The 60,948-nt window shown below is 35.8% G+C and overlaps 3 protein-coding genes across 3 annotated transcripts; 2 read left to right on the forward strand and 1 right to left on the reverse strand.

The window, feature by feature from the left end:
- Positions 1-7,507: 7,507 nt before the first annotated feature.
- rfx6 (regulatory factor X, 6) lies at positions 7,508-25,175 on the reverse strand. The gene is made up of 19 exons (XM_088908672.1): positions 24,974-25,175; positions 24,719-24,872; positions 24,336-24,459; positions 23,579-23,640; positions 22,454-22,531; positions 19,862-19,889; positions 14,526-14,633; positions 14,213-14,290; positions 14,021-14,134; positions 13,875-13,924; positions 13,249-13,408; positions 12,799-12,943; positions 11,916-12,025; positions 11,715-11,832; positions 10,865-10,987; positions 10,265-10,471; positions 8,950-9,453; positions 8,270-8,479; positions 7,508-7,692 (listed from the first exon to the last, which is right to left on the reverse strand). Exons 1-19 carry the CDS (start codon positions 25,173-25,175, stop codon positions 7,508-7,510), a joined length of 2,760 nt encoding a protein of 919 aa, XP_088764798.1.
- An 8,531-nt stretch (positions 25,176-33,706) lies between these two features.
- On the forward strand, positions 33,707-43,966 carry LOC148839755 (G protein-coupled receptor family C group 6 member A-like). The gene is made up of 6 exons (XM_088905655.1): positions 33,707-33,951; positions 35,819-36,125; positions 36,959-37,789; positions 40,118-40,327; positions 40,887-41,004; positions 42,253-43,966. The coding sequence occupies exons 1-6, from the start codon at positions 33,752-33,754 to the stop codon at positions 43,185-43,187; spliced, it is 2,601 nt and encodes an 866-aa protein (XP_088761781.1). The 5' UTR covers positions 33,707-33,751; the 3' UTR covers positions 43,188-43,966.
- Positions 43,967-48,984: 5,018 nt separating this feature from the next.
- Positions 48,985-56,128, forward strand: gprc6a (G protein-coupled receptor, class C, group 6, member A). Its single transcript, XM_088926946.1, has 6 exons — positions 48,985-49,186; positions 49,717-50,011; positions 50,942-51,739; positions 51,963-52,178; positions 52,787-52,910; positions 53,646-56,128. The coding sequence occupies exons 1-6, from the start codon at positions 49,005-49,007 to the stop codon at positions 54,770-54,772; spliced, it is 2,742 nt and encodes a 913-aa protein (XP_088783072.1). The 5' UTR covers positions 48,985-49,004; the 3' UTR covers positions 54,773-56,128.
- The last annotated feature ends 4,820 nt before the right edge of the window (positions 56,129-60,948 follow it).

Raw genomic sequence — 60,948 nt, forward strand, 5'->3', positions numbered from 1 at the left:
AAACCTTATTAGGTTTTATGGTTTAACACTTTCTCTGTTTACAGTATGCGTGTGGTTTAATTCCTTATCAGACATTTTAACAAATATAAATATAAATATATAAATACTGAAACTGTGCATGATTATCACATTAAGATATCATGCGATCAGATCTGTGAAGACTGCCTATTTCTGTCTATATTTTAAGATATGTCATTTTTAAATTAGTAACCCTTTGTACATTGCTTATATTGAAGGAAATTAAAGGGAGAAATCAAGCTACCTATTGCTTCTCCCAGATGCTTAGTTAGAAATGATTAGCCCATTTTGCAGGTTAAATATTTTTGTTTGTTTTAGCCTTGGCTAACACCTTTATCTGGACATATCTCTTCACCATTGTCCAATAGAGAAATCAAATAATGTATATCAAAGCAGATACAAGTGGTGCACAAAGATAAGCTACACAACCAGTGATCTATTAGCACTTCAATTGTGGTTCTGTACTATAATCTCATGTTCATCTGGTACAATCTTAAAATAGATTTAGCTCTGATCCAGTTACATATTATGAGACAAAGTCTTCATGTGCTTTGTCAGCGAGTCTTTAAAATAAAAGATAATGATGTTATTTTGGGTTTATTAACTACCTGGTTTACCACTTGGGTACTGAATGATAGATTACTTCTATATTGGTTGTTTCCAACATCTGCCTGAATGAATCACATGAAATAGTACAATTTTACATAATTAACCTTATCTGAGAAAAGTTATAGCAGTTTAACTGTAAACTACCAGGCCATTCAGAGACTGGGAAATTAAATGGAAATTAAATTTAAAAATGGCTGTTACATAATCTTTTGGTCTTTCAGTAGATTATAAGATTGATTCATTTTTTAGATCACAATACAAATCAGATTCAACTAATTTCTGTACATTTGGTAATACATCCACAGATTGCAAAAAGGAATGGAACCAGTGTAAAAAAACATTAGACAATTAAGCTCTCATGTAACACCTTATTTCATGTACCATTGTTGTCCTAGCACCGTGGTGAATTTTTTACAGTGAAGCAAAAGATCCCTTAAAATGCAAGTCAAAACACCCTGTGGTGCACTGGGATCATACAGTGATTCGTTAATGTGTTCATTGAGCTCTTTGCATTATTGTCTTATGGCATTGTGCCTGAATCTTTTTGCTCATTTCATTTTGTCAAAGCATTGGCCATTATTTTTACTACCATGCACACACTGGACCATCAAACACGTTTTCTCAAAACTAACAGTTCTGGGGCTCCCAAAAGGCTCAGCCTTTAAAGGCATAGGTCATGGGAAAATTTAAGCATGGGTCTGGTCAGCAGCTGATTATGACCAGCATTCTCCAAGCAGTGCTTGTGCACGTGTGCAGGTTTTAGATTTAGAACTTGGAAAATGGAATTTTGTAGGCATTATTATATGCTAAATACCAAATACCATACCATGTTAAAGTACAAAAACACAGCAACCACTCTGAAATTCTGCCAAATTCTTCCAAACCCACCTACAGTATCTTCTTAAGGTCATCTAGTAAATGTTCATTTAATAATTGATTTTTGTTTGTTTTCTATTTACTTACTTAAATCATTATCGATTACAACTGGATAAATCTGTTCAAGTATTCTATTTTCAAATTCTAATTTGAGAAACGTCTGATGTACATTAATAATTATTATATGAAACAAGATATATGTCAATATATTGCTGTAATAGTCCACATTAACTAATGTATGAAATTAATAACTCTATATATATGAACCCTAACAATTTGCCCACACATATGGCCATCAGTACACTTTATTTTTAAGTGACCTCATGAAGCAGAAGTGTTTTGGTACAGTGTCATTTGTGGTTAGGTACATTATTAAAATCTTTGAAGTTAAGTTTTGACTTGGCCAGCAACACGTCACAAAAACTGGAAAGATTTAAAAAACAAGAATAAAGTACTAGGCAGCTCTTGATTTCGAAATTTACATTCAAATTCTACACTAACCATAGTCTACACACCATAAAAATATACTTACTGTATAACTTTTTTGTGTATGTGTTTAAAAAATAAAATGTACAGAATAGATGTTGATGTTTTTGGCTACACTTTAATCATTTCACCATGATACACTTAAGTGACTTTTGGATAAACATTAAATCACCTCGTTAGTGAGAGCAATTGGGCACAGTTGATGATGTTATTCCACCTGTTAAATGTCAAAAGCCTAGTGAAACAAAAAAGAAGAAAAACACCCAGTACTGTATATCCCACTTACCTTTGCACTGTTGGTATGTTGGAGGCTGGACTACAAGCACTAGAAATGATGCTAAAACAATCATCATGACTTCTTATTCTCACGTTATGTCATTTGCGCATGTCCATATAAATCATTATGAATGTGATTATAACATCTTGCTTAGCAACATTCAAATAAAGTTTTAACCATTTTTATTTAATTTAGGAAATGACATCCAGAATGATGAGATGGAACGTGGCTACTGTCATCCCTCCTAACCGTTTATTGAAACCTCCATACAGCATATTGAACATTTTAGCATATTGAACCCTAAAATCCAGGAATTACCAGCTTAACCCCAGACTGTGTCATCAGCCTTGTGTGACTGGCCTTTCTCAAATGCTGCTGGGGTAGAACATGTGGATGTGGCTGCTGCAGGCAGCAGGCAGCCTGTCGTAGGAGACTATTTTCGGTCTTTTCTCGCACCCTGCCTGATCTAGGGATCGTACAGGATGCTGCAAGCTGGTAGAGTATAAAAAGAAAAGCAATATAGAATTCAAATGAGCAAAAAGAGGCTTTTAATGAACTGAAGTAGGCACAAAGCAATAACCCTTATGTCACGATCGTAATCCCTCCTCTTAAGGGCGCTCCGGCTCTTTCTTATTTTTCTAATTATGTGCACCTGCCCACAATTCTGCCCCTCCTTATTTAAGCTTGGCGCTCTCTTGACTCTGCATTGGTAGGCACCCGAAGGCCCGACCACCACCAAGTCGCCCTACGTCCGCAGCTTGAGGGCATAGGCCTCCTATCGGCGTCCTGACCCAGCAGAGTCTGGCGCTCAGAGCGCCTGGCCTCGTGATCCTGCTTTTATTCCCCATCCCTGCACCAGATCCCGTTCCGGCTTTTAACCTCGTCTTGTTTTGTCTTGATTGGATCACCCGGATTTGGACTTCGCCCCTGGACTCCCTTGGACTAGTTTGCCTTGGTCACGCACCCTGAGCACCAGTTCACCCTCGTCATGCCCCCCTGTCTGTCAACCCCTCCTGATCCTCGTCGTCCTTTTCCACTTACTTCCGGATTATACCATCTGCATAGGGCCCAGAACTATGCTTCACGGGAGCGTGGACCGGCTCTCGTTACACCTTAATTTCCTCCTAAAAAAACAAGACCCTTTCTCTTCTCACCCTTTTCTGATGATGGAAGATGTAATGATTTCATCGTGACACGTCTTCAAAAATAATTGATCTTTCATGTAAAAAAATAGACAAGAAGACAAATGGAATGTGGTTCTTCCATATCTGTTTCAGTGTCTTACTGAAGTTTGTATGCCATACAATGCACTGTTGTTTCAGAACTTCACATAAAACATTACTTTTTTTAACATTAACCATAAAATCAAATGTAAGTGGAGACAAGTTCTAAGTTTTCAGCTATCATTGGCTATCAAAACTACAAAACTATTGAAAAGTGTAGTGAATGTCTTATTTTCAAAAGCATAAAACCACAAAGTACCAATTGTCTCTAAATTTCCAAAGCTTGAGGTAGTCTAATGGTAAATGGATACAAGTGTTTTGTCTGAAATCTGTTATCATTAAAAACGATGTTCAGCATGATAACTTGTAAGATGTATACAATTACACATAATGTATGATCCCGAAAAACAAACTGATTTGTCAGGTTAGGGATGATGGCAGGGTACTGTTTGATTAGTTAAAGTATGTTTATTAATACGGTGAATTTTCAGTGCATTCGTGTAACAATTTGTATTTAACTTTTAACTTTATTTTAAATTAATTACTTGGCACTCTGTTTAAAAAGCTAAGATAAACAAATCTAGCAAGTGACACTGATCCATTTTTCCCATTTATCACATCCATACATCTAGATGTTTTTGAAATCCTCTGAATTTTTACTTCATTACATTTTTTAAGAACAATTTTACAATAACTAAGCTGACATACTATGAAATATGAAATTCTTTGGCATCTTGAACAGATAAAAGGTTTAGGAATGTTTATTAAATGAATGAAAAGGAAGAAACATTTTTATGTGGTAAAGTTTGTACACTAACTTCACTTAAGTGTAACAGATATATCAGATTGGAGCAAGGGTGCCTTCAGAATTAGGCCAGTGGCACTAAAGTATTGTGTACACTTTATAAACTGTCTAGTAATCAAATAATCACACTGCAAAGTTAACATCAGGAAACAGTCATGAAGTAAAGAACAACTGTACTTGTGCCTGTTTAAATATTTGCATCATCTTTATACTGTACCTGTTTTAACCTGGCAGTTTTGGGAAATATTTGTGCTTCTTTTGTACTTTCCAGTAATAATTAAGCAGTTCAGTATATATCAACTGACAAAGATTAATAACAACAATAACTTATTCTTGACTCTTATTAGATACAGAAATATAAAAGTGTTCATAGGATAAAAGCTGTCATGAAGTCTAAATGGGTACAATAAGAATTTGTCTTCATATGAAAAATACAAGATTTCAAGTGGAAAAGTGACTATTAAAATGAATTGGCAGACACACATATTTTGCAGTATGGAAAAACAAAAACTGCATATTTGAATACACATCATTAATAAACACCATCATTAGAAACCTGAGAATAAATCAATTATTTCACTATTTTCCAAATAAATATTAAAAATACATGTACATGCAAAATATTTTTTTTTATCAGTATCTGGTGCAAATGCAGGACAGGTGTCTTCCTCAGGGACAGATCTGATCCACAAAAACCTTAACAGAGAAGGCTATCTTTTTAGCAAAACAAGTATAAAGGTGAATAACATTTTCTAAGCCATAAACCATTCCTTCAGTGCCTGAAATTGTCAATAATTGTAAAATGACTGTAAATACATCCCAGAAGGCAGAAGAAAATTAAAATAATTAACTGATAAACTTTATGAAATGTTCTAAATCGGTTAAGACTTATCAAATAAAGATTTGTCCTGTCTCATAGCCTATCAGTTGGGCAAATATGGAGATGCTCTTTTTCTTTCTTCATATGTTTTATACATGTTTCGCATTAATAGTACACACAGAGATGTTGTCAATTAATGGCTTTTTCAATAATTATAATTACCCCAATAAATCAATGCTCATTTATACATATAGGACTTTAATATTTTACAAAAACTCACAAAATCAAATAAACACTGGCAAATTTTGTGTGTTAAACGTTCATTAGTTGTTTAACATGTTCATTGTTTAACATGTGTCTTTAAATTCTGTCTCAGATTTCAATTTGCTCATATTAAGTTATTTTGGGATTACAGAACATTATTCAAAGATTTTTAATTTTGTTGTTTCTGTCAATAAAAAAATGAAATCAATGATTTTGTGTGCCAAGCCCACATACGTTTCCTATTGCAATATTTTTCATATTCCTAACTAACCATTTAAAAGCAACTGTTAAATCCAGACATTTTTCCATCAACTTTTTAAGTTATTAATGCATGATTATTAAGTTTAATAAATAACTAATTGTAAAAGATAAGAATATTTTTTTTTCATTAAGTGCTACTGAGCACCTTTAAAATTCAAAATGTTTTCTACACTTTTTTCTTTGTAGATTAATCTGATTAACAAAATGTATCTATTCAGTTTGCCTATCCCATTTATACAAGTAATGCATAAAATAACTAAGACTACTACTCTACATACAGTAGCTTATATAGCATATACAGTATTGCTCATGAAGGACCTACGTTTTTTAAAAAAATATATAGTTCAGCATAACCATAAGAGGTCTAAATGGATTATAAAAAACAATCTACTTTAAATGTAATAAAAACCCTTTTATACTTTATTAACAGTACAATCATTATGACAGCTCAGTTCATTATGCCCAAAAGCCACACTTTCATGCAGTCAGCAATAGCAATTAATTTAGAAATGTATAATTTTTTTTAATACATTTTTTATTAACACTGGTTGAAGAAGAGGAGAGGGGGGCACTTTTGAGTACTATCCTTTCAAGTGCTGCAGTATTGATTGATAAAGACAAGCCACCGAGTACAAACAGGCTTAGATGTAATAATTTAAATGACCAAAATTAACATTAAGAGCACATTAGTTAAGTTGTTAACTTAAGTTAGCTTATTGCAGTACTTTATTGGAGGTTCAAGAAAGGTTGGACATCAGCATAGGTTGGGTTCTCTAGGCCAGAGATCAGGGCATTTTGCTCCAGTACTGGCCTACAGTATGTATGTCACCACTTCACTAAGTGGGATTTCCCTGCTGGTGGAAACATCCTGTCAGAGCAGAGAGCACTACAACAACGGCCCTTGTTTCTCGGGCTCTCTGTGCTTTCAGTAACTGCTGCTTTAGTTCTCCATCTGAAGATTCAAATGCTGCTTGTTAGCCGTGATTCGTAAGATGTTTCACTCCCAGTGTGCCATCAGCAGCAAAGTCCTGAACCAAGCTGAAGAACAACAGGCATCACAAACAGGGGCAAAATTAACTCCTGGTCTCCAGTGAAAAAATATACTTTTGACTTAATTAAAAAACACTTATATTATGTTGGTCAGACAACAAAAAAAGCAAATATATTTTATGGAAATGGCTTGTGAGGTAAATTTAATACTGTCAAACGTTCAATAATATTATTAAGGTTCTTAAAATATTGCTCTATGCTTTTTGCTTATTTCCTACATTTTACAAAAGAGAACATAAAAAAAAACATTGGTCTCAAACTTTCAAGGTTATGGCATAGCAAACCACGAGATGTCATAAACTGAATAGCCCATAACCCCTTTGGGCTACTCTCTGTTGTAGACTTCAGAGAACATCCATCAGTTTTCTAACGGCTTGCAATTCAGGGTCACAGGGGAGCCAGACCCCATCCCGGCAAGCAACAGACACAAGGCAAGATATGCTCTGAATGGGACGTCAGTCCATCACAGGGAACATTTCAAAAAACCTTTTGATTAAAGATATTGAATTTTAAATAAATACATGGCCATATTGCAAAGCCTTTAGTGGAAAATGTAGCAGACAAATAAAGCAAAAATTAAGATTTTTTGTCTAGCTCTCCTTGTCAAAATTAACAACTTAATTGCAATTATTTAATTGATTTTATTGTACGGTCGTGTTTCATGGTACTTTGCATTTGGAGCATGTGAAATCACTGGATGATGAAGTTGAGGCAACCTCTTCTGGTATTCTTCCAGCAAACAAGATATTTTTATTTCTGAGTGCCAACCAAAAAAAGGTATTTCGCTAACCGGGGTTAGTTCAGTTTCCCTGGATGGGTCAGGATCCCCCACTTGCAGTACCCATGAAGACTGTATTGATGGGAGGAAGAGACGGCACCATTTCCCTGACTTCAGAAGATTGCCTCTGAGAGGCCATTATATCCTGGGAGGGATACTGGCCAGATGTTCCATACATGCATTGGGAGGAGCCAGAGGAAGGAATTGCACTTGGTATATTTGAACCTGTGTACAAATTAAAACAAACAGAGAAGGCAAATCAGACCTGTCAAGTCTTCCAGTTTACCTCCTAAAACCAGGAGCTATGCTTCATAATTACAAAACTGTCATTTCAAAATTCCACAAGTAAAATGGGATGTTTTTATATACCATCCTTTGTTTCAGACATTAGTCTGTGATCCAGACTTCAATCATTTAAGTTTTTGTGACACTCTTATGACTAACACTGAGAGATCCTATGACTAAAGTCATTACTCATCTGCAGTGTGTTGATGCTAAAGGTGGAGAATAGCCTGCATTTTAGTGGTGGATGAAGTCGGTTACGACTTATACAGATTGCAAGGAAGTCCTTCAACCAATCAGACTAATATAATTCTGTAAAGCAAGATGCCTGGCAAAACAATGTCCACTGAAGCTTGTGCCTTGAGATTTAAAACAGCATTGCACATGAGCAGAAAGACACAAAGGCACATCAAAGCAAAAAGAAAAGGCTTTTGAAATATGAGCTCTCTTTTTACTCATGAAACATTCATTGCACAAATTAATATTAATAAAATGTAATCCTTGGCCGCAATTTACTCACCTAGAGGAGCTCGGCAAACTAATCCTGAGGAGTCTGTGTAAAAAGTGCTTGTTGTCTTCCTGCCAGTGTCATCTAAGATGTTGAGAGGATCATGGACATCATTGTATGCTGGGACTGACCGTATAGTGCTTACACTGCTAATAACAGAAACATGTTGGTCTCTCATAGTGCCGATCCTCTGAGTGTCATAACTGCCGTTTCCATAGTAACCTGGAAAATTAATGTTAATGTTAATATTTAAACTTTGAAGGCAGCGTTCATTAGGCCTTTAAGCTATTCAACCAAGGTTCAGATATGCAAGACTGCAGAATTCAGATCATTTCACAACGCACTTCAAGGCGGCAGCCTAAGAAATCCAGTTTCATTGTCGTGAACAAAACAAAATGAGGGAGCAGCTCAAAACTTCAATTGAGTGCTACAAAAATACACAGCTATCATAATATTTTGACATGACAGAAGGGGCATAGTTATGTCAAAATTCCAAAAGAATAAGACATCCTTCTTTCAGCTTCCAGGAGTCACAGAGCAAATGCAATAAAAAGAAAAGTTTTAGGCCAAAAAAAGCTGAAACCAGAGAGAAAGATTCTCTCATAAAGGATGGAGTTCATATTACAAAGACACTTTTGACATAAAAAGCCAACAAGCAGTTAGATCTAAATCTGTCAAAAAAAAACACTCACCATTTGGTCCAGCAGCTGGATAGGATGTTCCCTGACAGCTTCCACTCAGCGAGTTTCCAATAAAACTGTAGTTCCCCGAGTTAACAAGCTGGAGGTTCTGTGCCTCTGCACTGCTATCTGGCGGGGAGCCAAAACCTGATGTGGTCCTGGAGTTGTAAGGTGAAACAGCACAGCTGCTGCTGAAATAGTCCTTGGACAGCTGCTGTTCACTGAAAGACGGGTAACGACTGCTGTCCACGCGATGGGGATACACCACTGGAGGGGCCTGCGCCTGAGACCGGAACAAGGCCTGGTAGTCGGAGCTCTGAGCATAGTAGTTGGGATTGTTCTGGTACATTGGATCAGAGAACGAGGGGCAGCTGCTGTGAGCCTGTAAGGTTGTACAGCCACCCTGGGCTCTCCCTGCCATGGGACCCTGATTTATCACACTCCCTCTGTTCGCCAGCGCTGGAGAGATGGGGGGAGTCATTAGAGGGCCACTGCTCTGGGAAAGATCCATTTGTCCTAAAGGAAGGAGGGAAGGAAAGGAAGGAAAGACAATGTTTAGAACTCTACAAGTTACAAAGTGATACTGTACATGTAAATCTCAATATTAATGCTCTAGTTGTACAATTTGCAGAATTAGGATATACAATACTATGACTATCACGTTTGTCCAATATTTCCTAATTTTTATTAGAATTATTGTAATTACCTAATGATTTTATTTTACTCTTGTTCAATTGTTGTAATTGCTTTTCACACACATGAACCCACTATGCATCATTAAACTCTCCGAAATATTTACATACAAAACACTGAATTCATATTACATTATCAACTCTAATGGTTTTATTATTTCAGTATGGTTTATCAAAAAGAAACGCCAGTCCTGTTGAAGCCAGGGAACTGTTTTTGTGGCACCAGGATCTCTTTATGTAACTATGACTGGGAAATTTTTAATCATCCTGTTTCAAACATAACCCTGAACTCTTTGTAACTTATGGACAACAAAGAAAGAGCTGCAAAGAAAAAAAAGTTTCATTATAGCAGCAATAATTTACATCAAAGAGAATAAGTATTGCGTATCACCTAAAACTAGCTAAAACCTTCAAAGTAAAAAAAAAATCTTGGTTCACTTCTTAATGTGAAATAGTAAACAGAAATAGCACACTTAAATGGGAGTGAAAAATCAAAACAAAAGTAATTTCTCACTGTGACAAATGTAAATCTTGACAGTTCAGTAAAATGTTTCTTCTCCATTTTGCTAGTTGAGGTTTGTTCTCTGTGGTGCAGCCACCCTTTGGCTCCCAACAGATACCATGTGGTGGAGTACCTGGGATTTGCAGGCTGTCTGATTCTCCACTAGGGAAGACGGCCATGTTTGCGCTCATGCTGTGCTGGCTGGCTGTGAGAGCCAGGTATGTGTGCTCTGACAGCGATTCACTTTTAACAGACGAGTCGTTGGAAATGGAGCTGGATTTATTACGGTTGGCTAAAAAGCAGGAGCTTGGAGATGCTGTGAATGCTGCTTTGCTGGCATCTGAAAAGAACAAAAGATTTTAGTACATTTTTGTCCTTAGAAATACTCAACTCCTGTTATTGTACTACACAAGTCTGTGTTCAGATCAGTAAAAAGGGCTTAGCAATCATTTTTAAAGTTTTTCACTGCTTCACAGGAACTTTGTCTTTTTTATGCATATGTTTTACTAGATTTCCTAGTAGTCACAGTACTGAGTTCAGGTAAAAAGGCTGAAAACAGACAAAAGAAATAAAAGGTGATGGTCAGTAAAATAAATAAGGGCTTTAAACTATATAAAATAATAAAACAATTCAAAGAAGTCTCTATATAATATGCTCATAATCAACAATAATTCATATCCCACTAAGCTCTTCGCTGGTAAAAGCGCAAGTTAATACAGAAGAGGTATACTACCGGCATTTCTCATATACTTGTCTAGCAGATTCTGGAGCTCTTGTTCTTTGTCATTGTTGAACTGTGTTTCAATAGCCAATAGGATATACTCATCCAACAGCATTCGGATCAAGTGAAATGAACCTGTCACAGGCAGAGAGAACATTATCTTGGTGACCATCTCTTACACTTCACTAATACAACTCCAAACACACAAAGAATTACCAAGACATCAAGTGATTTGCTGTCAGTTCCCATTCAAACAATCCACAATTGTTGAAACTCCTCTAGTCTTTAATCTCTGCCCACTGTTTGACCTATCAGTTTGCTCGATAGCTTTTCAGAGTGTTTGGCAACGACACCAAAGGGCAGTTCAGATGAAAGTGGGAGAGCCTCTCTCTTTCCAAACCAGAACACACAAGAAGCTGATAAGAGTTTGCTTATTTGGGACAGGTCATTTCATTTTATTGCTCATGAAGTTATTTTACACATAAACCTGAGGCCACAGCAGATTGTGTTTTACCATGACATAATAAAGTGTAACATTTTTAATATTTAATTTTTCTTGCTTGTTTATGCATGCTTAAACAAATGCACATATATTTTACTTTCTAAGCAGTGCTTGTAAGTTAATTAAACCACCATAAAGAAAAAGATGTATAGCTTTTTGTTTATAGATCCTATTACTTTCAAATGTCTGTCTTTTTATGGAAAACGCTTCCAATGAGATACACGACAAAAAAATTCAAAATAAATGAAACAATAATATTCTGGTGACAATTTGTGTTTACAAAGTTACCAATACCATACCTTCCAGTAAGTTAAACCTAGACAGAGGAAGGTGAAAAAGGAATGTGAGGCTTTTCCTTACCAAAACTTGTTGCATTATTCAAGGTGAGGTTGTGCATCACTCTTGCCCCAAAAAAGCTCCATTTTAAAAGGAAATCTTGAGCTCTCTTTTTTAAAGATCGTCCGTTTTGTTTACTTGGCTACAAATAGAGGAGGAAATGGTAACATAAATAAAATTACCAACATTTTAAGCCTTTGAAAAACACACGTAAAGAAAGAATACCTTGATAACTCTGTGTTCCACCACAGTGTCCAGCCATTCAATGAACGATTCCACAGTCGCATTTTTCTTAAGAAGTTCCTTCAGCTCTTGAAACACTGTAATAGAGTCATCTAGTATGTATGAAGGAAAGCACAAGGAATTTTGTTTTCAGAGATTTATAATGATATCACATTTACTTATAATGCAACAAAGTTTTATCTTTGTTTCAGAAAATGATTATTTGATATATATGTAGGTATATAGTATATAGAAAAGGCCTATTGTTCTAAATTATACATAATTACACATTTCCTCAAGAAGACATCTTTTGCTCAATGGAATCTAATAAATAGGTCAAAATAGAACAGTGCTCTTTGAAACATTTTGCATTTCTCTTTTTTTTGAGAAACAGTAGAACCTACTTAGAATATCTACCTTAAACTGTATGTATTTATTTTTTAATAATATACTTTAAAAAATAACATCTACTTTTTCTTAGCTTTCTTTTCCAGCCTCATTTACTCAGCAAGCAGTATATATATATACTGTATACAGTACACAAAGATATACATGCACCTTCATATACTGTACAGTACATGCATTTTCAATAAGGAAATATCTAAATGAGCTACTGCTATGTGTGAATTATTCTGCTTCTCCTAGCTATTAGTTAACATTTTTTTATTTTCCTTGTTTTGTAAGTCATTTGAAAATGCAGGATAAAATGTCATCCACACTTTTTGTTTAAAAAGGAACATTCCCTAGAGCTCAGAGAACAATGGACAGCAGACATATTTGTTACTGCCATTAAGTGAAAAAAATGTTCATTGAAGTACTATTTTTACCTGAACAGAAATACTAAAATAATGTCTAGTGAATAATTTTAAAAGCTCCCTTAACTTACATTCTGAGTACAGGTCTGAGTCTTGGTCACTGCTGCTGGACACAGTGAGAAAGGCTTGTGAACCAATGCTGTTTAAATCCACCTTTTCTATGTCACACACCATTGAGTTCACAATATTCTGGTCAAACAAAGCTGGTCTGGCAATCTGACAGAAACATGAAAACAGCAAATACACAACGATTTATTTACACAATAAATGAAGGATTAAAATAAAATACTTAAGAGAACATGCAGTTGTGATGTGGTGTCAAATCCAGCCTATTAATCTGAATTGTAATTAATACCAGCGGAGTCTAGGAAGTACATAACTTTAAAAAATAGAGATATGACTGATATGACTGGATCCCTCTTGGAATCAGGTTTACAGGCCAAGTGAAAGTCCTGTTCTACTCTTTTTAATCATTTCAAACAATATTTCTTTTTTCAATTGGATTAGGTCTAATTTACAACCTGTGCAAGATGCAAAAATGATGTCTGGCGTTTTAAGGAGGACACAAATCTGCGTGCGATAGGCAGCTTTTTCTCAGGGAGGGTCTCTGGAAGATTTTCAAAAGACGAGACCATCCAGTGTTCCCAGTGTTTTGCAAAATTCCTGATTTCAGCGAGCAGGCTGACACAGACAAAACAAATCAACACGTGATCAATTTAGATTTCAGACAGTACCATTTTTAATGGTCATATCAAGACATTTTTTAACTAGATCTGCTTGCCTTTCTGTCAAATGGAAAAGTTATAGAAAAAGAATAAAGCCACATCAAGATTAACACAAAACTCTTGATTTCCTACTTTACAGTGCAACCTAAGTGAAATAATTCTTAATTTATTCATTGACATATTTGATATTTGCCATTTGTGAAGCATTTAAAATCTGACCCATTATTTACCTTTGTTTATAATTTACCTTTTACAAAACACACATTAGTAATACCAATTAACATTGCCTTAGCAATGCCAGCTACAACATGGCTACAGACCCACAACAACCCAAAGAAAAAAGCAATATTGCCTCTGCATTCAATAGTGTTTTAAATAAACATAACAGCAGATATAAAAGGATGTACTGTACTACATTTTACCTTTCTGGCATCTCCTGCATTGTAGCAGGAATTAGGACATCTGTCAATACCTATAAAACACAAAATATGACCTAAGTTTTAGGCTTTTTTTTTTTAAAAAAGGCACCACAAAATCCATTGGATTTAAAGATGAAGTAAATACTTACTTTATACAGTATTGAGTCACAGACACAAAAAATGTCAACAATAATGGGATTGTCCAATAGAGGTAAGAGGTGATCTGGCATTCCCTGCCAGAAATGAAGCAAGAAATTCTGTATCTGAAACAGAAAAACTAGAATAAGGAGCTCTCCTTCAATGACAATAAGAAAGGAGTGAATATTTTTTGTGATACTTACCTCTTCAAAGTTGCCATTTATTGCATTGTCCAAGATGCACTGGCAATGGGTTTTGTACATCATGATAAGCGTGTCAACCTATTTTTGAAAAAAATATATATTAAGTCATTATGTACATAGGTCCTACAGTGGCAAAATAAGCTTAGTGTGTAAAGAAAAATGGGACTATTGACCTTTCGAAGAACAGTGAAGCCATTGCTAAGAACACAGCAAATTATATAATGTAATACTGGAATTCCTGTCCAATATTACAAGGTTGATAATGCCTCTCTGAATGGAGGCATGAGCAGGGTAAAATCACTCTAAAGCATACCTTTTCTTTAGAAATGGACCCTTGAAGCAGCAGATGTTGAGCACTTGGAAATTCAGGGAGTAGAGTCCCTGTCTTTGAGCTGAGGGAATACTTGCGGGTGAACCCTCCCTGCAAAATGCCATAGAGAAAACAATTGAAATTCAACATTTAAAGGAACTTTTCATCCGTAGAGCACACACTGCTATCCAATCCTGATCTTGGAAGCCAAATATGTCGACAGATCTTCTAAGCCTCTTTAAAACAGCTGAGAGAAGCCGTTAAATTGGCCAGTTAAGCTAACAAGATCATTTCATTTAATAAGAGCTAGTTTAAACCAAAGCTGCTTTAATCTTTGGGGCTATGATGTACCATTACACTGTCTAGCACCGAATGGCACTGAGCCTGTCCAAACATGATTTAGATGGATTGATATTTTATTGTCCACTGCTGTTGAAATTTGTCAACTTCTCCCACAGATGCACAAAACACACAAGCAAAACATAAAGTCACATAAATTGACATGAAATCACAACAACAGTATGTGATACATAAATAAATAGGTAGGGGGGGACTACATTCACATATCTTTATTGAGTAGTTTTATTGTAGATTTTGTAGTAGTTTATTGTAAGACTTCTTATAAATGTTTTTATTTGAATTTGGTAGCCTATACCATTTCCCTGATGGGAGTATTATGAATTGAGAATGGAGGTGGTGTGTGGAATCAGCTGTGATGTTCCTTGCCATTCTGAAAACTCTTATTATGATATAAATTGCAGAGCTGAGCTGATGTTTCCCAATTATTGTTCCTGCCATTTTCACAATCCTGGACAGTTTGGTTTTGATTTTCAGCCCCAGGTTTCTATACCAAACATCATGTTAAATGCCAGGATGCTCTCAACTAGGCTTTTATATGCCACCTCTAGGATATTTTGACTAACATGAAAGTTCTTGAGTCTTTGAATTAAAAACGGCCACTGATCAATATGTTTCCAGATATTAAAAAAAAATCTCCACAGACTGACCATTGAGCACTACTGTCTGCAAAGATTGCCCTCCATCAGTTTTAGCATTGAAAAGAAGCTCTTTAGTTTTGGTTTAATTTCCAATGTGCTGGATTGGCACCAGTTTCAGGATACTGATGTTTTTAAAGTAAGTTTGCTCACTTAGAGGTTGGTCCTCTAACTGATCTGCATATTTAATCAGACTGGCTGTGCTATTCTGAATCTGCATCTCATTAGTATTTATTGAGAACAGAAGAGACAATACAACCCTGGGGAGCACCTCTATTTAAAACCAATTCGTCTGAGGATACACCATGCATGTGGACTCTCTTGAGGTCGATCTGTAAGGAAATCTTTGATCCAGCGTATAACATTCCCATTCACATTCAACTCAAAAAGATGTTGTAAAAGAATACGCATTTGCATGGTTTTAAAAGCAGAGTTAAAATCAATGAAGAGAGCTCGGACAAAGGAATTTGAGTGTTGAAGGTGCTCGGCTATGGAATTTATTAATTTTATCAGAATTTAGAAATTCTTGAGCCTCATATTTAGTAGGAAAAGAAAAACAAAACAATTTAAGAACGGCATATTCATCCATCCATTTTATAAGCACTTTATCCAATACAGCGTTGCAGGGGAGCCAGAGCCTATCCTGGCAAGCAACAGGTGCAAGACAGCATACAGCCTGGATGGGATGCCAGTCCCAGAGCACCTGGCAGAAACCCACACCGCCACAGGGAGAACACACAAACTGCACACAGGTAGCACCCAGGGCCCTAGTGCTGCAAGGCAAAAGTACTAACTAACAACCTTGCCGCCTGCATTTGTTCATTTTATCAGTAAATTAGCCTATAATTACAAACAGTATGAGTAATTATGCAGATAATATTGCAACCATTAACTTAATGTTAAATGGGCATTAGAACCAGATGGTACAAAACTAAATGTTGCACGGTAATGCACATTCAAAAAGAATGCTGCTTCAGTCAGGCAAATTAATGTAAATCCATTAGTGCTACCAAACGATTCAAAAGCCATCCCTTTAAAAAACACTAATGAAATTAATGCCCTACCTCCTTTCAGTACTGGTAACATAATGAGTATAGAAAGATTTCATTGTGCTTCAGACAGCTAATGCCATTTATATAAGCATTCAGTAATTTAGACGCCAAGGGGCAAATGTGCTTACTCCTTTCTTTTTGTTGTTATTGTCAGGTAGGATGTTCAACATCTTTACCACTACAAAAAATGAACACCCAACTAATTAAACACATTTCCTGTTTTAATGTTTGTTTCAGAAGGTGTTAGATAGGGTTCTTCATAAAAGATTAATTCTAAAACACTTGGTACAAAAGTAAAAAAACAAAAAGTACAAAAGTACAAAATTGAAATCAATGAATATTATATAGTAATTGTACAATGCCCAATTAACACCTTATTTAGAAATACAGTTATGGAAATCAGTCCGAGGAAAGCCACCAAGTACATTCACAGACTCAAAGGAATGTACTACACTGAAGCTTGAACAGACTAGGAGAAGTTCTGATTAAAGTATTAAAACTCAACATCTTTAGACTCAGCAGGGAAACAGGAACCAGAGGACATGGTGTTTAGCCCTGGTGTGAGTGTGTACATGTGTCTATGTTCGGGTCTGGCCTGCCATGGATTCAGGGTGTCCTGTGCCCGCTGCTTGCCAGGATAGGCTCAGGTTCTCACTCAACTCTGTACTGGATAAAGCAGTTAAGAAAATGGATGGATGAACAACAGTGTATTTTAAAATCCTTGGAGAATGTATCGATTATAATGTGAAACCTCTTTATACTCTACATATACTCTACAACATATATTTGCAATTCTCTATATTCATTTTCCATAGTTCATTATTATTATCAGCTCAAGACAAATATTGTACCTCCTGTCCATATACAGTATCACGTCATATTTTTACTTTTGGTAAAGTGAAAACTTAGCAATATCTAAAGTTTTTATTTGAAGATGAAATAAATTACACAAGTTTATCAGAATTTTGAAATTCAGAAACGGTATCCAATTCTGCTTTAACCCCAAAGTGGTACTGCCACTTCTGTCACCGGCTCCATCACTGCGGGTAAGGCTGGTGTTACCATGGTAACCTGCCACACCTCCACTCTCCTGTCAACACTGGTTACCATGGACGTATAATCAGACAGAAAGCTTGATCACCTGTGTATGACTAGGAGCATCCCCAGCCTTAGACAGAGCAGGCTACTTGACATCAGGTCAGAGTGCACTCGGGAATCTGGCTGTCACGATCGCTACTCCCCCTCTTAAGGGCGCTCCAGCCCTTCCTCGTTTTCCCCCATTGCTTACACCTCTTCCTTATTCCAGCCCCTCTTTAGTTCCACCTTTAAAGCCAGACGCAGGCGTTTGCCCGAGGCTTCTCAGTGAATCCCGTTTCGTGAGAGCCCGGGGTCCTGCCGCGTCTGGCTCCGTCATGGTTTTAGTTTCCTGTTCCTGATTCCCTGCCCCGCCGGTTCCAACCCGGTTCTTGTTTTAAGTTCCTTTGGATGGATCCCCTGGTCTTGGACTCTGCCTCCCGTATTGGATTTCCCCTTTGGATATACACTTGGATTGCTCGCCCTGGACTCACTTCCCCTGGACACCTGCTCACCTTGGACACGCCCCCCTGTCTCCATACCCTCTCCTGCATGAAATTTTCCCTATTGTTTCTTCACCTTCCGGATTGTGTCGTCCGCATAGGGCCTGGAAAGAACTGTTCATGACACTGGCATACAGTGGTTTTATGATTCTGTTTCTGAGCCTTGTTCTTCCCGTTTCCATGTTACCTAGTTTGCTGCTCTTGTTCCTGTGTTTCTGTGTTGCTGTCTCCTGTTCCTGTGTTCCCCAACTCGTGACATGTTTGGATTTCCAACCTGCCCTTTCTAGATCTGCTCCCAGGTTCTTCCCATGTCTGTGGCTTTCTCGATGTTTCCTTGGTCTGTGACTTTTTTCGGATTTTCCCCTTGTGCTATGTCACTGAGATTCGCTGGATCTGACCCTCGCTTTGCTGTAACCCCACAGTTCTCACGGATCCCTCTTGCTGCTTAGGATGGTGTGGTACTCTTCGCAGCCTCAGTGCTCAGACCACTTAGCCTGGCCCCCAGTGTGCGCACACCACTGCTGCCACCCTGTGTGCTTTGCTTAGGCTCTGTCAGTGCTCTGCTCACGCCTTGTTCTCTGGTTGGTCTGTGTCTACCCGCCTTTGCTCCCTCAAACCCCAACAGAGGTCCGTCCCCCAGGTACCCAGCACATAACACGTACTTGCAGTGATTCTGGAGCATGCAGAGACAATGTTTATCAAATTCCTGCATTTATTTAGATGTTTTTCATCCCAGTGGATTCCAAAAAGGCTCTGCAATTCATTTTCTAACATCCTTCTCTGGATATATAAATTGCCATCTTCACGTAAGTTGCTATGAAAATGTGTGTATGTGGAAAAGACTACTCTTCGGATATAATTAACACCAAAGTTATGGAGGAGGCTTGTGAATAGAACGGGTTTTTTTGCAAAGCTACAAAAACACTTTAAAAGCTACTGTTTATGTCTCAGTCTTACAATTTTATACTGTGCCATGACATAAAAAACATCCATGGGTTTGAATGTAAATTGGTGTCTCTCACCAAATATTCCACAAGGTAGCAGATGCACACAGCTACAGTATGCTGACCTCATGCACCTGAATCTCCATCACTGGTTTCCAAACAATTCATATCTTAAACCAAATCAAAACAACTGGAGAAACTGAGATACATGTATCAGTAATTAAAAATCCTTGCAAGTGTAAGTATACACTTTATTAAAGTACTTTATTAGATACTGGGTTCACTACATGATCACGTGTATGTTAATTAAAATGTTAATATAAATCATATGCTGAAAAAATGAACAGAAACATTGCATCAAAAAGTAAAAAGCACTAGTAATTAAACTTGTACGAATGAGAAAACAGCTAAGCATTATCCTATGAATGTTAGCAACCACATTTGACAACTTCATTACTTATTTATAGTTTCCCCACTCTTACCACTTCAGGACTGGTCTATAAGTAGAAATTAACCCTCTTTAACTGCCTTTGTCCTAAACTTCATACACTAGTAATGTCAATGGGAGACACTTTCACTTTGTGAGGCTACAAACTAGATCAAGAAAATGAAGGATGATTCCTCAAGGAGCTCTGTAACCATAGTGTGAAATTTCCCCCCAAAAAGCACTAACACCATAAACAATCAACATATTCTTAATTTACACTTCTTTGACTAAAATTAAACCTACATGTACTGTACAGTGTCATAATTCAAAAACAGTAATCTTACCTCATTCTTTAGCTTGCTTCCAGAAAATCTAAAATAAAAAAAACTACAGATGGTGACAAAGTAACATTTTGAAGAGTAACTCATGTGCCCTTTGTATTTATTCATACCTCAAGTTAGAACAAAAAGTATCATATAACAGAAAGATCTGCAGATTGGATAATGTGTCCTGCTGAAAAAAGTCATACTGCAAACATAATACAGTAGCATCACACAGAGAAAAACCACATTTTTCATAATTCAAGTCCAGAAAACATAGGAGTCACACTTATTCACATCTATTAGTAAACCTTTAAATAAAACCTAGTTAAAAACTCCTTTCTCAATCCTTCTCTTAGTTATGGATTACACTGACAAGACACCCCCTGTTGTGTTCTATAAGGTTTTTGCACTTCTGATGGGAGATTCTTGTCTGTTTCTCTAGGCAGAGTTGATTTCAATCCACAAACGATGGACGAAGTCTACAGATTAAAGTTCCGAAGAACATTTATTTTGTGTTCAGCTTAGCTAAGCACTGACACCCAATGCACTGTATGGTTTGAATCACTGTTATACTATTTTTGCCTAAGCTTGAGTTTCTTGGCAGAAGGAACCAAGTGTTTAGCCACTCATGTCCTGGTGCATGTTGGTATTCATGATTTCCCCAATTTTCCCTGTTTTAACAATGAATACAGGGCCAGTAAAAGCAGAAAAACCATAAAACACGACAGAACCCCCCCTCCCCCACTGTCACTGTGGATGTTGTCTCAATGTAAGCACATTCCAACCATTTTCTCCCTGCTATATCCAATTCAGGGACGCAGAGAAGCTGGAGCCTATCCCGGCAAGCAATGGGTGCAAGGCAGGATTCACCCTGGACAAGACAACAATCCATCGCAGGGCACACACAGAGTCCTAAATATACACACTCTCACTCCAAGGCCACTTTTCTTCCTAGAAGCCATTTAATCTACCAATAAATCTTTGGGCTGTGGGAGGAAACTGGAGAACCCAGATGAAATAACTGCACCGGCATGCTGCCCCAAGAGCATGTTCAAAAAGCTCAAATTTTGTTTCGCTTGACCATGTCATGGTTCTAATTGTCATTCAAAGACTGGAAAATATTGGACTTTTTGTCAATAAAGAGACTTCTGCCACAAAAGAGACCTATCCCTTGCAACCCAGCCATGATTGTTCTATTAATGCATGTTTCTTGAAGACACCAATTTGTGTTGGAGATCTTCAACTGTTGCCTGATTTACAGTCTCCTGAACCACGTGTCTCACAGATCATGGTAGCACGAAAAACCTGCTTTCTCTTCATGGCAGGGTTGCCATTATACCAGTAAATTTATATTTCCTAACAATGGACACTACAACGTAGATTCAGCTTTAAGTGGATTCTTTTATAGCCATCTCGCAGTTAGTGGATATCAATGCGCATTTGCCTGCAGTCTTTGGAGAGCTGATGGACCTTAACCATCAAATCAAATCAAAGTTTATTTCTCAAATGCACAACAATACAGCGTGCAGCGGTAGTTGCTGGCAATGAAATGTCTTTTCTGCGAGCTCACAAAAAACAAGAATCACAAAAATAAAAAAAATCACAAAAATCACAAATTAAGGTTATGAAAATAAGATTACATAATAACGGATAATAATGTAATAGAAATGGAACAAAACTCAATATGAATAGAGCTGCTATATGTCCATGGTGTATGTAATTCTGTATATACAAGTAGTGCAGAATGCTGAATACAATAAAAACAGAATATCCTTGTAGCCATTACGGGTGATTTGCTATAGGAGCTGCAGGTTGGCTGAGATGGGTGCTGCTTCTGAATCTCTTCCATGTGTTACCTTCTTTCACACCCCAGAGAAACAGCGAACCTTCAGAGGCCTCTATAAAGCCGCAATTTTAGGATGTTATTCTGGAATTGTTTTTGCTATTTTTATTTAAAACAAGATCAAAAGGAGCAAATAAATGTGGCCTTCATGTTTTCCAGATTTTGTTTAAGGATTTATGTTAAATATGACTTTGTTCTGAGCAATGATATAATGATGACACTAGAACACTTTTGTAATTGTTTTAAAAAAGACACATTATCTAACCCAAAAAATCTTTCAATTATGTGATGTTTCTGTTTAAGGGTATGCATCTGGAAGTCATTTTATATTTGTGTTTACTTTTTGTTAAGAAAACTACCGATGATCCAGTTTATTTTAGTCTTTTCAATTTTTTATTATGCAACAAATAGTTTTATACACAATATACTCTCCCTTTTACTGTATTTGTATATGTTAGTTCTAGGGTATGAGAAAAATACTTTTCCCAAACAAATATTTCTTGGTAAATAAGAATCAAGATATTATTATTAAAATGAAATATAGTATCTTTTACTCAGGAAAGATGAACGCAGATTTAATTTATAGCATGGAAACAGATTGCTCTTTGTTTGGTACACTGGACAGCATGTGATGCACTTTTCCGGCCTGCTTCTCCTAAGACAAATACCATTTATGCTATCAAGCGGTTGACTAATAAAGAAGGCTATACTGATAACAGCAATAATAAAAAGAGAAAAAAGGACAGTTGGTATTCAATGCGTGAACTTACCTCGTCAAACCTTTTCCTGAGTACACGGAGTGGTAGTACGCACTGCTTTCTTTAATCCCAATTCCATAATAATGATATCTGTATGACATTAAAAAAGGATCATTGTATTTTGTTGTGGAAACAAAACAAAAACACTTTTTCTCCTAACTACAACGGAAACCTCAAAAATAGTAGGCACTGACGGCTGTTCAAATACTGGGGAGTTTACTTAAGGATTAAGGAACTGTAACACTTTTCTGACCACCAAAACTATGAAAACATTTTATGACTGGAAGGTTTTTCTTATTCCTTGATATTCAGAATGTATACTGCAAATTCTAAATTGTTAGTTTACAGTATAAGCACTGTACTATTACTAGACATTTTTAAAAAGAAGCAACGAGCCAATTTAACTTTATGTTAAAGCCACTACTACATATAATCTATACACAGAATATAAGCTTTTAAAACCAACAATTAAGCACTGAATTGTATATATTTTATTATGCTACTTAAATAACATGCTTTGGAAAGCTTTGGAAATGTTTCCCTCTATGCAATGACTAAATTGATGAAAATATAACAAACTTTTAATATACATTTTACTAAATTCTGGCTAATGCAAATATTGTAATTAATTTTGAACTCTAAATAATGTATTCTCTGTTTAACAATTAGACCCTTATAAGGCCCTATAACACACCATCTCATTAAACACAACATATGTTACACTTCCAATACGAAGGCAAATACATTTAAGTAGTTTTTAAAAAGCATAAACTGCATACTGAAGTTCCTGAAGTGATTCTATTATTTGCACCATTAGAAAGATAATAAATAAGAAAGAAAATTGTATCACTGTTCCTAACACATTCAGGAAACTTCAGTACAAAATTAAAACCTCTTTCTTCTTGAAGAAAGTGCACTTCTCATTTTAACAAAATAATTCACAAAGCTCAGGGAAGTTGATAACTGGGGTCCTACATGCCTATTTTAAAAATATTCATTACTTTTAATATCAGCATTCCTGATATTCATCTTACTTAACCATTAATGACTGTAATAATATCATATCTTTATTTAAAAAGGATGCATTGCATTGTAAAATTAATATGAAGTAGGTGCTGCATTTCAATCTGTCCTTACTTTGAGTGGCCTCTAGTCCCAAGTCTCCTTGTAGTAAGAAGAGGAAATTTTTGTCGAATAGTCTGGAAATAAAAACCAGAGTTTAACTGTAATGTCCCATAACTTTACTGTAACTTGCATGAGAAAATAAAACATTTTAGAAAGTCGAGGTATAAAGCACAAATTAATTCCCTTCATTGGCTATAGGTCCAGCAAGTAATTGTTGACTGTGCTTAAAGTTCTGCTTTTAGCTTTTTTAATTATAGGAATGATTAGTAAATATTAAGTTTTACATTCATGTATCATCACACATTAAAGGATTTTTTTTAAATACAATCAATTGTTCAAAAAATGGCGAACACGTGACGTTCAAAGTATGTCATAACAGATGCACTGTAAATATTAATGATCACTATAAATCACAGGCAAAGGATTTTTGCAGTGGATCTGAATAATTTAATGAAAATAAGTATAGGAATAAAGGCTGTCTATGTGTTGGCCTGTTTATATTTGTTGCACAACATCAAATGCAACAATGTTACAGTGCACAATGTCTCTAGCATTAACACAATCTTGACATATTCGCACTCCAATTTGTATGTGCATCTCCAAATCGATCTTTTGTATGAATGTGACGACTTTTTCTTTCGAAAAATTTTCGTAAAGCATTTTCAGTGAAATTTCATGACGACGTTAGAAGTGCAATATATATAATTAATAATATTGATAATATATAATTATTAATTAATATAATATGAGCAGACGGAACGTATTTCACCTTCCCAAATGTCGCGGCGCAGGCAGGGTCTAGTTTTTCTTTCCTGCAGAAATCTAAGTAATGAGCATACAAGATGCATCTTGGCAAACACACTCCTTCACATACGATATAGTTTTCTTCAAGCCTAGAAAAAGAAACACATAATTAAAAATCTCTTTAAAACGATAAATCCTTCTTGGTGTTTAAAATGTAAATATGAACCAAAAAATCAAAGTTTTAGTGCTGAAACAGAAATGTCAGGTTATGCATGTCTTCGTGTATCGATGGGTTATTTGAAAGATCTTCACAGGTTTCTGAGATAAATCATTTCCAACTTTTCATCTAGTTTTGCAAAATTGTAATATTATTAGCTAAAAAATATGTTAGAACGTCTTTAAACATACCACTGTAAAGTCAGCTGTGTCTGTTTTTTCTTGTCTTTGATAATCTGAGTAATACTTTTCTTCTGAATGGACCGTTTGAAAACCAAATTTTTTCTGCTTTCCGTCGACTCGAGATCCTCTTCAGAAGAAGGCGTTTCATTGCAGTCATCGATTTCTACCAGACATTTATAAAGAAAATTAATTGAATCCAAATATTGCTCATTAGTACCGTCTGAATGCCTCCTAAAGCAGACAAAATCAATTTGTAACCCTCACCTGACTTAATCCCTAAATCCTCGTCTTCCTCTTCAAACTTCGAAACGGAACTAGTTGTTAAATCTCGACTGGGCTCCTTTTCATCGCCCAGGAGAGTCAAATAGGGCTCCTCTTCTGTTCTACAGTGGATCTTCGGGGGCGGTTGCAGGTGATGGAAAGGGTCCTCGCCGTTTGAGCAGTCAGAACTTCTTTTCGTTGGCATTTTTTAAATAAATATGGTAAAAAAAAAGGAATAGAATAGAAATATTTCGTTCAAAACAGCGATGATGAAGATCCTTAATATTGTTGCAGTGGACTCATTCCAAAACAATACAGTCCTTGGCATCCCAAACTTAAAATTTCTGCAATATCTCGACTATAATGGTTTGCTCCCCAGACCCGGTGGTATCGCAGGTTTCCCGTGTTAAAGAAGATGTCATTCTAAGCTGTACCGAGTCCATCTAACCTGGGAAGGCAGTTTAACTTCATTGACCCTTTCGATACTCGTGTTTACATTAGAAATTTAAAGTAAATCTAAGGAACACGCCTTTTTGTTGGCACAACGTTAATATCAGAATAAAAGCTGGTGACAAATAACAACGTTTTGCTTTGATCCATTAGCTTTTACTACGAAAACGACACTGCCTTCAGTCCTAATTAAAACTAAAGGCAACGTCACAGTGGTGAATAAGATTTATCATTTGCAAAACACGGGGAGCAGATTCAGGCGTTAATGATTAACTAAAGCAGACAACCATATCTGATTGTGCCTGTGTATATTGTATTCTAACAAGGACCGCTAAACCTTGGGCACAGCAAGGGACGAGTATCTATTCAGAAGTTATTTTAATAACCTCTGGCCCCTGGATACAATTCTCATCTTCTGAGCAGTTAGTCATGTTTAGTAAAAGCCTTTCTGTTTTATGTCACTAAAAGATCATGGTAAGATCAATGCTTAAAGATACTTTGATTTTCTGTACCCATTTTTGTGTTAACATCTTTCCAACAACAGGCCTATTGCAGCCCATTACTAAGGTGCTCAAAATTAGTATACAGTAAACCCATTATGTCACCTTTCTACAGTATATGTCACCAAGACCAGTCTAACACATTATAACTACACAGTAAACGATCCAATGCTTCATGGTCTTATCTATGTAATTATCTGGATCACATGATCTGAGGTTTACTGTAATTAAATCAGTATTTACATACATTTTGAGAAACAATATTAAACATATAAGAAATCGGTTATTTAGTGTTGAAATGTAATCATCATCAACATCATCATTTATTTTTACTTTTCAATAAACCTTTTTTCTTTTTTGCTCCATCTTATATTCAAATGACACCGATCCAGGTTGTAAATATCCAAAGATTTTCGAAACTTAGAAATAAAAACCTTTCTTTTTCCATGTTTTAAATTGTATAGTAAAAATCTGCAAAATAATTTTATTTCAAACAATAGTAATAGTAAACAATAGTAATTAACTGAAATGTAATGCAAACAACAGAACTAAATTCTGCTTTTCAAAAGATTTTGAAGAATAAATGGTAAAAAATTGATTGCAAAATTGTATAATTGTTACATTCATTCTATAATCTTTTCATTTAAAAGCCATATTACAGGCATTTTAAAATATTCAGAGCTGTATGGTGTATTCTGTACTTTATATATTTTTTATCAACCAATATCAATGATCAATTAATGCTTATTGTTGTAGATAAACTATTAATCACATCCATCAAAACAACTTATTGCTTCCTAAATTAAAGTTGCCCTTTATGAGAATAAATTACCCAGCATTTTTAATTGAAGACTAAATTTAAGTATTTTTTAAATGAATGGAAAAAAAGTATTTGTTTTACATGCTGATCACTAAACTGCTAAAAAGTATGTTACTGAAATGAAATCTAATTCAAATTTAATACATGACTTTTCTTAATAATTAACCTTGTATACCTTGTATACTTGTATAATTTGTAGAAATTGCATCATTTTTACTGAAGACTTTTTCTTCGGTTTTGCTGAAGAATTGATATGAAAAGTTTTAAAAGCATCATCACAAAGTTGCATGAAAGTTTGGTGACATTGGGAGATAACTGGGATAAAATAGTCATAACTTTTACTCCTCATTCACTCATTCATTCTTCCCTTGACTTTTCTTTTTTAAAGGAAAGCCTGAGTAAACTGTCTCTCAGATATGAGTTTTGCATCAGTTCAGAAAGATTAAAAATGTAATCTCAAGCAGCACAGAAACACGTGGGCGCATAAAATACAACATATTTTTTTCTGTTGAAGAAGAGTGTTTTTACAAGAGTTTACAGGAGTAAACAAATATTTTAATGGATTTTTTTTTCTAGTTTTTACAAAGCATTATGTAATCTGTTCAACAAAATAAGCAACAACTACAGTTTCATATGGAAGAAAACTCCAGCTAATATGGAAGAAGGACAGGGCAATTTACCTACCTTTGTTACAGCAACAGCCTGGAATGATATGGCTTGAAAGCACCAGCCTCTTAGTACATGGTCAGAAGAGTGGAAGGGGGATTATGTTACATTTTTTTCTGAGAATGAAAGTCAAATTCAGATCTTTATGGATGTTTCAGATCCTTAATATGATGTAATTATACATTATCTACCTTGTGTTGGGGAGTTAGTTAAGAAAGATATACACATCAGAATTCACGTTAATAATAATAATATCACTTTATTAACCCTTTACAATTTCTTGCATTAGGAATTATCTTTCTGCATACCCCAACTTGCTCTCCATGAGACACACACAGACAGGGATAGAGCCTGGGGTCAGAGCACAGGGTCTGCCATTGTACAGCACCCCTGGAGCAGTTGGGGTTAAGGGCCTTGCTCAGGGGCCCAACAGAGTAGGATTCCTTTGCCAGCTGTGGGATTTGAACCAGCAACCTTGCAGCCACAGGCACAGATCCTTAGCCACAGAGCCACCACTCCACCCTGTCCCATTTGTTAAAAAAATATTTTAGAGTAAAAATAATTATGAGCATTTGAATAACATGTTCATTGATAAAATTACATTTCTAGTTCTTCCACGGTTTCAGCAATGAATCTTTAGTATGTACTTTTAATATCTATAGATTGGCTCATTGATCCATTGAATATGTTGTATACAGCTTTACTCTGAAATGAAGTTACATTGGCATTGTGATCTGATTTTGAGCCATGCTGTGATATACAGGGTGTGTGTATGAAAAGAAACCAGAAAAGATTTATGCTACTTTTCTTAAACATATTATAATTACTGTTATTTTTCTTTGTTTTTGAAAGTGAGAATTCCATAAGTCTTGAGTAGTTTCAAAGGGAGCTACAGGGTGTGGAAGCTATGTTTTCTAGAAGAAAAAGCAGAAAGAATAAATAGATGAGTGAATTTTATATAAAAAGTAAAGAAAACAAGTGTAAAAACTAAATGTAAAACAATGGACTATTGTGTGGTACATTAAATGATATCATTGCCTAGTAAAGAGATACTTTATGACCGCCACAGGCTGTACTGCAGATAAGACAGCTTTTTTTAGAGCATTATCAAGAGAAACTGACATATTCGCACATATTATGAGGCTTTGCCACTGTCACTGAGTGATAGATGCTAAAGGTGGAATGTAATACCCCACTTAAAATACTAATGTTGATGTTCAAAGTATTAAGTGGGGAATACAGTACTTGAAAAGAAATGCTGGATTGTAATTGCTGTAGCCTTTAGTGACCCCTAGTGGAGCTTTTCTCTAAGAATGATTAACTGTCTTCATCCTGTTACACACCTGTACATGGTTCATTCCATAAACAGCATATTATGGAGCTTGTTTTCATTCTTTAAATTAATATGTTTTTACATTACGTTAATATAGAATATTCTTATTAACTCTCAATTCTGTATTTATTACTTGTCCTCCATGAAAGTGGTCATCAGCCCTCACCCTGTAACCTAGCAGGGTGTTTTGAAGCTCTCAGTTCTATAATGGAAACATTGGCTTAAAACTTTAGCTTCATTGCTATTTTCTTTTCATAAACTAATTTAACACAATGAATAAAGGATATCTGCATAACAGCAGTGTTGGGAAGAACATTAGAAAGTTTAAAAGACCTTTGGGCATTCAGGGCATAACAGTGGCTAAGGAACTGCCCCTGTGGCTTGAAGGTTGCTGGTTTGTATCCCATGGCTGGCAGAGGGATCCTACTCTGTTGGGCCCCTGAGCAAAGCCCTTAATCCCAACTGCTCCAGGGGTGCCATATAAATGGCTGACTGTGTGCTCTGACCCCAAACTTCTCTCTCATCATCTGTGTGTCACATGGATGGCATGTTGGGGTATGCAAAGAGACAAATTCCTAATGCAAGAAATTGTACAGTATATGGCTAATAAATTGATCTTATCTTATATAGCCAGTTTAATGCATTTGCCATTAGCTACTGTAAGTAATCCCAGGATCTGATCCAGCCACTCCTTGTAAGAAAACAGGGTATCAGCTGCATAACCATTCCAGACTGCCACACCCCTTACTGTAAATAAGTATCCCCTGATATGGGTTTTAAAGGTTCATCCCTGTAATGTTTCACTTGTGTCTGATTCTTGTTTCACTGTTGGTTCTGAAATGGTACAGGGTTAACTCAGATCGCTTGAGGACTTTGAAACAATTCCCTTTGAAGTTCCATTTATTAATTAGTTCTGAATCCAATGGCTTACATTTCCTTGAATGTTTCTGCCTTCAAATTAATAATTAATCATTATTAATGAGGAGCTTAACTAAAATCACTCTAAAAATCTTAGAAATGGCATGTCATTTTGTCTGTTTGTATCCATTATTGCCGTTCCTAACTCCCTGTTGATTATTACCTAGAACTAACATAGAAATGATCATCCAGTTTAATTAATTATATTATTTAAAGACTTTACTTGTACTAGACATTCTACATTAAGATTTATTGGTCTATAATTATCATACAGTATATTATATATTGTATATTTTATATGGTTATTATTGTCTATTTTATGTATGAGTGCTGCTTTCTTTCACCTGTCTGTTGGGAGCTTTGTTCACAGTGTATGAATAACATATTTTGTTTCCTGAAGTACTATTGTGAGAATGCCATCTGTTCCATGGGATTTTTTGGATTTTACATGCTTCTAATATCCATAAGATTTCTGCCAGTTTTTTTGTGTGTCAATGCTGTTTAATACTTTAATATTTAGTACTTCGTTTTTGCTTAACTAGGAGCATGTTGCTAATTTCTTCCTTGGTAAACACCTGAGTGAAATATTAATTTAATTTATGAGTCATTTCCATTCTTTATCAAATTATTATATTTGTGGTACTTCTTCCTTATCATGTCTTCAGCTGTTGTAATATTGAAAAAAATATATTATGTATTTTAGTCTCAAATGCAATATTCTTTTTTATCTCCTGACTTTTCTATTACACCATTTTACCTGTGCTTTTCATTTAATGTTCTCCATTTCACTCAACAGGATTCTGTTCTTTTCATTCATTTTTTTCTTTATCCTTATGTTTTTCTTATTTGATTAATTAGATCATTTGTACCTTTGCCTTCTAAATCTTCTAATTTCTTCTATGCGTCAAACTTTTTTTATAATGTTGCCATCCAAATCCATATCATTACTATCCAGTTCACTAGGGGGCAGTGAAATATTAAATAATATTTTTTTTTACCTTGAGCCAATAGCACGTCATTTATTGAGATACCGTTGTTTCTGTGCAACGTGGGGAAGCAATTAAAAAGACAAACAAAATGTTATGATATACAGTACAGTTGAAAGTGTAGAATTTCAATCAAGAAATGTTATGCTAAAACTGTACAATGCACTGGCAAGGCACCATTTGGAATATTGCACAATTTTGGTTACTACTGTACATTATAGAAAAGATATTGCTGCTTTGGAATCAGTCCAGAGAAGAGCAACCAGATGGGGCTGAATGAAATGTCCAACACTGACAGGATGAAAAAACTGAACCTTTTTAGTCTTGAAGCTACAAGTGTTAAAAATCCTCAAAGACATGACAAGCTCAACCCAGGAGCTTTCTTCAGAATGAGCAGTAAAATGTCAACCATGTGGCACAACTGATAGCGCGTGGAAGTGTATTTAAAACTGAGACCAGGAACACTTCTTCTTTACCATTATACCATGAAAGATTGCTGAAACAGACAGGTTCAAATGTTTCCAACGTAATTCGAATGAGTCAAAGAAATTGAATCAGATATTTACAAAGAAAGTGGAATAGGGTAAGACGACTAGCCATATAAATATATTATATTTAGATCCTTAAATTAATGTCATTATTAATTTCTTCAGAAACGCGATTCCATATTATATTCCTTTTTATTATAATCCTTTTTGCGGATTCTAAAAAGTACACTGTTTTTTACTGCAATAACGACAGCAAGTATTCATAGAAAAGGTTAAAACATTCTAGTTTTTTATAAAGTATATAAACTTAATATAATCATAACGAACACGTCAAAACTTTCCCAAAATAACCACGGTAAGTGAGCGAGTTAAAGACTTTGATTCATAAAATGTTAATGAAGAAAGTGGAATACTATTGTGTATTTTTTTTTATATTTTAGCTACCACTACCAGCCATTTACAGTATATGTATAATATATTTATATTCCTAAATTAATATCGTTTATGACGTTCAGAGACGTTATGATCCTGTTATTTTTATGCTCAACTACCAAAATTTCCCTTTAGTTGTAAAATTCCATATTAATATTCCATATTATATAGAGTGATTAAATGAAACAATCGTTTCACTAACTCTTATACACCAAAAGTGCCACCTGTCGATCATTGGCCAGCGAAAGTGTTATGGGGTTTTAACGTGCATTCTGAATGGCTAAATCTGTGTCTCTTAAGTATTTTACAGAACACAAATTAGTTCTACTGTTTTCGATCAATTAAATAAAGTAATAGTGTTTGATTTGTCAAATATAAAGTCTTGAAAACCCCAAAATAATAATAAGCTCAGGTGACATCTGTAAAAGCTTGACAAAACATATAAAATAAGGACATAGTTTGGTGATCACGATGGGTTGTAGATTTAATTTTTTTTTGCCTCCAGTGAAGTGCAACCAGATAATGTCTTTTATACTCTGAAATTTACTTAAACTGATTGTGTCCCAATACTTACTGATGGTCACTTGAAATCACTTGGTTTAACAAAAATTACAGTACTTTATGTTTTGTTATGATACGATTAAATGTATGCATAGAAACTAAAGTAAAGTTGTGTATTATACTGTACTTATTAATTGCAAAATCATAAATTCAAATTGATTGTGTTAGTAAAAATAACATTTTCACTTTACTGCCCTGCGATGGACTGGCGCTCTGTCCAGGTTGTACAGTACCTTGTCTTGCGCTCGTTGCTTGCTGGGTAGGCTTCCCGCGACACCGTATGGTATACGGCGATTTGGCAGATGACATGACATGACTTTACTGCCTCAATACCTTTGGAGGGCGCTTCGTAATTTTATTGACTGCATCAGCAGCAAAAAGAGGCGGCATATACTCTTCATAGCAGCGCCATAATTATTATGCAAAAATCATCTTGGCTTGTGTAATGCTCAAGCAACTGTAATAAGCTTACTGTTATGTAAATGTACTGTTATGTCAGAGATGAAAGATATCCAAAACACATGTACTGTATGAAAATGCCAAAATAAAACTGTTGTTTTACTCATATTACAGGGATGATTAATACGATTATAATGTAACTATAGCTTTACTGATTAGTTATTATGAATTAAAAGACTGAAAACACTCTTTCCAAAGACTTTCCAAAGAATTTTTAATAATACTAATGTCATATCTGCATAAGTTATCTTTATTTTAGATAACTATTAAATATAGATATAAAGATTTCAGGTAGAACTTTTAACATAAAATGTGAGCAATAACTTGAATGGTTGGTTTGTTTGTTTGTTTTATATGAGACATTAAAGGATGCTTAAAGTATAACATACAGTGACTGAGCTGCTAAGGTATAAACAAATATAAAGTAAAATGTGTGCTTCTTCTGCTGAAATGTTCAATCTTAAGATTTCTAATAAATATTTTATTAAGAAGAGTACTACAGTACCTAATTAAAAAGGTGGTCTTATCTTGGTGTTATAAATCTATTACTTTCATCATGATTTTTAAGAACCTGTTTCCAGATTTTTCTTATTACAGTTGTTAAAGAGTTTCTGTTTCCTTCCTTGCTCATTGAATACTCGGATCAACAGGTTATAGGCTTTTATTATGGTAGCTTTACTGATCAACAGATTATTTCATCACGAGCTTTCAGACACAAGATGTTTGCATACTGGAATTCTAGGTATTACAATAGCACAATGTCTGTTTTTGATTTCATGTCAGATTATACTACTGAGCATACTACTTTTCATTTCAGATGTTATTATAGATTTTGCAGAGGCTTAATGTCTGCACAAAATATCTTCATATGTGTCTAATATTATTGAACACAAGCCATCTTATTAAAACATCATTAACAAAACCCTTTAAAAAACTTTATTTCCCTAATTTCAGAGGAACATTATGATGTGCTCCAAATATAACACCAAAGAGGTACAAAAGTATGCAAATCTTTGGTGTTCCTTTTTTATGTTAGTGAGTTCCTTGTTCAGCACAAAAAAGCACTTAAAGCATACTATATAAAGGTTTTCCCGTCAGTTGGCTGAGCTTGTGCTGTGAGGCAGCAGACATTTTCAAGCTCTGTAGATTTTTGTGGTGTGGGATCAAGATGTGGGGTCAATCAATCCTGCTACTTTCCACTGTGTTTCTCTTTAAATGCTCCACACCCCTCTCTGACTGCACACTTCCAGGAGGATCCAGAGGTGTCTGTTTGCCTGGAGACATCATTATTGGTGGACTTTTTCCCATGCATCAAAGAATGAAAAATGAAACCATCTCAGAATCGTTGAAGTCTTTTACATGCACTTTGTAAGTAAACTCTAGATGAAAAAAATACCTGTTTACCTCTACGAACATTTATATATTTGTGCTTTATACCGTTGACATGTTATTAACCATTAGTGGCTAAACAAAATCTTAGTATCAGTATTATCACAGTACAAAGACAGAGGAAAGATACAGTACATAGCATGTTAATAATTGTTGTTCACAGGCATTCTGACATTTATCAGACTTCTGTTAAGATAATATAGCTGTTGTATTTTGCATGTATGTTTTATACATAAATAATAAATTATAAAACTATACAGATTTAATGGTAAACTCTTTAGTATAGAGTGTGTAAATACACACTTAACAGAATATCACAAAAGTGTGTTAAGGCATTATCCTGGAAGCAAGTGATCTTTAACAAAGAATAATTACAGGATTATTATCAGATAATTACAGTATCATGCATATTATATCTATGAAATATACAGTAGATATTATAAGCATTTATAAATACTTGAGTAATTGTTGTTCCAGTTTTAACAACAGTGTTTCTTATGAATAAAGTACAATGAACAACTTTGAAAAAATATACCAAGTGTCAAAGATCCTGGATGCACTGAGAATAAGTGAGCTTGGACCTATGTCCTCATTGGTTAATTCAATAACATTATGAAAGAAACAAACTTTGTTTACACAGTGAGACATGTAAACATACATACAAAAAGCAACAACTGATACTCTATGCCATGATCGTTACATGTCGATCTTAAAACAAAGGTTCAGGGAAGATCCATCCCTAGTCTTGCCTATTCCTGCCTGTCTGTGTATAACTGTCATGCCTGTTGCTTACCCCCTTGCAGGTTTTGTTTTAACATTTGGCATTGGCTCTCAACAGAGAGGCAATACTGTACTATTCTCAGTGGCTCTTTTTCTTATGCTTTCTAAGAGGAAACTGAACTTCTGCAATTCCTCCTTCCAAGTCTCTCAATGACTGGTCTCGCCACACCGACCTCCATCTACCCCTAACCAGCTATAGCAGGACTCTCACAACTTTTCCAGCCGCCGAATCCATCTTCACTTTCCAAGCGCTTGTTTTCCAAGCAAGCCACTCCGGCCCTGCCTCTCAGGACACCACTGCTCCACGAAGCTCCAGCACACGTCCCCCACAGCAGTCCTCCACTCTGCCCTCTGTAATTACTGTATATAATCTCATTCTCAAAAATAATATTCTATTATTTGTGTTTCTATCCATGTTATTCTTCTAATGTTTAATGTCTAATGCTTAGCAAAGGTGCGATTTGAATTAGTTCCTTTATTGACTTAACTCATCTACTGTAGCTGAGGGAAGGACAACCAGTCTGTAAGGACAAGGCTAACTCCCTTTTTGTGGGGAATAAACCAGAGAAATGCTGCAAGGGTGATAATGAGATGTGAGTGAAGATGTGTGAGTAGCTGCTCTGGAGTGAATATATATATATAAGTAGGAGAATGGAAGGGGGAGAGATTAAGGATTGACTTCCTCCAACATTTTATTTTAAGACTCCATAAAGGCCTGTGCTTGTGTAAAGATGGGCATATGGATTTTGGAACATAACAGGAAAAATCTTACCCTATGGCAGTAGTATTATACTGAACTTGTGAACTTATAAATAAAATAGTAAAAGAACATCCATGTTGTTAAAATGCTGCAGAAATGAAATGCTAATGTTTGAGGTGTCCTTGGGCAGTTGCATTTTGGATTTGGCTACTGTGTTTGGTTATGTTATAAAGATATTTTTCACATCCTTATTCATTACCGACTTTTATTACCTATTGCCTGTTATTCACAACTGTGGGTGCTGATTTGCCATCAATTTTAAATCCTTTATATTGCATTTCTAAATAAATATTTTTGTCCTTTCAGATTTGATGTGGAGACATTTCTCGGGACGCAAGTAATGATACATTCCATTGAAATGATAAATAAATCTCCTATGTTACCCAACGTGACACTGGGTTATGAAATTTATGACACATGTGGAGATGTAACCATGGCAATTAAAACTGCTTTGAAGTTCATGGAAGATCAAAGTGACTCATTTGAAAACTGTTTTCCACTGAGGAGTGATTACAGCAACTATGAGTCAAATGTAAAAGCAGTCATTGGAGAGAGGCACTCTGAAATATCAATAGCAGTAGCCCGTTTACTGACCATAGCGCTTATACCACAGGTATGTCTAAGAACAGTACAGTAAGAAGACATATCTCCTTATCTCCATAGACATAATAAATATAAAACATCATGAATACTGCAGTAAAACAGATGAAGAAAAAGTGGATATATTTTCAAAGACAATTTCAAAGACTGTAATTTTTGTTGCTAGAATCTGGCATTTTTGGTGAAAATGCATTTTCCTACTGTAGAGTGTTTCTTCGAAATGAATGACATATTGCATTATTCAAGCAATATTAGACAGCAGAATATGAGTAATCATGACTTATCACATCTTCAAAGTATTAACTTGTAATTACTAACTTATTCCTTGTGATCAACTGGTTTGGTGTCCCTACAAATAATTTAAAGCATGTTGTGAAATGTTATTTCCTCAAGAAAATCTCCCCCAGTGGGGCACAAGTACATTAGGATGGTTAAACATTTGATAAAGCCATTTAGGCCAATCTAGCCTGTTTGGTTGCTAATAGGAAAAAAAAGTGGATCAGCTTAAACAACATGTCTGAATAGCTTGTGCCAGACTCCCACAACCCAAACAAATCGATTGCAAATGGGTAAAATATAAATTATCAAATTCTGCTCAGCAGATGAATTAATAAATGTCTGCTTATCATTAACAATTTTGTACAGCATTTGTACAAAAATTTACATATTTATTTTTGAGACCGATCATCATTTTCTGGCAACACTTAATGTAATGGTTGTTCGTTCTGTAGATCCTTTAGGAGCAGAGGCAGCAGCTGAAATAGTGTTTTTTACAGTATACTAGACATTGCAAATATTATCTTGAGTCTATTATTTTTTAATTGTCTGTATTTTGAATTGTTTCAGATTAGTTATTCATCCACAAGCGAAGTTCTTAGTACGAAGTCAAAATTCCCCTCTTTTCTGCGTACAATCCCAAGTGATGCTCACCAAACAAAGGCCATTGCCCTGCTTGCAGTCAATGAGAGATGGAACAGCATTGGAGTAATTGGAAGTAATGATGAATATGGGAAATATGGAATTGAAGGTTTCATTGATCATGCTACGAAATATAAGTTGTGCATTGCCTTCAAGGAAATTCTTCCAGCACTCTTCTCACAAAATGATACTGAAACTCGAAGCGTATTAAATAATTTAATGAAAACCATTAATGAGTCATCCGGTGAGGCTGTATTAATTTTTACAAAATATGCAAATGTACAGATCATAATTGAAGAAGCAGTAAAGCTCAGTATAAATAGAAACTGGATAGCAAGTGATGCCTGGTCCACTTCAAAAGCTGTAGCAAGTTTGAAGGGGATTCAGAATATCGGAAACGTTATTGGATTTATTGGGAAAAGAAATGTAGTTCCTGGGTTCAAGGAATACATACATAACTTAAAAGATAAAGAATATAATTCAAGCTTTTTTCCTGAATACCTGAAAAACTATCCACCATGCCCAAATTCTAGCTTAAGTTCTGAAAACACAGAAACCTGTGCATTTTATCACACAAGAGATGATTTGGGAAACCTTACAAAAAAATGTGTAGACGTACGCTTCCTTGAAAAATGCATTGATAGTGATGGTTTTTACAGTGTGTATTTAGCTGTGAATGCAATTGCCAATGGCTTGAAACAACTTTTAAAATGCAACAGCACAGGATGCATAAGAAATTTCAACTTTTCGGCTTGGGAGGTGAGATAATTATATTTTTTATAATTCACATCAGTATTATGTTCACACCACAACTGTTTTCAATTTACAGGATTACAATTTAATACATTGTGACTGCTTAATTCCTTTTTATGCTGTTATTGACCAGAAGTACAGGTGGAGGTCAAATTATAAACTTGCACTTTGGCTTTCCTACGCATGAGAGCTCCTTGACTGTACACAGCACAATTTGCATCTTTGTACCACGTTGAATTTAATATGAGCCACATGTACTGTACCTCTCACTTGGCATTGCTAGGACCTTGCCTTCATCTGGAATCACTTTCTCACTTCTTCAGCCTCTACCCTCCCCTGAAATTAAGCTGCTCTTCTCCCACCATGTTGTCTGCATTTTTCTTTCAGATCCCCTGATGCTACATCCTCCAGAAACTCTAAACAAACTGCTGCAGTTTTGTTGCCATTCCCCTTCAAGCATCCAAACTGCCTACATCCCCAGCCTATACCTGTTCTTGTGTCTCTCTCTTGTCCCCTATCCTTCTTTTTCCTTTTTGCTGTCCTTGATAGCACCCTCAGGTGCTGACTCCCACTGCACCCCGCAAGTGTACCTAGGCTGCTACAGCAATTAACCCCTACCCCCCCAGATTCCCACCTCCCTTGGTTGGTGTCCAGCTAGTATGGTCCAGTCCTTTTCTCCCCCCCACCCTGGGCTTCCAGCTGCATTCCGTCTTCTTTTGGGGGTTCTGCTTGTATACATTCTCAGTCATTCCGTTCCGTTAAACCTCAGCAAGAGATTCTACTTTCCTGCTTCCACAGCAAACTACTCATCTGGGTCACCACAGAGTTTGCTGTTGGCCACAGAGTTCCACTTCAAGCTAGCTGGTTCTGCTTCTAGGGCTGCCTGTTAGCTGACTTGTTCCATCAACCGCATCATAACGCGCTTCCCATATACTATACTGTATATCCAAATGTACTTAATAAAACAAGCTCAGGATGGCATCGGACACGTTTGACATTCATTCCATGCTACACAAGTGTTTTACTAAGTTCCAGCTAAAACAAAATCTAGTGTTTTTGGGACTAGTTTTGGGGAAGAGAAAGCATTGATCTACAGCCAGCACTGTAATTTTCTCAGGAAGTTAAACCTAAAAGATTTAGCAGGGTATCCCTTTAAAAGTCTACACCACTGTATTTGTATACCACTACTATATTCCCTTAATATAGGCATGCCCTCACAAAGCACATCAAATGAATTGCTAGTTGAAGCATCTTGTTCCTTTAAATAATAGGAATAGTTGTCAATAAGCTTTTTGTCAAGAATCCTTAGTGAAGTTTGACCATTTGACCCTCAACACCAAATCTTTCCACATTTATTGTATTCAACTTATTCTAAAGATTCTCAATTGAATTTTTATTGGAATTCTATAATATTTATTTTAGCCATTCTGAAGAAGATTGTGACATATGTATTCTGTTATTGTCATGTTAGAATATCCACTTGTGCTCTAAACAGAGTTCTGAGGAGGCTTCGAATGTATTGTGGGTTATACAATCCATTTCACCAATACTGTATAGACATTTCGTCTTCATTAATAAAAAAGAACATTAAAACCTCTTTAGTAACAGCAGATGTTGTTTTATGTACATCACACCTTAATTTCACCGAGAAACGTAACTTTTGTCAGCATTTGTTTCATTACTCCACAGAAATATTCATTATTCAATTATAGAGTGATGTGGTCTTAAAAGTGTTGAAAACGGACTTTTTCACTCTCAACCTTCAAACTTTTGGTAATACATGTATAAACAATTATATTATTTGATCAAAGGGTGTGTGTCACGCCGTCTGCAGCCAGAGGGCGCTCCTTCTCTGTCCTGTCTCTGATTTCTCTTCTGTCCTTACGGTGTTTTTTCTCTCTGGGGCTATATATTTCCCGGGCTTTCATTCTGCCTTTTCTCAGCATTGACGTTCGGATGTCCTGAAACACGCCTAGCACCAGGTCGCCCCACGTCCGCTACCTGAGGGCATAGGTTTCTACTGTATATGGCATTTCCTGAACAGCTGAGCCCGGGCTAACCCCCGTCTCGCCGCTACGCATAGGGTCTTTTCGCTCTCCTGCCTCTCCACGGTTCGTCCCTTCCGACATCCGTGACAGTGTGAATATTATGATATTTCAGTTAAGGGGTTTTTGAAAAATAATGCTGTAATAAATAATGGTAAAGTCTAAAATCTTAAAGTTTCTCTTAAAAGTACTTTCTAATTTCTAGAAAATAGTTTCAATTGTGGGTTTCTTTTGCTTGGCACTGTAAAAATAATAAATTAATTTTCAGAACCATATCAACTCTTTCCAGTTACTTGAAGAAATAAAAAAAGTCAGTTTCACTGTGGACAATATAACACATGTGGAATTTGATGACAACGGAGATCCCAGTCTGGGATATGATATTGTCTTCTGGAAAATGTCAAAAGAAACTGTAAACATCACAACCATTGGAGAATATAAACACACTGGGGAAATTTTTTTAAAAGATGAGTTTTTTTATACATATACAAATACTGTGGTATGTGCTTCCTTCAAAGTCCTTTTTGACAGCCTTATCAGGAATAAGCCAGAAAGACACGATTATACAGTATATGTAAATGTTAAGAAGTGTACTGTACATAAAGAATATTCAGCACTCTCTAATCTAAAAATATTATGGTATGTGCTTCCTTCTAAGTCCTTTTTGACAGTCGTATAAGGAATAAGTCAGAAAGACACGTAAAGGTTAGGAAGTGTACATAAAGCACTATTAAAGGGTTTCAGCTTATGCACATCATGTATTGTATTATGTTTTATTTGCATTGTACTATTGTATTTATTGTTTCCTGCATGAAAAGAATAAACATCTTTACCAAACAAAATGAAGCACTATTTCTAGAAAGGCAAATTTCTAGCAAAGTATTACTTTCGTTATTTATTTGGAAACTATAAATGAATCATTCTTTTATTCATTAAACCTTAAAAATGCTTTGCTTTGGTGATAAACATTTTATAAAATAGACTTTATAAAAATTGAACAAATACTAATGAGATTTATCTTTTCTACAGTATCTAATGTATGCATGTTTTCACCTCAGGTAACATCTGCTCTGTGTTACAAATCCTGTATGCCTGGATTTGAGTTACGTCCATCGCCAAAGAAATGCTGCAATGTTTGTGAACCATGTGAAAACAAACTATATTCACTTGGAGGAAGTAAGTTTCAAGTCTATCCCTTGTATAACAGCTAATACAGTACTACAACTTCCCTCTTCATACCAGCATACTGTAAATAACACCACACAATGGAGAACAACAAAACTAAACATTAAGAGCCTCACAGCATTTGTGATGGAGGCATAACATGAATCTGGGATGAGGTCAGGTGATCTTCTGCTTCTTTCATGCAAAGTGGTTTTATTTATTTTTTTATTAATGACTCATTTCCATGAGTCACTGCAAGGGGTACAGGTCATCTGTGAACCTAAAGATGGCTGTCTGTGTTGCCACTGCATTTCCCCCAGGTACAGCTCACCTACAGTATATCTGATATTTTCTATACGCCATGGCGCAGCTTTACATGATATATTTTTACTAACACATCTAAAACAGAAACAAAGATCTTACACAGAAGTAAATTTGTGAAACCTGAGAAGTTGACTGAAAGCAACAAAAACCAGTAATGCTGCATTTATTTAATTTACTTACATGCCTTTGGATATTTCTTTTTAGCAGAAAACAATACCTCTTTCATTGCAGTGTATTGCACACTCATACTGTATATATCTAATTGTTTGCTGGCAAATCTGAGTTACACAGGTCACTTTCAATCTCAAACTCAGGTTTTCAAGTCGTAAACAAGAGATTGGAACAAAATAAAGCATAATTCAAACATTAATATCAATTAGCAGGGACAATACAAAACCTAACTTTCAAAACAGTGTCCTGACAGTCCCAGTTAATACTATCTAGTCCAACCTCAACTGCTCTGTTCCTCAAATACACAAATCTAAAGAGGCCTCCAGAACTACAGAATATATTTTCTGAGGTTTGGTCATGGAAAGGCCTTTTACATACTTTCAAGTTTTGAAAAGCACTTAGCAATAGCTGTGAATAACACTATACCCCATACTTTTATTTTCTCACTTTCTCAAACAGTGCAATTTTGTTTCAGGTTTCAGTGATCAGTTTGTTTGCTTTTGCCATTTTTCAAAACTCAAAATGCAATTCAAAACACAGCGATGCTGTCTTTATACTTTACATGAGGATACTTCCACCTGGATATGCTGGGGCTCGTAAAGCATAACATTGGAAATTGTACCTTGACAGGCCCTATACTGAAAATCAGGTGGTCTGGTTGATGTCCACCTCAAAGTGGCTAGTGGAAACATAGCATCATTCATATTAAAGAAGGTTAAAACTGCCTTTTCATTATCCTAACAACATGCTTCTTTTTATTTCCAGTGGAACCTTGTAAATCCTGCCAAGAAAATGAGTACCCATCTCCTATGAAAGACAAGTGTTTGAAAAAGACAGTTGTTCTCTTGCAGTGGTATGATGGCTTTGCCATAGTTCTGGCAGTATTTGATTTAACAGGGATAATTATCACCCTCCTGATTGGTGTTCTGTTTGCAAGACACTTGAATACCCCTGTAGTGAAAGGTGCGGGAGGGAACCTCTGCTTTCTGACACTTCTTTCACTGTTGGCTAGCTTTAGCAGCATATGGATGTTCATTGGGAAACCCACTCAGTTGACTTGTCAGATTGGTCTCCCACTTTTTGGCATTAGCTTTGCCCTTTGTGTGTCATGTATTTTAGCGAACCTATTTCAGATATTTGTTGGTTTCTCGTTTGATGTAATGATCAATGAAAACTTGAAAAAACTGAACAAACCAGTTTTAATTGTAATGGTTTGTACAGGAATTCAGGTTTCATTATGTGTTATATGGCTTACACTGGATCCGCCAACTGCCAATGAAAATACTGAAAAGGAAATCACCATTTTACTTGAATGTACAACAGGTTCAAAAGAAGCGTTTGGGGCAGTGCTTCTGTACATTGCTATACTTGCCATAATCTGTTTTCTCTTTGCTTTCAAAGGAAAACATTTACCAGACCTTTACAAAAATGCTAAATTCATTACAATAAGCATGCTGATTTACCTTTCTGTGTGGATCCTTTTCATTCCAGTATATATTAGTACATCCGGAGAGTATCTTGGAGCAATCAAAGGTGCTGCAATATTAGTATCAAACTACAGCATTTTATGTTGCCATTTCGGTCCTAAATGTTATATAATAATTTTTAAGAAAAAAATCAATGTGGAAAATGTAATTGTAGAATATATTCGCAAGCACTATGAAAATAAGGGTATTCAGGCAGTCACATCAAAAACCTAAACACAAAACACCAATCAGCCATATGTTTGCCTATACTGTACCTCTCAATTTCCAAACTTGCTTCTCAAAAACTGCCCCACTAGTTGTACATTCCCTTCCAAATGTGTGTATTTTTCCTCTTTATGATATAATGAGATACTACATTTATATCTGCTTTATGTCTGACTTTCTTCTTGATTTTCACTTATTTGCAATTAATGTTTTCCACCAGAGTTGCTACACTTGGGTAAAAGCATTACTGTGATTTTCAGCAATTTTAGTGTTGATTTTGTTGAACTATGTATTTGTACACACTCTTAATTGTAGTTTTAGGTGTTGTTGAAATATTGTATAGGTGAACAAATCATTCATTTTACTACAGTAATTTAAAAGGTGTACTGTATATACTGTAATATTTGCTTAATTAAATGTAAAACCCCTTATTCTATAAGGTTAATTTTGTTATGGATTTTTAAGAGCTACCCTGTACAAAGATATCCACTAAATAACAGTAGTAGAGTATCAGTGTCCTAGGAATCATTGTGATATTGCATATAGTGTAAAGGGAGAGACAATGAGATGCAGATTTGTTATAGTCTGAAACCTGATTGTTAAAACTGACAATACTGTCCCTTCCTTCATACTCTTTTAGTGAAGAAGCATATCCTTTCAAGGAAAAGTTACATCTCCAGCAGTATGCATTTTCTAGCATCAGAAATGATGTTAGCAACTGAAACTACATGGTCAAAATCCTATCAGCATCAAAATGTATTTTTGGAAATACATTGTGTTTTATGCTGTTTTTTGTTATAGCTTCTGCGTCTCATTTAATTTATGTTTCACTCATTTTTCTTCACTCTGTATTCTATGATAATGAAAACATACACATTCTTTAAAAATAATGTTTATTAAGGAATATCACAAGGCACTTGTTTAGGTTAAAGTCATACCTAGAGAAAGCTGTACAATCTGAGACAGCTTGGCTCAGGGTTTTAGCATGAGCTGATGGAAGGCAGTGATGTAGCCACATGAATCTCATAGCATTACAACTAGAAATGTTGAAACTTAAGAGTTGTTAACTACCTCGGGGTATGAGCTCTGTGATTGACAATCCTACTATTTTGTACAATATAATAATACTTCATTGTCTGATTTCTCAGAAACCTGTCTTACATCAAAGCAGCTATTGTATGTTTTACACACACAGAAACCTCTAAAACATGCAAACAGTACAAGGTAACATTATGTAACAGACATCAACCTTTACATATTTATTTCACGTCACTCCTACAGGAATCCACATGACTACACAAGAAGCCTGAAAGTTTACCCCCCCCCCCCTTAATATTTTACACTGATAGTTCAGAATATGTGTTTTTTGGATAAAGGCAGGATTGGGGAGGGGAAGTTGAAAACACATCTGATAAAATGGGGCTGAAGATGAGGGAGGTTGCACACCCATGGATGAAACAGGGCAGAAAGCAGGGAGACAAGGAGAGAGAGTGGGTCAAGAAGAGATTGGAAGGAACATGACGCTGCCCTAGGGGTGTGTTGTGCCAGAGCTACAAAAGGAAGGATGACATCATCAGAAGGAACCCAGAAAAGAAGAGCAGATATTATGAAAGCTACAGGGAACCTCTTGTTTGGCACAGAGCCTGGATAACTAGAGGTCAAGTGGACAGAGAGGGTTTCTTGGAGGAAGTAAATGGAGGTTGGACCACCAGGTCCAGCCATGCTATAAAAGAGCACAAGAAGATGGTGCAGAGCAATACAGCAATGGATGGGGACTGTGTGATCTAGGGGCAAGCGTGGGGATGAACAGGAATGAACAAGGATGAAAGTCATAGAAGCGGAATTGGAAGGAAAGCTCTGTCTCTGGGAAGAACGAATGCTGAGTGAGAGAAAAGATGCACAAAGTCATGCTAGTGGTCTAGAGGTTTATATTACAAGCTAGGAGTATCAGAAATAAATTTGATTAGATAGAATATACTGTACAACATTAATAGGCAATTATGATGTTTCTGGAATCACAGAAACCTGGCTAACCAAAAACAATGGAGAGGCATGTACAGTAACATTAGGAGATAGATGCCAGAGAGACTTCAATTTCCCCAACATAAAGGGGAAAAGACCTATATGACTATTGGCAACGGAACCGTTTAAAAATCGGAAGGTTTAAAAATTGCTTTCTTACCTTGAGCACCTACAAAAGGAAATGTTTGCGTCGATCTTGTCTTTTCAAACAATCAAGACAAAGTGAAGCAAGCGGAGGAGACAGAAACAGTTGGGATTTGTTATTATAATAAGATGTGCTTTGAAGTATATGAAACTGAACAGGTTAAGTTCTAAGCATCAGCTTGGATTTTCTGGAAAGCAGACTGAAAGAATGAGACACATTTTAAGAGAAGTAACATTGGATTGGAAAGATGAAATCAGTGGAAAATGGATGAAAACACTTTAAATAAGTTCTTGAGCACTGAACAATTTTATAACAAAAGTCAAAATAAATCAAAAGCAGAAAAAAGTACCCCAAATAGTTCAACAAATCAATTAGGAAAACATTTTAGGGGAAAGACAGCACTTTATAAAAATAAAAATAACAGGATCCAGATAAATAAAAAGAGAGGTAAGCAGAGGTAAAAAAAGAAATTAGAATGGCTAAGAGAAAAATTGAAAGGAATATTGCAATGGTGGCTAGAATAAATAATAGAAACTTCTGTTAGTACTACAACAGCAATAACCATCAAGGATTAAGTCAAATATATCATGACAAAAACAAGAAGCTTCTAGAGACAAATGGAAATGGCTGATGTACAGTACTGAATGAACATTCTCAGATATACACTAATTCAACAATAGGTCCTAGGCAGTAGAATGACAAAGTTCTGTATTCCATACATTTTCCATAATATTATCCATTGTATGATCATAGAAGAGGTAGAGGTGTTTCAGGTATTAGAAGCATTCAAGATGAATAATTTCCCTGATGGCATCATACCAATTGTACTCAAGGAAACAAGATATGTTATTCAGAATCTATAATCTATGACACAGCACTTCCAACAGTCACTCAAGACAGGGGTAGTATGCAGACACTGCAGAATTGTTAATGTAGTGTTAATCCTTAAGATTTGTGAGAAAAATGAACCACGTAATCATAGGCCTATAAAACCATAAGTCTGACTTACATTCAGTGTTGAGGAAGCAATAATTAAAACTTACCTACCAAATCACTTAGAGTATTTGGAAACAATATCCTGGTGAAGTGAAGACATGGAATTTAAAAGGGTAGACTTTGCCTAACCAACCTGTTAGAGTTCTTTGAACAAGAAACAGTAATGGACACCCACAGAGCATATAATATTGTGTATTTAGATTTTCAGAAAACCTTTGATAGAGCTCCTCATAAATAATATATTCTCAAATTGAAGGCAGCAGGAATTAAGGGAGATGTGAGTATTTTAACTGAGAATTGCTTATTAAGTAGAAAATAGAATGTACAGGTGAGGGTGATTGGGAAGATGTAATGAGTGGAGTACTACAGGACCACTGCTCTTCTTTTTTAGGAATCAGTGATCTAGATTCTGAAATATTTAATAAACTACTGTAGTTAAGTCTGCAGATCATATCAAAATTAGGTGACTTAGCAAACACCGTAGAAGCAGGAAATGAAATACAAAAAAGCTAAAATTCAAGTCTGGGAAAACACCTGCCAGGTGTCATTTAACATTTAAAGTGTGTGGTTTGACATGCATGTAGTATAAACATAAACAGTAGTTTAAGACAAACTGTAAACACAAAAATGAAATTAATGGTTCTTTTAACAGAAGTCTGGGAGGAGATCGAATTCTAAACTTGCTCACTTGTACACTTTTATATTTCCTGCATAATAATAAAGATTATGAACAGGAGGAGGAGGACTATCTAGTCAATTTGCTAGTCAGTATTAATTGATCCAAGTACGTCAGATAGTTGATTCTTGAAAGAAACCAGGATATCAGCTTTCATAACATGATTTGGTACTTTTTTGGTAGCCACTGTAGATACAGACACCCCCAACCTTATTTTTAAAAAAAAGTACCTCCTGTGTTTAGATTTAAATTCACTTTCACATACTTTCTACTTAACATAGCTATCAAATGGGCTACATGGGTTGAATGGTCCATACACATTTGTAATTGTTTTTATGCTCTAAGACTAAAAAGATTCAGTTCCTTTAAACTGACAGAGAAGGATATTCCATTAAGCCTTAAAATATTCATCATCACTTTTCCTTGACTAAATACAGAGCATCTTTCTGCTGTTGGTCATTTTGAAAGTTGTTTTGTATTTCTTTTGCTGTATTTACAATGTTTGCTTATCCTTCTACTTTGGTATTTTCTGGAATTCTGATTATTGCACTACACCTAGGTTATTGGAATACATTAAATACAACAGTGGTCCTAATACAGAGCCCTAAGACCTCTAAGGAGAGCATGACCTTCTTTTCTAATGATATATAAATTTCCAAATGAAACGAAGTGCTATTGGCATACAGGTGATCATCTAGGTCACATTATCATTACCATAACCTTACATGTAACTGAAGTAAAATTTATTGGTCTGTAATTATTTTGGGTTTATCACCATTTTTAATACTTGTGTGTAACAATTAGAAATTGTATGGTCAGTGGGTATTAACCCTGTCTCAGATAACTGTTGGAATAGTTTTCTTGGCAGGCCATGAATAACATCTCTTGTTTTCTTAAGCACAAATGTCCAGGGGCAATACATTACCTTTTACTTTCACATATAGAAGCTAAATGTGCGTGATAGACAGAAGCTTTATTTGTCAAACGAGACTAGATATCTGACGTGGCCTTAAGCGTGACTGGTTAATGTGTGTCAAAAAACACTGCTACAAACCTTTGCTAAAAGCTGTCAAGTACTTTATTCAATCTATGTTCATTTGATTATTATTTTATTTTCTAAGACTAGAAGAAGACACATGCCTGGCAAAGGCAATGCCAGGAAAAAAGTCTGAACTCTGTTCAGACAGAAATGAAAGTAAAATGTAAAAGTAATGCCCTGCGATGGACAGGCGTCCCGTCCAGGACATTGACTGCCTTGTGGCCATTGCTCGCCGGGAGAGACTCCAGCTCCCCTACAACCCAGTACTAGATAAAGCGGTTACAAATGGTTAAATGGATATGAAAGTAACTCCATCCCTTTCATTGTTTTTTTACAAATAACTGTTAAGAAACGAACCTGCTGTGCTCATGAAGAATGGTGTGCGTGAAAAAGAGCAACACGAATGGTTCTACAAATGACTGCTGTAACAGAGTGTGGCTACTGCAGACTCCTGTCATTTGTCCAAAAGGTGGTTGGAGTTACTTTCAAGGGGATTTAGCAATAAGTATTATAGTGTTGTAATGGCCACTTTAGACTAGACTGCAATAGATGTCTTCCAGCCTCCACCCTGTCGGTTTTGTTTCAAGTCATTCATGGAAACACTTAAGCTTTTTCTTAGGGGAAAGGGCTGTCTAACCACAGCCAAGGCATCTTCTTATTTATGGGAAAACGCTTCAGTGAAAATGCTTTAGTATTGCAGCTTAAAGCAATTGCGAAAAATTCCAGTCATCTGATCTCTCAAATATTTGTTTGGCAATAAAGCAAGGAGAAAGAAATCGTAGTGGCAGCAAGGTGAAGTCAAATTTCTATTGCTCGCCAGTGGAGCAGTGTACATCCCTCTCCCAAAGACATGCAAATAAACCAGGAAGCAGAGTGTTGCCTGTAAAGGGAAGTTCGAGAGAGGTTTTCACACTGTGCAGCGTGTAAGGGCAAGCTGAGGCACAAGAGATGAGTTCTTGGCTCCTGTGGTTGTGGTTTATCTCAAGGCTCTGCCAAGCCAGGTCTGCTGTTCCCACTTTAATAGGAACAATAGCCCCAGGGGATATCATCATTGGTGGTCTGTTTCCAGTTCATCAAGGGGTTGTCAATAGAGTGAACTTGAGTCAGCCACAGGCTCCTGCATGTACCAAGTAAGTACAGTATGTAGGCTATTGTAACAGGTTCATATTATATCATATCATAAGGACAGATTCATGAAATTAAAATGCTCTTATTGATTCATCTGGACAAACATCTCAAATAGATTCTTTGCAAGAGAAAATGTCCAATGCAGATAATCTTTGAAATTTAATTTTCTCAAATTTAAGTGTCCTCTGTTTACCCAGATGCACTGTAAGTAGCACGACCATTTGGCTCTCTTATTCCCAAAGAAAACTTTGAGACAGTCATTTAAAATAAGGATGCCTTTATTTTTTCTTGTTAATGTTTAATGTTTTGATTTAACAGTATTGAATATTATGCAATACAGTATATTTAATTTAGCAATAGTGTAGAAATTAATTTCTCTTTAAAAATAAAAAATCCTGTATCAAAGAGTTACAAATATTATTAAAGCTGTTACTTTTATAGCCTTTAAATATAACTCTAGAAATGTTCCAATTATTTGCTATAATTCTGTTATTGAGTCTTAATGTTCCTTTTTTTTCTTTGGTGCTTTTAGATTTGACATTGGAGGCTTTACCCAACTGCTTGCTATGATACATGCTATAGAGGGGATTAATAATTCTTCATTACTTGATGGCCTTAAACTGGGGTATGAAATTTACGACTCGTGTTCAGATGTCACCACTGCAATCAGAGCCACCATGGCATTCATTAACACACCTGGGAACTGTGCAGGAGCTCACTGCAGCACAACAGAATGCAACCCTAAAGTGAAGGTTGTTGTGGGAGATTCACATTCTGAAATCTCAATAGCTGTGGCAAGGCTATTAAATCAGGAAATGATTCCACAAGTGAGTTTTCTTTCACTTAAGTTTAAGATGGGACATCCTTCCTGTCAGCATATTTCTGTTGGTGTATGTTATTCTTAGACACACATGTATGCTCTTGGTTTGATATTTAAGGATGAAAGGGAACTTTACTTTTTTTAAGAACTAATTTTTTTATAAACTAATGTTTTCAGCTCCTAAAATGTTGCTGTTGCTCTAGATAACCTGAAATCCCTCACCAGATTCAGAACTTAAATATATTAAAAAGGTCTACTCAGAAAAGTGTTAATTCTGTTACAAAGTCAAGACCTCAGCTAGAACAAGCCCTAGAAGAAACATGTCCTATTGTATAGATCATGAAACTCTTCTATAGGTTCCATGAATTGTATTTTATAGTTAATAGATACCAATAATGATAAATTCCTGTTTCCTTCATTTTAGAAAAATTGAAATATTTAATTGTCAAGAGTACAATTAATGAGCGTGTGTCTACTTCTTAGAAATCCAACCAGATGATTTTACTTTTTTTCGGTCTTTTTAATCTTTTGGAAAAATCATTGCTGGTGGTCAAGCAGGTCAGAGCATTCAGAATTTAAAGGATTTGCCTTGATTACACCCACACTCTAGAAATACTTAATGCTGAACAATGTATCAAATCATTTGTTTGGTTACATGAGAGTTAATGAAGAATACCAAACATGCTAAGACACATGACTGCTGCCCATCACTGAGCGAGACTTTCACCCCCATGACTTATCTTGTAGTTTTTAAATAATTATTCAAAATCTTTGATGCTTAAGAATGCAGCAAAAGGACAGAAATAATTAAAATTAAACGTTGTAAAATAATTAAAAAATAACAGTAGGATTCTTGTAATATTTTAATTGCTGTAATATACTGTAGGGCAGGGGAATGAAGTATACAAGCATGCCTCACTTTCTTTCTCTTTCTTAGATAAGTTATGCATCATCTGCTGTGATTCTCAGTGACAAAACTCGTTTCCCTGCATTTATGCGAACAATACCCAATGACAATTACCAGACTAAAGCCATGGCGAAGCTGATAGAGAGGAGTGGCTGGAACTGGATCGGCGTTATTTCGACTGATGGCGATTATGGCCGCTCTGCGGTTGACAGCTTTGTGTCACACGCCGCCAAACTGGGCATCTGTGTGGCGTTCAAAGAAATTCTCCCTGACCTCCTCTCCGACAGAAATATCGATACCAAAATAAACCAGACTGTAGAAACTATTCGCAGTAATAACAAAGTAAAGGTCATCGTTTCCTTCGCGAGGCCCCTGCACATGATACAAATCTTACATTTTTTTAATAAGCAGACCCTCGACAAAATCTGGTTTGCGAGTGACGGCTGGTCGACATCCAAGAACGCTTTTGAGAAGCACAACGTGACTAACGTTGAGACAGTTGTTGGATTTACGTTTAAAAACGGAAGTCTGGATGAGTTCTATACCTATCTGAAGAATCTGAAAACCAATGCTGAGACAGTAAAGAATAACATCTTTATAAAACAATACGCTCTGTATGGAATCTTGAACGACACTGTAAACCTAACCAGCCTTTTAGAGAAAGATTCTCCACCACTAAATGATACAGGAGTGAAGACCTTAATTGACAACACGTATCCTGATGATGTGTACAGTATACAGATGACAATTAATGCCATTGCCTATGCTCTTGTAAACCTTTGTAAAGGAAAGAACTGCAAAAATGGAAGCCATGTTCAGCCCTGGGAGGTAAATATTCTTCTTGATTTTTGGTTTTTCTATTATTTAAATAAATATTCAAAAGCATTTTAGATTGCAGTGCATTAAAACATGTTGTTTTAGTTTAAGTGTTAAGAAAAAGAGACTACGGTATGTTGTCCTCGTCACAGTTGTGATATTTGGTTGTCTGCACTATAACACCAGACAATAAATCCTATTTTAACTCGGACTCTTTCAACATAAAATATTTCAGTTACTTGACGCTCTCAAGAAAACGGAGTTCAAGCAAGAAGGAAAAACATACATGTTTAATTCTGATGGGGACATTAACAGTGGCTACAATGTTGTCCTTTGGAAAACCTTTAATGGAGTCATCAATATGTATAATTCTGTGGCTGAGTATGTTATTGAGAATGACACGTTCACTTTCAGTAGCAATGACACAAAGAGACTGCTTGATGATCTACAGGTAAGTTAACTTCATTGTCATTTTCACTAAACCCAGCTCAGCTTGTTCAGGTTTCACATCTCCAAAACACTGTACTTTGCAGAGATCTGTTTAGGAAATCTGTGAAAATTCATAGCAGGTGCCTAGTAATTTATGCTGAAAAGGAGGTTCTGTTGATTCTAGTGTTAAAATGTCTGCATTATCTTCCTCTAGACCTTATTATTTTTTAATTAGAGCATACTCAATGATTATTAACACGACGTTTTTAACACCTTAAAGTGATATCTCACATGGTTGCAAGATGTACAGAATTTTACATTTTGGGTTACCAAAGCCATGACCATTTAATTTACCACTGATATGGTTTGATTGTCAGTGAGTGTATGCTGTTTTAGAGCTGATTAGAGATGGCAATCTTTTAAAATTAGTTTGCTTATGCATATTATAATTATCAAAAAGACATTGTTGGTTCAAACCTATGATGACAAGAATGTTTAGTTTGTCTTTAATGAGCAGAAGGATCCTGTAAGTTTGACTTGTAAAATAACCTAATTAGTGATATCTGCCACAAGCTATTAACAATTTTTAAAGAAAATAAGGATGAGATAATATATGTGTCTTTTTTCTAGGGTGTAATTTCAAAGTGCTCAAACAGTTGCACACCTGGCCAAGTTAAGAAAACAGCTGAAGGGGAGCACACTTGTTGTTATGAATGCATAAATTGTACAGAAAACCAGTATTCTAACAACACAGGTAAGTATAAACAGAACCTCATTAGCTGTAGTAGTTCAGGTGGATAGCTGCGTCAGCATGCATAGGCTGCAAAGGAACAAGTAATAAATAGGTTTATTCCATGCTGAAAAAGAAGAAGAAAGAAAACACAACGTTTCGGCCGTGGAGCCTTCTTCAGGTGTGAGAAAGACAAGGCAGTAAGCAAAGGTAATGTAGCGGGAGAACAAAGGCTGGGAGAGAGGAGGAGCGAGAGGCGGGAGCAGGGGACAGAAAGAGAGGCCAAACAAGAGGTGTGAAGTCAGGATAGGTGTAGAGAGGTGTGAAATGAAACCTTCAATGAATGGAGAATATTGGCCCTTTTTAATCTACTAGCAGGTCAATCTCCAGGGTACCTTGAGTTTGTCCATCCATGTCCCTCCAGCAGCTTTCCTAACTCCACCCCCTTTCACTAAACTTCACATACCAGAATGGAAATCTATCATTTAGAGGCATTTCTTGAAAAATAATTAACATTGAAAATCCATTTTTTAGCAAGAGCCTGGTCTTGGAAGAGAAATGATTTGTACTGTACATCTTTTGGCAAAAGTCAAAAAACACAAAATAAAAGATCTTGTTAATTTATTGTGCTGTATTTTTAGTACTTGAAGTTTTTTGTATAGTATAGAATTCTGGAGAAACTATTAGATCTGCCACAATGATGTGCATTATGTGTCATGAGTTTTTTTCTTGATATTTTGTATTGTTATTATATTTTAGATATGCTTCAGTGTTACAACTGTGACACATCCGTGGAATGGTCCTTGCCTGGAAGTTCAAGCTGCACTCCGAAATTGCTTGAGTACTTCTCATGGAATGATGGCTTTGCAATATTCCTCCTGGGAGTTGCGGCTCTTGGCATGCTGGTTGTCGTGGTCATTGGGATCATTTTTATTGTACACAGACAAACACCCGTGGTGAAGGCATCAGGCGGTCCTATCTGCTATGTGATTTTGATGTCCCTGATGATCAGCTTCATAAGTTCATTTTTTTTTGTTGGGGAGCCATCAAATCCGAGGTGTAAAGTCAGGCAGGTCCTTTTCGGTCTGAGTTTTGCTTGCTGTGTCTCTTGCATTTTAGTGAAGTCCTTGAAAATAATCCTGGCATTCCAATTCAATCCGGAATTTAAAAACTTTTTTAAAAAAACGTATAAGCCTTGTGTGATCGTTCCATGCTGTGTGGGAATTCAAGTTATAATTTGTACAATGTGGTTAGTGTTTAAAAGTCCAGAAGAAAGGAAATTGCCACTTTCTACCACAATCTTGGTTGAGTGCGAAGAAGGCTCTTATGTGGCATACGGTGTTATGTTAGGCTACATAGCTTTGCTTGCCTTAATATGTTTTATATGTGCTTTCAAGGGAAGAAAGTTACCAGAAAAATATAATGAAGCAAAATTTATCACTTTTGGGATGCTTATTTACTTCATATCATGGGTTATCTTTATTCCTGTTTATGTAACTACAACTGGTAAATATCTTCCTGCTGTAGAAATGGTTGTCATACTGATATCAAATTATGGTATTCTTTGTTGCCATTTCTTCCCCAAGTGTTACATAGTTCTTTTTAGAAAGGAGAACAACACCAAAGATGCCTTTTTACAGAACATATTTGAGTATTCCAAAAAAAGTGCAAGTTTAGTAACACTGCCCTGCCCCGATTCAGAAAACACCCTAGATGCAGAAAAGACAACAGATCCCATGTCTTCCACACATAGACCATCATGTTCTGTACTTGACAAGAAAACACTTGCTGTTTTTAGAAACTTTGAGAAAATAACACAGAAACAGTGTGCAGCAGAACGTAAAACTGATGATTATTTTTATCGAAAGAGATTTGCCAGTATATGAAGCAGCTTAAAATAATAGGTATAATAAATGGATAAAAATAAATGGATAAAATGCTAGTATAACAAATGCATAATATGAAATGACTGTTTCTGATACTTAAGCCTTTAATTGCTTCCACATGATAGTACAGATATGACAGGAATGCTTGTTTGAACCTTTTGTGTCCAAAATAAATATCACCAGTGTACATCCTGTATTTACACTGTTTTAAGAGTTTTACACTTTTACATGTTTTACATTTCCTCAGCCTTGTGGTTAATGCCAAAGTATTAATGTGAGTATACCTATACAGGTATATGCCTGTATATATATCTGTATATTCATAGTCTTGGGTATTAGAATATGACCAAACTACTAAAGTAACAATTAAGGGTTTCCTAGTTCATGGAAACTGCATTTGAGGGGACTTCTCCCATGAGTACAGTGTTAGAACTTGTATTTTGCAGTAAGCATCACTAATTTAGATGTGAGTCTCTAATTTTCCAATCATGGTGTTACAGTGTTAAAAGGTGAGGTTGAGATCAGGACCTTCTATTCCTGGTCCTGAAGGGCAAATGTTTCTACAGGATTGTAGATGTCCTTAAGGGACCAGCATCTGACATTGTTAAACTGCTCTTATTTGGGTTGTTTAAAGCTAAAATGGAATGAAAACCTACAGATACACTGACCTTCCAGGAACTGAATTGAACACCCCTGATTTAGTCTAACCTCCCATGAAAACAAAGGACACGTGCAAAACAAAGACATTGATATTCACAGTGCTGTATATTTGTCAGTGGATGTGACAGAGAAGCACATCTGCATTTTAGAAGGTTCTAGAACTATTGTCACACACGGGATTGGGGCTACAAGAGGGATTGGATTGGATTGGATTGGAGCATACAGCAGGAGAACTAATCTAGGAAGCAGACTTCATGGGTCACACTGCTGCTGTGCAAATCAGAAAGGAAGTACAAAGAGCTGGACCCGCAGTAAACTGTCAAGTCAGGGGGGGACTGCACCAATTGCATTTACAATAATATAAAATGTTACCGACCACTCCTTACAAAAGCATAGTTGTTGCTTTAGAAACACTGTGTTTATGGCTTCACAGCTATGCTCAGCTATGGCTGTAAGTTGCAAAATAAGGAAAAAGACCAAATTTAGCCCAGAGTTCCATTAATAAACCATAGTTTTAATTTATCATGCCCTGATTATTTTTGGACAACCATATATATTAACACAGTATATGTGCTTCTCTGAAACAATATTACAGTTAACGACCTGATATGGTACAAAAAAATAACCAGTATGTTGCTTACAGTCTTATTAATTTTGTGTTGGCATGCAATAAAAGATATTGGTCAATACTTATTCTTACGTAGTCTTTTGGTTTCCTTAATTTGAAAAAGTAGACCCTTGCTAACTTGTACAGATTTTCTGTTGTACACTTTAATCTACATATTTTATGTTTACAGCCATTAAACTTAATTTACTGTCCTTTTAAACATCTCTTCTTAATTTTAAGTCTTTTTTACATAAGATCAATAATTTGTATTTCCAGTCACTTTTTGACGTGTTTCAAATAATGTTTTATTTTATATATTTTTAAAATGCTTGGTATCTGTTTAGTACTTACATATTTAAAGTTGGTTTTCATACCATTTTTATATTGTACTAAATAAATCTTTTTTAAAGATACTAGTATTTGTATTACTGGATCTTCCTGCTATTCATCACATGAACTTGTGAACAGTTGCTCAGAACAGTTTTTTTTTACAAATCTTAGGATTTCGCCTGTTGGATTTTCTTTCATTCTTAAGACTTTTCTGAGTATTGTAGTGGTGAAATATATTATGAAGATTACAATTGCAAACATCACTTGAAAATCTTTCTTCATTTTTTTTCTCTTATTCTTCGATTTTTTATCTGCTTATCTGTTGTTTGACCTATAATGTAACTTTTAAAACATCTATCATCTTTTCGATCACCTACTATTAGCTTACAAATGGCTACAGTACAACACCTTTACTCATCTTGCTGGGTAACAGATTCTCAGTTCCATTAAGTGAGAATTAGATTACAACCATAAGTGACTTAAGGTACAGTTGACGAAAAAACAATCAGTAAGTAGGAATAACAATTTTCAAAATGTCTGCATAGAGCATTTCTATATTATCAAAATTAATTAGGACCTTTCAATTATCTTTGACTTGTTTCATTTATTTCTGCTGTCAAAATAACTTAATGGTTCCAGTTTTCCAAAGCCTGTTACAGAAAAAACTCAAGAAAGGATTTGTATTTTCACTGCAAACTCAAAAGAGGAGTGAATTTGTAAAAACTGCATCATTTGATGCAACACAAATTTGCACTTCTTCACATAGGGAAGTTCGGAATGTAGATTTTAAGTACGGAATATACCATTTACATTTATCTACATTTGATAATTCCCTGCTATTAAGCAAACAAATTGTATTTACATTGAACAACAGCTATTCACAGGTATCCAAAAAGCCTGGTTCTCTTAACTACTGTATATACTGTACTGTATATTTCAATTCATTTCACGAATGAACTGCCAGAAAGTAAAGCTATTTCCACTCTTCATTGTCGTTTTTCCCAAATGTTTTACATGTAATTTATATTGTAATAGCGACAAGATTGTGTGGGTTTATGTAATCCGCAAAGACATATACCAGTACAGCATGTCTTTTGTTTTAATATTTGTCAAGCACTTGATAACAAACCGACTCCACCCTTTTCTCGATTTGTTTTTCCACAGAAAGATAAACAAAATTGTGTATTCTTTAGAAAACAGGAAAGTTCGGCTTTTTGCTTTAAAGAAAAACCTACAGCATATCTTCTTCAGCCTAAATGTATTTATTCAAGAACACTCGGTTAGTTTCATACACTTCCAGTTAATACAATTTCTCCTCAGTATCACTCTTTACTTCAGTAGTGAGTTCCTGTTGTGAATCTGTCCCGCATTTAGCTGTTTTACGCACTGCCAAATTAAGGAGTTGCTTAGGAAGTGATGCGAGCGTTAATAAGGAATAATTAACAATACACGGATTTGTTCTTTATTTTCAACAAAATACCTTTTAAGTTTTGAGGAGCTGGGGAAAATCGTACTTGTTAATGAAGAATTGTTTTAACACTGATTTGAAAGAGTTAAATATAGAGGAGGAAATAAGGGGAAATATACAGTATAAATATATTATATAACTTGAGTAATAAAACCGTGCTATGAAGTACAGACGAGAAGATAATCGAAAGATTATTAAAACTGAATGAGGAAACCTCGTAACATTTTGGATACCGCAAAATAAAACAAAAATATATAGCTAATTGATCCTCCTCACCCACCAGGAATCGGCGGTTTAATTGTTTATACCAATTTACATAATAATTGACCATTATTGCCACGTTCTCGCATAAAGCAATGAATCAAGGAATAAGAGAAGCACATAAACGAATCAATGATGCACATCACATGAAAGATTACTGCGTGCTAGATAAAAACTATCCGTACACATAAAATATGATAAATTATTCACACGACGGCTTCAGCCTCTTTTATAGCATCAGTATCAGGTTACATGTTGTTAAACAAAACTGACTGCGAAATAAAGCAGAACTGAATGTGCCCACATCAGCTAACTTTGAATACGTTGTTCCAAATGGTCTGGGGGGACCAATATTTACTGTATTTTTTCAACTGTTTGAAACGGCGAAGAAAAATTAAAAATAATACACAAAATGTGTTTATTAACAGGAAAACATGGGTCGCATTTCCACTAAAGAACACACCTATTTAAATAATATATATATATACGCTGTGTTGTGTCTTTTAGAAACTTGCACATTTCAATGCTTAACATTTCTGAGTTATAATTAAAGAGGAAATACGTTCTCCTTTTAAACTGTAATCCACTTACTAAACGCTTTTGATGAACGCAGTTAATAGGGGGTTTTGTACTGGTCAAAGAATGTTGTTGTTCAGGTCCTCAGTTTCACTCCCTTTTATGTAACAGCTAATAGGGACATTTTATTTTACTAACAGCCCTGAAATAGCAACCCAGAGCCAAAAAACACAGGGGACTGGGGGATGGACAGAGACACACACTAAAGTACAGTACACCAGCACACAAGGGCATTTTAGAGACACGCATTAACCTCGCCTGCCTTTGGAATACAGAAAGAAACTAGAGAAAACCCAAACACATGGGGAGAACATGCAAAATCCACCCCAGTCAAGAATGAAACCCAGGATCCAAGAGCTGTGAGGCAACAGCAATATCTTCTGCACAAGTGCACAGCTCACTAACAGGCACCTGTGTTGAAAATATTGCATTTCTGTTTTTATAGTTCCATCTACTGGCAAGAAGTGAAAATAAGAGGCTTTACTAAAGATGGCAAAACATTAAGCTGCAACAACAGGAATTAGCATCTTTATTAAGGCTGAAAATACCCAATTACAGAGAACCACAGGAATACTCCCTGAACAGAAGTGAAACACAGGTTTCCCTGCTGTTCTGTTCTTCTCAAGATTTTTCTCAACGGTAGCCAACACATCTTTAAGAACCCTGGGGGAGCTATCCCTTTTGTTAAGGAAGACAATATGTCACCTACAATACAGCTTCCTGTAAGGTGAGCAGCTCAGCCTATTCTTTGTTTTATTTCTAACGGGCAAATTACAATGTGACTTTTAATTTCTTCCTAACTGTAATCCTAACCTTTTTCTATACTGCTTTTTGTCCAGTTTAATGTCAAATGGTAAAATGGAGTTTCTTTTTTTCTCTTATTATTCTTATTGTTGTGTTAAAATCCTTTCTACTCAGCATAATATAATATTATATACTGTATGAGGGAGCAAGTAATAGGTTTATTCCATGCTGAAAAGAGAAGAGAGAAAACACAACATTTTGGCTGTGGAGCCTTTTTCAGGTGTGAGGGTATTATATATATGATATTATATATAAGTTGTATATACATTTTGTTATTCACCTCATGTTAAGCTACATATTCATGTAGCAGGTAGGTGCAGTATGTGTCTCCAGGTAAAAAAAAGTACCTCGGAACCTGACGCAGAACAAAAAGCAAAAGAATCCAGGGCTACAGGAATTGAATTAGAGACCCCTAAAAGTTTTATGCTTTTGCCCTTGGCAATCCAAAATGGGGCAGCACAATTGTGTAGTGGTTAGTGTTGCTGCCTCGCAGAGCTGATGCCCTGGGTTCAATTTCTGGGGAGCTATCTGTGTAGAGTTAGTATGTGTCCTCATGTTAATGTGCATTTGCTCCAGCTGCTCCGATTTCCTTCCAAAACGAAAGACATACTGGTAGAGTAACTGGCTTCTGGGAAAATTGTCCCTGGAGTGTGTTCATGTCTGTGTCCTATTCAGGATGTATCCTGTCTAGTGTCTGGTGCTTTCTTGGATAGGTTCCAGCTCCCCCACGACCAAATATTGGATAAAGCGCTTAGAAAATGGGTGGATAATCCAATACTTTGTTATCATCTGATTGTTATACTTGTGCCGCTACAATAATCTACAGCAAGGGCTTCCAACCAGTGGTCTAGAGTCTTAGATAGATAGATAAGACTTTATTAATCCCGTAGGGAAATTGATGTGTTATAGCAGTCCAGCCCAAGACAAGCAAAAACAGACATCAGGATAGTTATAAAAACAAAAGACAACAAAATAAATATAAAATACCTCAATAATAAATACATAGGTGTGTGCAAAATGTGATGACCATAGTCACTGTAGAAACAATAAAATTATGTGCAAAATATGCATAAATTTATACAGACTGATTGTCCAAAAAGTACAATGGAGCAAACGTGCTGTCCATAGATGAGCAAATGAAGGGCTAACAGTCCGAGCCTAGGGCAGCGTTATACACCCTGACAGCCGCCGGGAGGAAAGACCTGCTGAAACGTTCCCTTGAACACCGTAGCTGGAGCAGTCTGCTGCTAAAAGTGCTCCACTGCCCAATAACAGTCCCATGAAGCGGATGAGAGGCGTTGTTCATGATGGCTGTGAGCTTGGTCAGCATTCTCCTCTCAGCCACCACCTCCAGGGGGTCACGGCTCATCCCCAACACAGAGCCAGCCTTCCTGATAAGTTTATTGAGCCTATTTGCATCTTTTGTCATGATGCTGCTGCCCCAGCACACAACAGCGTAGAAGATGGCCG

The sequence above is a fragment of the Atractosteus spatula genome, chromosome 2 (assembly GCF_055471065.1).
Source record: "Atractosteus spatula isolate fAtrSpa1 chromosome 2, fAtrSpa1.hap1, whole genome shotgun sequence".
NCBI lineage: Eukaryota > Metazoa > Chordata > Actinopteri > Semionotiformes > Lepisosteidae > Atractosteus > Atractosteus spatula.

Excerpts from the sequence above, each read along its gene's own strand:
- rfx6 (XM_088908672.1), bottom strand. The coding sequence starts at position 25,175 with ATGCCAACGAAAAGAAGTTCTGACTGCTCAAACGGCGAGGACCCTTTC. Across the intron at positions 13,925-14,020 it reads GTGACTCAATACTGTATAAA|GTATTGACAGATGTCCTAAT; the intron begins GTAAGTATTTAC and ends TGTGTTTTATAG. Across the intron at positions 12,026-12,798 it reads CTCAGACCTGTACTCAGAAT|ATGACTCTATTACAGTGTTT; the intron begins GTAAGTTAAGGG and ends CATACATACTAG.
- LOC148839755 (XM_088905655.1), top strand. The coding sequence starts at position 33,752 with ATGTGGGGTCAATCAATCCTGCTACTTTCCACTGTGTTTCTCTTTAAA. Across the intron at positions 37,790-40,117 it reads TCAACTTTTCGGCTTGGGAG|TTACTTGAAGAAATAAAAAA; the intron begins GTGAGATAATTA and ends AACTCTTTCCAG. Across the intron at positions 41,005-42,252 it reads ACTATATTCACTTGGAGGAA|TGGAACCTTGTAAATCCTGC; the intron begins GTAAGTTTCAAG and ends TTTTATTTCCAG.
- gprc6a (XM_088926946.1), top strand. The coding sequence starts at position 49,005 with ATGAGTTCTTGGCTCCTGTGGTTGTGGTTTATCTCAAGGCTCTGCCAA. Across the intron at positions 50,012-50,941 it reads ATCAGGAAATGATTCCACAA|ATAAGTTATGCATCATCTGC; the intron begins GTGAGTTTTCTT and ends TCTCTTTCTTAG. Across the intron at positions 52,179-52,786 it reads GACTGCTTGATGATCTACAG|GGTGTAATTTCAAAGTGCTC; the intron begins GTAAGTTAACTT and ends TCTTTTTTCTAG.